Genomic DNA, 72089 nt, shown 5'->3' on the forward strand with positions numbered 1-72089 from the left:
GAGGTATATGTTCAGAGGGACATGACCAGAGACGAGATAGTAAGGGCAGCAGATGCAAGGAAAAGGCGCAAGGAGAGGGAAGAGAGCCAGGGAACCTCATCCTCCAACCCAGCAATCCCAGAGGGGAGTGGGGAACCCCAATCCAGCAACCCAGGAACCCCAGGGGGGAATGCAACACCCCAGCCCACCACCCAATAGGGCCATCCCTACCCCCCAGCACAAACCCTTCCTTGCCCCTGCACAATGCCCATCATGAAACCCAAATCCTCCCCCTCCCTTTACCCCAAGTAGCCCCTGCTTTCCCAGCCCCTGGTCTTCTCCCTGCCCCAAGCAGGCCTGAGCAAGACCAAAGCCCTCTATCCCCCACTCCACCTCCCTCCAAACCCCTGTCAACTACACCGCAGGAGGGCGTGCCCTCTCCCCAAGCAATCCCTGCTCCCTCACCCCCAGGACTTCTTCCTGCCCCAAGCAGGCCTGAGGAAGACCTAAGCCCTCCAACCCCCACTTCACCTCTCCCTGAACCCCTGGCAACTACCTCACAGGAGGAGGAGCCTACCCAAGTAGCAATGACCATAGAACAACCTCCTACACTTGTAGGGAGTGTGGGTGAAATTGGATATAAGAAAGTGAGCTTAAAGGTAATGTACTCAAACATTGATGGGATTACCAATAAAGCAAGTGAACTGGCAGAAAGGGTGCAAGAAGAAAACCCTGATGTAATAGGACTAACGGAAACAAAATTGTCAGGAGTCATAACAGATGCTGTGTTTCCAAAGGACTACTATATAGTAAGGAAAGAGAGGGAAGGGAGAGGAGGTGGAGAAGTGGCCCTGCTGATAAGGAAGGACTGGAGTTTTGATGAGATGGAAATTCCGGGCTGTGACGGATTCAGAGATTACATAACAGGAACTATAACAATGGGTGGACCTAAGATAATAGTGGCAGTCATTTACAACCCTCCCCTAAATGACAGAAAACCTAGACAGGAGTTTGATAGGAACAACATGGCAACCATTAATATAATAGAGAGAGCAGCTTCAGTTGCCTGCAGGAATGGCTCAAGACTCTTAATCATGGGTGATTTCAACCATGGAAAGATAGACTGGGAGAATGGGGACCCACATGGTGGTGCAGATACGTGGCGAGCTAAACTCTTGTAAGTGGCAACAAGGAATTTTCTAAGCCAGCATGTCAAGGAACCCACAAGAATGAGAGGCAATGATGAACCAGCTAGACTCGACTTGATATTCACCCTGAATGAGTCAGAAATCAGGGAAGTCAAAGTTGAAGCCCCCATAGGAATGAGTGACCACAGTGTACTGACCTTTGAGTACTTGGTGGAGGTAGGGATAACCTACCCAAGGATGGGAGTGGAGGGGAAAAGACTGAATTACCGAAGAGGAAAATATGACGAGATGAGGAACTTCCTCAGGGGAATACCATGGGAAACAGAACTTAGAGACAAGAATGTGCAGGTCATGATGGATTTTGTCACCCAAAAGTGCCAGGAAGCTGCAGACAGGTTTATCCCCGTCCAAAAGGAGAAAAACGAAAAACAACAGAAAAACCCATGGTTCAACCAGGAATTTAAGGTAGCAAAACAACTGAGTAAAAGAACATGGAGAAACTACAGAAATAACAGAACACCAGAGAGCAGGGAGAGATACCAGAGGGCCAGAAATGAGTACATCAGAGTGAGGAGGGAAGCAGAGAGACAGTTTGAAAATGCCATCGCAAGTAAAGCCAAGACCCAACCAAAGCTGCTCCACAGCCATATCAGGAGGAAAACAGCAGTGAAGGAACAAGTGATGAAGCTGCGGAAAGGGGAGAACAGATACACAGAGAATGACAAGGAGGTGTGTGAAAAACTCAACAAGAGATTCCAGGAGGTCTTCACAATAGAACAAGGAGAAGCCTCTGCACTAAATGAGGAGGCGGCAAACCAAGCAACGTTGGAGGAATTTTACCTCACCAGTGATGAGGTCAAAAGGTGTCTGCTGGAGCTGGATGTGACAAGGCTGTTGGGCCTGATAGAATCTCACCATGGATACTAAAGGAAGGTGCAGAAGCACTAAGTGTGCCACTCTCTATGGTGTATAACAGGTCACTGGAAACAGGAGACTTACCAGAAAGTTGGAAGACAGCTAACGTGGTCTCAATATACAAAAAGGGTGACAGACAAGAGGCACTGAATTACAGGCCAGTTTCGTTAACTTGTATACCATGCAAGGTGCTGGAGAAGATCGTGAGGAAAAGGCTTGTAGAGCATCTGGAGGGAAATAACTTTGAAACGCACCACCAACATGGGTTCAGAGATGGTAAATCGTGCCTCACAGGTTTAATTGAATTTTATGACCAGGCAACGAAAATTAGGCAGGAAAGAGAAGGGTGGGCCGACTGCATTTTCCTGGATTGCCAAAAAGCCTTTGACACAGTACCCCATAAAAGGTTGTTAAAAAAGTTGGAGCAACAGGCAGGAGTAAAAGGGAAGGTGCTCCAGTGGATAAGGGAGTACTTAAGCAACAGTAAACAGCGAGTAACGGTGAGGGGGGAGACATCAGAGTGGCGAGATGTCACCAGCTGAGTTCCACAGGGCTCAGTACTTGGACCCATCCTGTTTCTAATATATGTGAACGATCTTCTAGAGGGTATAGACTCATTCCTCTCGATGTTTGCTGATGATGCAAAAATTATGAGAAGAATCAAGACGGATGAAGATAGACAGAGACTACAGGATGACCTGGATAAACTGGAGGAATGGTCTAGAAAATGGCTGCTAAAGTTCATCTCGGGAAAGTGTAAGGTGATGAAATTAGGCGAAGGTAGCAGGAGGCTGAACACAAGGTATCATCTGGGAGGGGAAATCCTGCAAGAGTCAAATAGAGAGAAGGATCTGGGGGTTGATATCACACCGAACCTGTCCCCAGAGGCCCACATCAAAAGAATATCATCAGCGGCATATGCTAGACTGGCCAACATAAGAACTGCCTTCAGAAACTTGTGTAAGGAATCTTTCAGAACCCTGTATACCACTTATGTAAGACCAATCCTGGAGTATGCAGCTCCAGCCTGGAGTCCATACCTAGTTAAACACAAGACAAAGTTAGAGAAGATTCAGCGGTATGCCACCAGGCTCGTCCCGGAACTGAGAGGATTGAGCTACGAGGAAAGGCTAAAGGAGCTGAACCTCACATCCCTGGAAAACAGAAGAGTAAGGGGAGACATGATAACCACCTACAAAATTCTCAGGGGAATTGACAGGGTGGACAAAGACAAACTCTTCAGCACGGGTGGGACACGAACAAGGGGACACAGGTGGAAACTTTGTACCCAGATGAGCCACAGAGACGTTAGAAAGAATTTTTTCAGTGTCAGAGTAGTTTATAAATGGAATGCACTAGGGAGTGATGTGGTGGAGGCTGACTCCATACACAGTTTCAAATGTAGATATGATAGAGCCCAGTAGGCTCAGGAATCTGCACACCAGTTGATTGACAGTTGAGAGGCGGGACCAAAGAGCCAAAGCTCAACCCCCGCAAGCACAATTAGGTGAGTACACACACACACACACACACACACACACACACACACACACACACACACACACACACACACACACACACACACACACACGGTTGAGAGGCGGGACTTTGACGGTTGAGAGGCGGGACCAAAGAGCCAGAGCTCAACCCCCGCAAGCACAATTAGGTAAGTACACACACACACACACACACACACACACACAACAAACTGAAACGAATATCAAGGGAAATGGGAGGCTCATGTGGGAACTAGTTTCTGACACAAAAGTGTGAAAAACACTCCGCTCTACCTACACGGAGACAACTCACTAACCCCCACCCCCTCCCAACAGAGCAGAGACTGTAAACACGCTGCCTCCCGACCATATGCATGTAACAGTCCCTCTATAATCCCCCCAAACACCCTCGCCATCCCCACACACCCTCGCTATCCCCTCCCTCTCTCCCACCTCCTCCCCCCCTTCAATACACACTCAAACACACCTACCTCCCTACCCCCCCCCCTCTCTCTGTCTCTCTCTCTCTCTCTCTCTCTCTCTCTCTCTCTCTCTCTCTCTCTCTCTCTCTCTCTCTCTCTCTCTCTCTCTCTCTCTCTCTCTCTCTCTCTCTCTCTCTCTCTCTCTCTCTCTCTCTCTCTCTCTCTCTCCCTCTCACTCTCTCTATCGGGCAAAACATGGATGGGACACGAACTCGGGCTTCCACACGCAGGATGTCAATCGCGGCTGGAACAATTTCAGAGGAAGGGGTGGAACAGGAAGCCGGGATGAAGGGAGTATTCCAGCAAATGTGGGAGGAATTCAGTGAAGAACTGAGGTTAATGAGGGAGACAGTTGCCAACCTGCTGGATGAACTAAGGGAAGCAAAGGAGGAGATAAGAAGCCTGAAGGAGACTTCTCCACAATACCAGACACACACCGTGCCTCAGGGAGACAGGAATGCTACTGTGGAGGGGACCTCCACACCTCAGCTCTCATTTGCTGAAATACTTAAAACGAGCCCTGAAGCTAGGTCTGCCGTTAAGGAAGTTGCCCTGGAAGTGGCTTCCTCTCAGGAAGCGGCTAGATGTACCAGCCGGCTGATAGAGAGAAATAGAGCAGTAGTAGTAGCATGCATTAAGGAGCAAACAGGGACCAGACCAAAGGAGCGGAGAGACAAGGACAAAAACATGATTAAAGAGATCCTTAAAGAGGTGAGGATGGAGGGAGCTGAGCAAAATGTTGAAAAGGTTTTCAGGCTTGGAAAGTACAACAAGGACAGAGACCGAATGATAAAGGTGGTTTTCATGAGCGAAATCGCGAAAGAGGAATTATTAGAAAGGAAGTGCTGTCTAGCAAGTGGAGAGAAGTTCAAAAGAGTATTCTTGCAGAGGGATATGACAAGGGAAGAGAGAATGCAAGCAGCAGACGCGAGGAAGGAGCGCAGGGAGAGAGAAAGGAATCAGGGAGCCACACCCCCGATCCCTACAATCCCAGAGCAAACCGGGGAACCCTCCTCAAACAGTGCATTAGCCACAGGGAGTGCGGCACCACCCCATCATTCCACCCAACAAACACCCTACCTGCCCCAACCCCTGTCAGCCCCCCACTAAGTACCCACCTAAGGCACCCCTCTCCTCCCACTCACCCCCCTCCTCCCACTCCCCCCTCCCCCCAGGACCTCCCTTCTCCCCCATCCCCCAAGCCCTCCCTTCTCCCACATGCCCTTCCCTCCCTCCCACCCACAAGCCCTCCATTCTCCCCCACCCCCCTAAGCTCCCCACTCTCCCCCACCCCATCTAAGCCTTCCCCTCTCCACCACTCCCCAAAACCCTCCCCTCTTCCTCAACCACCTCAGCCTTCCCTTTCCCCCCACGCCCCCCAAGCCCTCCCCACTTTATTGCCCCCCCAAAACCCACCCCCCCAACCCTCCCCCCTCACCCACTCCCCCTACCCTCCCCCTCCCCCCCTCACCCACTCCCCCTACCCTCCCCCTCCCCCCCTCACCCACTCCCCCTACCCTCCCCCTCCCCCCCTCACCCACTCCCCCTACCCTCCCCCTCCCCCCCTCACCCACTCCCCCTACCCTCCCCCTCCCCCCCTCACCCACTCCCCCTACCCTCCCCCCTCCCCCCTACCCCCCCCAAGCCCTTCCTCCTCCACCAGTCTCCCCATACCAGATCCTCCCAGCTCCCGCTCACCCCAGACCCCACAGGTCCTCCCCAGAGGAGAAGCAGAAGAGAGTTAGTTTCAGGGCAATGTACTCGAACATAGATGGGATCACAAGCAAGGCAAGTGAACTAAGGGAAAGAGCACAAGAAGTGAACCCAGATGTAATTGGACTCACTGAAACAAAACTCTCTGGAATCATAACGAATGCCGTGTTTCCCCAGGAGTACACAATAATAAGGAAAGAGAGGGAAGGTAGGGGAGGAGGAGGAGTGGCCCTACTCATGAGAAAGGAATGGAGTTTTAAGGAGATGGCTATCCCGGGCTGTGAGGGTTTCAGAGACTACATAGCAGGCACCATGACAATGGGAGGACCAAGGATAGTAGTAGCAGTAATATATAATCCTCCACCAAATGACAAAAGACCCAGTCAAGAGTACGAAAGCAACAACATGGCAGTTAACACTATAATTGAGAGGGCAGCCTCTTCTGCCTGTAGAAATAGATCCCACCTGCTCATCATGGGGGACTTCAATCACGGCAGGATTGATTGGGAGAACAAGGAACCGCATGGAGGCGAGGATACGTGGAGAGCCAAACTACTGGAGGTGGCGACTAGAAACTTCTTAACCCAGCATGTCAGTGAACCCACAAGGATGAGAGGAAACGACGAACCAGCGAGACTCGACCTGCTTTTCACCCTGAACGACTCTGACATAAGAGAAATCAGTTTTGAGGACCCAGTAGGAATGAGCGACCACAGTGTATTGGTGTTCGAGTACCTGATTGAAGAAGGGTTATTGAACTCGAGAAGGGATACCGAAACCAAAGGGTTAGCATACCGAAAGGGAAACTATGAGGAGATAAGAAAATGCCTAGCAGATATAGCATGGGAAACAGAGCTCAGGGAAAAGACGGCCCAAGATATGATGGAATACATCACGCAAAAATGCAAGGATGCAGCAAACAAGTTTGTCCCAGTCCAAAAGGAAAACAGTGAAATGAAGATGAGAAACCCATGGTTTAATCAGAGATGTAGGCTAGCTAAGCAGCAAAGTAAAAGGGCATGGAGAAACTATAGGAATAACAGGACACTGGAGAGCAGAGAAAGATACCCAGAATGCCAGGAATGAATATGTTAGGATGAGAAGAGAAGCAGAAAGACAATACGAAAATGACATCGCAAGCAAGGCAAAGACTCAGCCTAAATTGCTGCATAGCCACATCAGGAGAAAAACAACAGTAAAGGAACAGGTTATGAAATTAAGGTTAGGGGCAGAAGGATTCACTACAAACGACAAGGAAGTGTGTGAGGAACTGAATAAGAAATTCCAGGAGGTCTTCACCTTGGAGCAAGGAGAAATCCCAGAGATAAGAGAGGGAATAGCTAACCAGGAACCACTTGAAGAGTTTGAGATTACCAGCGGGGAAGTAAGGAAGTGTTTACTAGAATTGGATGTGACAAAGGCTATAGGTCCAGATGGAATCTCCCCTTGGATACTAAAGGAAGGAGCAGAAGAACTGTGCCTCCCGCTCTCCATGGTGTATAACAAATCACTGGCAACAGGGGAACTGCCAGAAATTTGGAAAGCAGCTAACGTAGTCCCGATATACAAGAAAGGGGATAGACAGGAGGCACTGAATTACAGACCAGTGTCCCTAACCTGCATACCATGCAAGTTGATGGAGAAGATTGTGCGAAGAAAGCTAGTGGAACATCTGGAGCGAAAGAACTTTGTAACACAGCACCAACATGGATTCAGGGATGGCAGGTCCTGCCTCACAGGGTTACTTGAATTCTACGACCAGGCAACAAAAATAAGGCAAGAAAGAGAAGGGTGGGCAGACTGCATATTTTTGGATTGTCAGAAAGCCTTTGACACAGTGCCACACAAGAGGCTAGTGAAAAAACTGGAGATGCAGGCTGGAGTGAAAGGGAAGGTACTCCGTTGGATACAGGAGTACCTAAGTAACAGGAGACAACGCGTCAGTGTGAGGGGTGAGGTCTCAGATTGGCGAGACGTTACGAGTGGAGTACCGCAGGGGTCAGTCCTTGGACCTATACTGTTTCTGATATATGTAAATGATCTTCCAGAGGGTATAGAATCGTTTCTCTCAATGTTTGCCGATGGTGCAAAAATTATGAGGAGGATTGAAACTGAGGACGATAGTAGGAGGCTACAAGATGACCTAGACAGACTGAGTGAATGGTCCAACAAATGGCTGTTGAAGTTCAACCCGAGTAAATGCAAAGTAATGAAACTAGGTGGTGGAAATAGGAGGCCAAACACAGGATACAGAATAGGAGATGAAGTACTTAATGAAACGAACAGAGAGAAAGATCTAGGAGTTGATATCACACCAAACCTGTCTCCTGAAGCCCACATAAAAAGAATAACGTCTGCGGCATATGCGAGGCTGGCTAACATCAGAACAGCGTTCAGGAACCTGTGTAAGGAATCATTCAGAATCTTGTACACCACATATGCAAGACCAATCCTGGAGTATGCGGCCCCAGCATGGAGCCCGTACCTTGTCAAGCACAAGACGAAGCTGGAAAAAGTCCAAAGGTATGCCACTAGACTAGTCCCAGAACTAAGAGGCATGAGTTACGAGGAAAGGCTGCGGGAAATGCACCTTACGACACTGGAAGACAGAAGAGTAAGGGGAGACATGATCACAACCTACAAAATCCTCAGAGGAATCGACCGGGTAAACAAGGATAAACTATTCAACACTGGTGGGACGCGAACAAGGGGATACAGGTGGAAACTGAGTACTCACATGAGCCACAGAGACGTTAGAAGGAACTTTTTTAGTGTCAGAGTAGTTAACGGATGGAATGCATTAGGCAGTGATGTGGTGGAGGCTGACTCCATACACAGTTTTAAATGTAGATATGATAGAGCCCAGTAGGCTCAGGAATCTGTACACCAGTTAATTGACAGTTGAGAGGCGGGACCAAAGAGCCAAAGCTCAACCCCCGCAAGCACAAATAGGTGAGTACAAATAGGTGAGTACACACACACACACACACACACACACACACACACACACACACACACACACACACACACACACACACACACACACACAGTGTCAGAGTGGTTGACAAATGGAATGCATTAGGAAGTGATGTGGTGGAGGCTGACTCCATACACAGTTTCAAGTGTAGATATGATAGAGCCCAATAGGCTCAGAAATCTGTACACCTGTTGATTGACGGTTGAGGGGCGGGACCAAAGAGCCAGAGCTAAACCCACATAAACACAACTAGGTGAATACAACTAGGTCAGTGCACACACAAGAAATTCCCTTCCACAGATAAGAGAGGGAATAGTTAACCAGGAACCACTAGAAAAGTTTGAGATTACCAGTGGGGAAGTAAGGAAGTGTTTACTGGAGTTGGAAGTGACAAAGTCTATAGGCCCAGAATCTCCCCTTGGATACTAAAGGAAGGAGCAGAGGCACTGTGCCTGCCACTCTCCTTTGTGTATAACAAATCACTGGCAACAGGGGAACTGCCAGAAATTTGGAAAGTAGCTAATGTAGTCCCAATATACAAAAAAGGGAAGAGACAGGAAGCACTGAACTAAAGGACAGTGTCCCTAACCTGCATACCATGCAAGTTGACGGAGAAGATTGTGCGAAGAAAGCTAGTGGAACATCTGGAGCGAAAGAACTTTGTAACACAGCATCAACATGGGTTCAGGAATGGCAAGTCCTGCCTCACAGGGTTAATTGAATTCTACAACCAGGCAACAAAACTCAGGCAAGAAAGAGAAGGGTGGGCAGACTGCATATTTTTGGATTACCAGAAAGCCTTTGATACACAAGAGGGTAGTGAAAAAGCTGGAAATACAGCCTGGAGTGAAAGGGAAGATACTCCAATGGATAAGGGAGTACCTAAGTAACAGAAGACAATGAGTCACTGTGAGGGGTGAGGTCTTATATTGGCGATTCGTCACAAGTGGAGTCCCACAGGGTTCAGTCCTCGGACCTATTCTGTTTCTGATATATGTAAATGACCTCCTAGAGGGTATAGACTAGTTTCTCTCAATGTTTGCTGACGATGCAAAAATTATGAGGAGGATTGAAACAGAGGATAATAGTAGGAGGCTACAAGATGACCTGGGCAGATTGAATGAATGGTTCAACAATTGACTGCTCAAGTTCAACCCAAGTAAATGCAAAGTAATGAAACTAGGCGGTGGAAACAGAAGGCCAGACACAGGATACAGAATGGGAGATAAAGTACTTCAGGAAACGGACAGAGAGAAAGATCTAGGAGTTGATATCACACCAAACCTGCCTCCTGAAGCCCACATAAAAAGAATTACGTCCGCGGCATATACGAGACTGGCTAACATCAGAACAGCATTCAGGAACCTGTATGAGGAATCATTCAGAATCTTGTATGCCACATATGTAAGACCAATCCTGGAGTATGCGGCCCCAGCATGGAGCCCGTACCTGGTCAAGCACAAGACGAAGCTGGAAAAGGTTCAGAGGTATGCCACTAGACTAGTCCCGGAGCTAAGAGGCATGAGTTACGAGCAAAGGCTGCGAGAGATGCACCTTACGACATTGGAAGACAGAAGAGTAAGGGGAGACATGATCAATACCTACAAAATCCTCAGGGGTATTGACAGGGTTGACAAGGATAAACTATTCAACACTGGTGGTACGCGAACAAGGGGACACAGGTGGAAACTGAGTACCTAAATGAGCCACAGGGACGTTAGAAAGAACATTTTCAGTCAGAGTAGTTAACAGGTGGAATGCATTAGGCAGTGATGTGGTGGAGGCTGACTCCATACACAGTTTTAAATGTAGATATGATAGAGCCCAGTAGGCTCAGGAATCTGTACACAGTTGATTGACAGTTGAGACGTGGGACCAAAGAACCAAAGCTCAACCCCCGGCAGATCATATAGGTGAGTACACACACACACATATACACCCACACACACACACTCTCACACGTTAAGCTTAATAACTCCTGATTCGGCAGCCCAACCACATGGGCTAGACGGTAAAGCGACGGTCTCGCTTCATGCAGGTCGGCGTTCAATCCCCGACTGTCCAAGTGATTGGGCACCATTCCTTTCCCCCCGTCAAATCCCAAATCCTTATACTGAGTGCTATATAGTCGTAATGGTTTGGCACTTTCCCATCCTGACAATTCCCCTCCCCCCCCCCTACCCCAGCTGCCCTAAGAGAGGAGGAGGAGGAGGAGGAGAGAGGCGGGTGTAGCAAGAGAGTTGAGAGGAGCGCTCAGTTCTCTAATATCGGAGACCAAGGCTATTACGCCAAATGAGATAATTATCGTTCTCCGAGTCTTATTACCAGTAAATGCTGCCTGCTTCACGCTAAATGAAATTCTTATTTTTGAGGGAGTGTGAGTGATCTTTTGTGATCAAAAGTTGGTCGCAGAGTCTTTCTCAAGTGTGTGTGTGTGTGTGTGTGTGTGTGTGTGTGTGTGTGTGTGTACTTACCTAATTGTACTTACCTAATTGTGCTTGCGGGGGTTGAGCTCTGGCTCTTTGGTCCCGCCTCTCAACCGTCAATCAACTGGTGTACAGATTCCTGAGCCTATTGGGCTCTATCATATCTACATTTGAAACTGTGAATGGAGTCAGCCTCCACCACATGTGTGTGTGTGTGTGTGTGTGTGTGTGTGTGTGTGTGTGTGTGTGTGTGTGTGTGTGTGTGTGTGTGTGTGTGTGTGTGTGTGTGTGTGTGTGTGTGTGCGTGTGTGTGTGTGTGTGTGTACTCACCTATATTTACTCACCTATATGTGCTTGCAGGATCGAGCATTGACTCTTGGATCCCGCCTTTCTAGCTATCGGTTGTTTACAGCAATGACTCCTGTCCCATTTCCCTATCATACCTAGCTTTAAAAGTATGAATAGTATTTGCTTCCACAACCTGTTCCCCAAGTGCATTCCATTTTTCTACTACTCTCACGCTAAAAGAAAACTTCCTAACATCTCTGTGACTCATCTGAGTTTCCAGTTTCCACCCATGTCCCCTCGTTCTGTTATTATTACGTGTGAACATTTCATCTATTTCCACTTTGTCAATTCCCCTGAGTATTTTATATGTCCCTATCATATCTCCTCTCTCCCTTCTTTTCTCTAGTGTCGTAAGGTTCAGTTCCTTCAGCCGCTCTTCATATCCCATCCCTCGTAGCTCTGGGACAAGCCTCGTCGCAAACCTCTGAACCTTCTCCAGTTTCTTTATGTGTTTCTTCAGGTGGGGGCTCCATGATGGCGCGGCATACTCTAAGACGGGTCTCACGTAGGCAGTGTAAAGCGCCCTAAAAGCTTCCTCATTTAGGTTTCTGAATGAAGTTCTAATTTTCGCCAGTGTAGAGTACGCTGCTGTCGTTATCCTATTTATATGTGCCTCAGGAGTTAGATTAGGTGTCACATCCACTCCCAGGTCTCTTTCTCGAATCGTTACAGGTAGGCTGTTCCCCTTCATTGTGTACTGTCCCTTTGGTCTCCTGTCACCTGATCCCATTTCCATAACTTTACATTTACTGGTGTTAAACTCCAGTAGCCATTTCCCTGACCATCTCTGCAGCCTGTTTAAGTCCTCTTGGATGATCCTACAATCCTCGTCTGTCACAACTCTTCTCATTAATTTTGCGTCATCTGCAAACATTGACATGTATGATTCCACTCCTGTAAACATATCATTTACGTAAATTAGAAAGAGGATTGGTCCCAGCACCGATCCTTGAGGTACTCCACTTGTTACTGTTCGCCAGTCCGACTTTTCGCCCCTTACCATTACCCTCTGGCTCCTTCCTGTTAGGTAGTTCTTCACCCATACTAGGGCCTTTCCGCTTACTCCTGCCTGCCTCTCAAGTTTGTATAGCAGTCTCATGTGCGGTACCGTATCAAAGGCCTTTTGGCAGTCAAGAAATATGCAGTCTGCCCAGCGTTCTCTGTCCTGCCTTATCCTTGTTACTTTATCATAGAATTCTAAAAGGTTTGTTAGGCATGATTTCCCTGTCCAGAACCCATGTTGGTGCTTGTTTACAAACCCAATGCTCTCCAGGTGCTCAACAAGTCTTAGCCTAATTATTCTTTCAAGTATTTTGCAGGGGATGCTTGTCAGTGATACGGGTCTGTAGTTAAGTGCCTCCTCCCTATCACCCTTTTTGAAAATCGGTACGACATTTGCCTCCTTCCAGCAACTGGGCAATTCTCCCGACATAAGTGACTCATTAAAGATCATTGCCAGAGGCACGCTGAGAGCCTGCGCTGCCTCTTTGAGTATCGACGGTGATACTTTGTCTGGTCCAACAGCTTTATTTGCATCCAGTGTTGTCAACTGTTTCATTACATCCTCTGCTGTCACCTCTATATCCGATAGTCTTTCATCTTGGGTAATCTCTTCTAACAATGGGAGCTGCTCAGGCTCGGTTGTGAACACTCCATGGAATTTTGCATTCAGTACCTCGCAGATTTCCTTGTCGCTTTCTGTATACGCCCCTTCTGTTTTCCTCAGTCTTGTCACTTGGTCATTTACCGACATCTTCCTTCTTATATGGCTATGTAGTAATTTTGGTTGCTTTTTCGCTTTGACTGCTATATCGTTCTCATAATTTCTTTCCGACACTCGTCTTATGTTAATGTAATCATTCCTAGCTCTGTTACATCTAATCCTGTTGTCCTCTGTCCTTTGTCTTCTGTACTTCCTCCACTCCCTCCTGCTTCTCACCTTTGCTTCCTGACACTGTCTATTAAACCATGGGTTATTATATTCCCTCCTGCTTTTTTCCTTTATTGTTGGAATAAATCTATCTTCAGCCTCCTTGCATTTCAATATGACTTGGTTCATCATACCTTGCACTTTTTTTCCTCTAAGTTCTTCCTCCCACTGCACTTCTCCCAGGTAGTCCCTTATCCTTCTGTAGTCCCCTTTTCTGTAATCAAGTCTCCTTTCCTGGACCTCTTGTCCTTTGGTCACAATTTTAAGCTCCATCATGTAGTCAAAGACTAGGACACAATGGTCACTAGCTCCTAGTGGTATTTCATGTTCCAACTGCTCGATGTCTTCTACATTCTGAGTGATAATGAGATCTAATAGGCTGGGCGTATCCCCTCCTCTTTCCCTAGTATCTTCTTTCACATGCTGTGTTAGGAAATTCCTGTCAATAACGTCTACCAGCTTCGCTCCCCAGGTCTCCTCCCCGCCATGGGGATTCCTCGTTTCCCAATTTATCTCTCCGTGATTTAGGTCCCCCATGACCAGCAGCTTCGCTCTCATTCTATGCGCTAAAGTTGCTGCCCTCTGCAGTTCATCCATACATGTCTTGTTGCTGTCCTCGTACTCCTGCCTGGGCCTTCTACTGTTTGGTGGGGGATTGTAGAGTATCAAGATTACAATCTTCTTCCCATCCACTGTCAGAGTTCCATGTATGAAGCTTGTGCTTTCATTGGTACCCGGATTTTCCAGCTCATCAAACTTCCATTTCCGCTTTATTAGTAGTGCCACTCCTCCTCCCTGTCTCTGTGTCCTTTCTTTTCTTATCACCTGGTACCCCTCTGGAAAGATTGCATCCGAGATCATGCCATTTATTTTAGTTTCCACTATTGCCACTATGTCTGGGTCTGCCTCACTAACTCTTTCTTTTATCTCTTCTGCTTTATTGGCTACCCCATCAGCATTGGTGTACCAAACCTTGAGACTCTTCTTGGAAACTCGGGTGTCAGAGTTCCCCCTTTCACCAGGGGTCTGGGGGGAACTGGGGGGTGTCTGGGGGGCAAGTGGGGGCTGTGGGGGTGAGTGGGGGGGTGCTAGGGGGGTGCCTGGGAGTGCCTGGTAGGCGAATGGGGTCTGGGCATCTAGGGGGGTAGGAAGGGCATAATGGGTCTGAAAGTTAGGGGTCTGAATAGTATAGGGGGGTTGAGAAATAGAGTGAGACTGAGAGTCAGATAGAGGTTGAGAGGTTGGGGGGAAGAGGGATACTGAGGGCGGAGAGCTGAGATGAGAATGGAGCATGGGTGCTGGGAGTGGAAGAGAGGGTATATTAGTTAGGGGGGAATCGGGGGTAGGTGGGGGTTTTGGGGTAGAAGAGGGGAAGAGGGAGATGGGGGAAGGTGTTAGGGGGTCACAAGGTGAGGGGGTTAAATGTGGGCTGGAGGTGCATAGGAGGGGTGAGGGTTGGGTGGGGTTTGGGGGTGAGTGGAAGAGGGGTGCAGTGGAAGCTGGGATGGAGTAGATGGAATTGAAGTCAATGGGGTAGAAGGGGCAGGGGAGTGGGAAGGGGTATTTGGGGAGGGGGGATGGGAAGGTGGGTTTGGGGAGGGCATGGCTTGACCCACTGGGGTCGCTGACAAGTGTGATGTAGCAGGGGCAGGGGAATCGTTGTGGAGGTGCAAATGTGGAAGGGACAGGGGGGTTGTGGGAGGCTGAGGCAGGGGGGATGTATAGGAGGGCTGAGTTGGGGAGGATGCGACCTGGGAGGTGACCTGGGAGGTGCCCTGGGAGGTGACCTGGGATGTGACCTGGGAGGTGAGTGTGTGTGTGTGTGTGTGTGTGTGTGTGTGTGTGTGTGTGTGTGTGTGTGTGTGTGTGTGTTTGTGTGTGTGTGTGTGTGTGTACTCACCTAGTTGTGCTTGCGGGGGTTGAGCTCTGGCTCTTTGGTCCAGCCTCTCAACTGTCAATCAACTGGTGTACAGGTTCCTGAGCCTATTGGGCTCTATTATATCTACACTTGAAACTGTGTATGGAGTCAGCCTCCACCACATCACTGCCTAATGCATTCCATTTGTCAACCACTCTGACACTAAAAAAGTTCTTTCTAATATCTCTGTGGCTCATTTGGGCACTCAGTTTCCACTTGTGTCCCCTAGTGCGTGTGTCACTTGTGTTAAATAGCCTCTCTTTATCAGCCCTGTCGATTCCCTTGAGAATCTTGAATGTGATGATCATGTCCTCCCTAACTCTTCTGTCTTCCAACGAAGTGAGATTTAATTCCCGTAGTCTCTCCTCGTAGCTCATACCTCTCAGCTCGGGTACTAGTCTGGTGGCAAACCTTTGAACCTTTTCCAATTTAGTCGTATGCTTGACTAGATATGGACGCCATGTTGGAGCCGCATACTCCAGGATTGGTCTGACATGTGTTGTATATAATGTTCTGAAAGATTCCTTACACAAGTTTCTAAAGGCCGTTCTTTTGTTAGCCAACCTGGCATATGCTGCTGTTGGTATCCTCTTGATATGAGCTTCAGGAAACAGGTCTGGCGTGATATCAACCCCCAGGTCTTTCTCTCTCTCTGACTCTTAAAGTATTTCATCTCCCAAATGATACCTTGTCTCTGGTCTCCTGCTTCCTACCCCTATCTTCATTACATTACATTTGCTTTGGTTAAACTCTTACAGCCATTTGTTCGACCATTCCTGCAGCTTGTCCAGGTCTTCTTGAAGCCTCAAGCTTTCCTCCTCTGTCTTAATCCTTCTCATAATTTTGGCGTCGTCAGCAAACATTGAGAGGAATGAGTCTATACCCTCTGGGAGATCATTTACGTATATCAGAAACAGGATTGTTCCAAGTACAGAGCCCTGTGGGAATCCACTAGCGACTTCACGCCATTCTGAGTTCTCACCCCTCACTGTAACTCTCTGCTTCTTATTGCTTAGGTACTCCCTTATCCACTGGAGTGCCCTACCAGTTACTCCTGCCTGTTTCTCCAGCTTATGCATCAACCTTTTAAGGGGTACGGTGTCAAAGGTTTCCGACAGTCCAAAAAATGCAGTCCGCCCATCCTTCTCTTTCTTGCTTAATCTTTGTCACCTGATCGTAGAATTCTATCAAACCTGTAAGGCAAGATTTACCCTCCCTGAACCCATGTTGATGGGTTGTCACGAAGTCTCTTCTCTCCAAATGTGTTACTAGGTTTTTTCTCACAATCTTCTCCATCACCTTGCAGAGTATACAAGTTAAGGACACGGGCCTGTAGTTCAGTGCCTCTTGTCTGTCACCATTTTTGTATATTGGTACTACATTAGCAGTCTTCCATATTTCTGGTAGGTCCCCCGTTTCCAGTGACCTGCTATACACAATGGAGAGTGGCAAACAAAATGCTCCTGCACACTCTTTCAATACCCATGGTGAGATTCCGTACAGCCCAAAAGCTTTTCTCACATCCAGCTCCAATTGGTGCTTCTTGACCTCATCTCTTGTAATTTCGAACCTATCCAAGGTCACAAGGTTTGCTGCCACCTCTCCTAGCGCCGTGACATCTCCCTGTTCTATTGTAAAGGCCTCCTGGAACCTTTTGGTGAGTTCTTCACACACCTCTTTGTCATTCTCTGTGTACCTGTCCTCGCCCACCCTAAGTCTCATCACCTGTTCCTTCACTGATGTCTTCCTCATGATGTGACTGAGCTTTGGTTCGGTCTTGGCTTTATTATTTATATCATTTTCATACCTTTTCTCAGCTGCTCTTCTCACACTGACATACTCGTTCCTGGTTCTCTGGTATCTCACTCTACTTTCTGGTGTTCTGTTATTACGGAAGTTCCTCCATGCCCTTTTGTTCAGCTCCTTTGCTTTCATACATTCACTATTAAACCACGGATTCTTCCTCTGCTTCTCTGATTTTTCCTGTCGGGCTGGGACAAACCTGCTTACAGCCTCCTGAAATTTTTGGGTGACATAGTCCATCATGTCTTGTACGGACTTGGTTCCGAGTTCTGTGTCCCTATGTATATCCCATAGGAATTTATTCATCTCCTCATAGTTTCCCTTTCGGTACGCCAGCCCTTTGTTTCCCAGTTCTTTTTTGGGGGTGATAATTCCTAGCTCAACCAAATACTCAAAGCTCAATACACTATGATCACTCATTCCCAAGGGGGCTTCCAACTTAACTTCCCTATACCCTTATGTGTGTGTGTGTACTATTTTGTATTTGTATTTACTACTTGTATCCGCAGAATCGAGATATTAGCTCTTGGACCCCGCTTTTCAAACCAATATATTTTTCCGTTATTATGTCTTCTACATATATTTCTCTTACACACGCACACATCCCCAGGAAGCCGCCCGTATCAGCTGTCTAACTCCCAGGTACTTATTTACTGCTAGTTGAACAGGTACATCAGGGTGAAATAAACTCTGCCCATTTGTTTCTACTTCCGCCGAGAATCGAACCCGGGCTCTTAGGACTACGACCCTCAGGCGCTATCCACACAGCCGCAAGGCCCCTTATACTGAAACACACTGAAACATTCACACACACACATTCACACAGACACACATACACACACTCACACATACACACACTCACACATACACACACACACACATACACACACATACACAGTAGGCAAAAGTTAGAACATCATTCAGAAACCTAAGTAAGGAGGCATTTAGGGCGCTTTACACTGCCTACGTGAGGCCAGTCTTAGAGTATGCCGCCTCATCATGAAGTCGCCATCTGAAGAAGCTTATAATGAAACTGGAAAAGGTTCAGAGGTTTGCAACGAGACTCGTCCCAGAGCTACGAGGGATGGGGTATGAGGAGCGCCTGAGGGAACTGTGCCTTACGACACTAGAAAGAAGAAGGGAGAGGGGGGACATGATAGGAACGTATAAGGTACTCAGAGGGATTGATAGAGTGGACATAGACGAACTGTTCACACGGAATAGTAACAGAACGAGGGGACATGGATGGAAGCTTGAAACTCAGATGAGTCACAGAGATGTTAAGAAGTTTACTTTTTGCGTGAGAGTGGTGGGAAAATGGAATGCACTTCAGGAACAGGTTGTGGAAGCAAATACTATTCATAATTTTAAAACCAGGTATGATAGGGAAATGGGAAAGGAGTCATTGCTGTAAACAACCGATGCTCGAAAGGCGGGATCCAAGAGTCAATGCTCGATCCTGCAGACACAACTAGGTTAGTACACACATACACACATATATATACATACACACACACATACACACACACACACACACGCACACACACACACACACACACACACACACACACACATACACACACACACACACACACACACACACACACACACACACACACACACACACACACACACACACACACACACACACACACACACACAACACGATGCACTACTACAAGACATGATGGACTATGTCACCCAAAACTGTCAGGAGGCAGTAAACAGGTTTATCCCGGCCCAAAGGGAAAAATCCGAGAAGCAAAAGAAGAATCCATGGTATAACAGGGCATGTATGGAAGCAAAGGGACTAAACAAAAGGGCGTGGAGGAATTTCCAAAATACCAGAAAACCAGAAAGCAGAGAGAGATGCCAGAGATCAAGTAATGAGTATGTTAGTGTGAGAAGAGAAGCAGAGAAAAATTATGAAAATTATATTGCAAGCAACACCTAGACCGAGCCAAAGCTGCTCCACAGTCACATCAGGAGGAATACAACAGTGCAAGAACAGGTAATGAAACTTAGAACAGGCAAGGATAGGTATACAGAGAATGACAAAGAGGTGTGTGAAGAACTCAACAAGAGGTTCCAGGAGGTCTTCACAACAGAACAAGTTAAGGTCACTGCACTATGAGAGGGAACAATAAACCAGGCGGTCTTGGAAGAGTCTAAAATTTCGAGAGATAAGGTCAAAAGAAACCTGCTTTATCTGGATGTGAGAAAGGCTGTTGGTCCAGACGGGATATCACTATGGGTATTGAAAGAGTGTGCAGAAGCACTTTGCTTGCCTCTCTCCATAGTGTATAGCAGGTCACTGGAGACGGGAGACGTACCAGAAATATGGAAGACGGCTAATGTAGTCTCAATATACAAAAAGGGTGACAGACAAGAGGCAGTGAAATACAGGCCAAAGTCCTTGACTTGTATACCATGCAAGATGATGGAGAAAATCGTGAGAAAAAACCTAGTAACACATCTGGAGAGAAGGGACTTCGTGACAAATCGCCAACATGGGTTCAGGGAGGGTAAATCTTGCCTTACAGGCTTAATAGAGTTCTACGACCAGGTGACAAAGATTATGCAAGAAGGAGAAGGCTGGGCGGACTGCATTTTCTTGGACTCTCGGAAAGCCTTTGACATAGTATCCCATAATAGGCTGGTATATAAGCTGGAGAGACAGAGCAGAAGTAACTGGTAAGGTGCTCCAATGGATGAGGGAGTACCTAAGTAATAGGAAGCAATTACAGTGAGGGGTGAGACCTCAGATTGGCGTTAAGTCACCAGTGGAGTCCCAGAGGGCTCTGTACTCGGTCTTATCCTTTTTCTAATATACGTAAATGATCTTCCAGAGGGTATAGACTCATTCTTCTCAATGTTTGCTGCCGATGCCAAAATTATAAGAAGGATTAACACAGAGGATGGCAGCTTGAGGCTTCAAGATGACCTAGACAAACTGAAGTAATGGTCGAGCAAGTGGTTGTTAGAGTTTACCCCAAGCATATGTAATGTAATGAAGATAGATGTAGGGAGCAGGAGACCAGATACAAGGTATCATTTGGGAGATGAAATTCTTCAAGAGTCAGAGAGAGAGAGAGAAAGACTTGGGGTTGATATCACACCAGACCTGTCCCCCTGAAGCTTATATCAAGAAGATAACTTCAGCGGCATACGCCAGGTTGGCCATCATAAGAACGGCATTTAGAAACTTGCGTAAGGAATCATTCAGAACATTGTATACCACATATATCAGATCAGTCCTGGAGTATGCAGCTCCAGCAAATCTAGTCTAGCATAAGACTTAACTCGAGATGGTTCAAAAGTTTACCATCAGACTAGTACCCGAGCTGAGAAGTATGAGCTACGAGAAGAGACTACGGGAGTTAAACCTCACGTCGCTGGAAGACAGCAGAGTTAGGGGGGACATTGTCACCACATACAAGATTCTCAAAGAAAAGGATAGGGTAGATAAGGACATACTATTTAACACAAGGGGCACACGCACTAGGGGACATAGGTGGAAATTTAGTGCCCAAATGAGCCACAGAGATATTAGAAAGAACTTTTTTAGTGTCAGAGTGGTTGACAAAAATAATGTATTAGGAAGTGATTTGGTGGAGGCTGACTCCATACACAGTTTCAAGTGTAGATATGATAGAGCCCAATAGGCTCAGGAACCTGTACACCTGTTGATTGACGTTGAGAGGCGGGACCGAAGAGCCAGAGCTCAACCCCCGCAAGCACAGCTAGGTGAGTACTACTAGGTGAGTACACACATACTTGTGTGTGTGTGTGTGTGTGCACTAGGGGGCCGGTGGCTGAGCGGACAGCACGCTAGACGCATGATCCTGTGGTCCCGGGTTCGATTTCGGGCGCCGGCGAGAAACAATGGGCAGAGTTTCTTTCACCCCTAATGCCCTGTTACCCAGCGGTAAATAGGTACCTGGGAGTTAGTCAGCTGTCACGGGCTGCTTCCTGGGGTGTGTGTAGCTTAAAAAATATAGTAGTTAATAACAGTTGATTGACAGTCGAGGGGCGGGACAAAAGAGCAGAGCTTAACCCACGCATGCACAACTAGGTGAATATAACTAGGTGAATACACACACACAGATTTGGTAACACCTCTGTGAGAGACTGACCATTCCAAATCTCACCCCTTACCTTCCTATGTCCCCACTCCTCCCTAAACCCCTCCCCCTAGGCACAACCCCCCCCCCCAAGTGTAACATACACTCTCGCACCTCCCCCACTCTCACCCTTTCTCACTCTCTCTCACCCTCTCTCAATCTCTCACCCTCACTCTTTTTCTCTCACTCCCTCCCACCTCCCCTCTCTCTCTCTCACCATCTCTCTCCCCCTCTCTCAGAGGGGCAGACAGCAGCGGAGACTCTAGAAAAATTACTCATCACAGCAACAGAGACTCTAGAAGAATTACTCATCACAGCAGCGGAGACTCTAGAAAAATTACTCATCACAGCAACAGAGACTCTAGAAGAATTACTCATCACAGCAGCAGAGACTCAAGAAGAATTACTCATCACAGCAACATAGACTCTAGAAGAATTACTCATCACAGCAGCGGAGACTCTAGAAAAATTACTCATCACAGCAACAGAGACTCTAGAAGAATTACTCATCACAGCAGCAGAGACTCTAGAAGAATTACTCATCACAGCAACAGAGACTCAAGAAGAATTACTCATCACAGCAGCAGAGACTCAAGAAGAATTACTCATCACAGCAACTGAGACAGTAGAAGAATTACTCATCACAGCAGCAGAGACAGTAGAAGAATTACTCATCACAGCAGCAGAGACAGTAGAAGAATTACTCATCACAGCAGCAGAGACTCAAGAAGAATTACTCATCACAGCAGCAGAGACAGTAGAAGACTTGTTGCAACAGCAGAGACTGCAGAAGACTTACTAATTACAGCAGCAGTGCGCCACTGTCTGCTGTGTGGTGTAGCCACACTCGACACGACAGTTAAGTGCAGACAGACAGCCTGTAAAGTCGTCCCCCAGCGGGCCGTGACACAATGAAAGTCCTTGTTATGGAAATCCAGAACGACCATTCACCCTCTGACAATAACAACGACATCGAAGCCAAAGTTTACTACGGGAATGGCTGTTGTGAGCGGCTCAACAGCCCGCTGCTGTTTTTGTTTTAATTCGTTTTAGTGAATGACTACTGGGATCAGCAGTGACTGTTACTGGAACCCACTATAGAGACAGCTGGGGGTCAATACTCACCAATGGTAGGACCCCCACTAGTGGCTGCTGGGTCAGTACTATCCGTTGTGGGACCTCAGCTTTGACTGCTGAGGTCAGTACTAATCCATTTGGGACCCACTAATGACTGCAGGGGGTCATTACTTACCCTTTTAGAACCCCCAATGGTTTCCTGAATACATTATATGGTTCCTCTGGCATTTTTCCTTTCCCCCCTCCGCTGGGAGGATATAAATAGGAGCTGCCTCGTATGGGCCGATAGGCCTTATGCAGTTACGTTTATTGTTATGTTCTTATATTCATCATCCTTTCCTCTCCTCATGCCCACGATTCCACGATCTTCAAGTGTTCATCGCTCGGGATGAGTCTCCTCATGGATCTTGCCGCATCTGTGAGAGCGGACACAAAGAGCTGCTTAGTAATACTATGAATCAAAGAATTCATGTCTTCCAGATCGTCTGGAAGAATTGTTTGGAGACAAAGTACTCTTCTGGAAAAATATTATGAGGTGTAAGTGGTCTTCTGGAGGAATAGTATGAGGTTTAAGTGGTCTTCTGGAGGAATAGTATGAGGTTTAAGTGGTCTTCTGGAAGAATAGTATGAGGTTTAAGTGGTCTTCTGGAAGAATAGTATGATGTGTTAGTGGTCTTCTGGAAGAATAGTATGAGGTTTAAGTGGTCGTCTGGACGAATAGTATGATGTGTAAGTGGTCTTCTGGCAGAATACCATGCGGTTGAAGTGGTCTTTTGACATTCTTAACGAAATATGCAGAGATACAAACCTACTCATGCGACCTACTCAAACACAAGTAGATGGAGAACGTTCTCAGGTATGGCTACAGAATAGATCCAAAAGTACGAGATATAAATTACTTAAGACTGAAGAGTTAGGTGAAACATAATTACTTCATACAAAATTCACAGGGGAATTGATAGGGTAGATAAAGAAAGATTATTTAATATTGGTGGTAAGCAATAGGGGATACATAGGGAAACTTAGTACCCAAATGAGCCACACAGACGTTAAAAAAGAATTCTTTCAGTATCAGATTAGTTAACAAGTTGAATGCACTAGACAGTGATGTTGTGGATACGGACTCTATGCACAGTTTCAAAAGCAGATATGATAGTGCCCAGTAGGCTGAAGGATCTTTACACCATTTGATTGACAGTTGAAAGGGGGGACGAAAGAGCCAGAGCTCAACCCTCGCGGGCACAATTGGGAGAATTCACACGCGTACAAGGATGCAGATGCTCTGATTTTTTGTCCAGTCTCTGGTTGGGAGCCAATCCTTCTGTCTGGGGTTCTAGCTGATTGTTCATTGTGCTGCTACTAGTCTGTCCTCGCTCTGTATCTTTGCTATGTGGGTGTTGCAAGTGTAAGAACAACACCCACATAGAAATAATACAGTGCAAATATAAACACCAGGTGGCACGACAAACAGGCAGCTGGAACACAAGGCAGAGCCCGCGCAACACACGACAAAATTGCGACGTAGCTACAGCGATTGAACAAGTTTTAATCATGAAGTGAAGCACCTGTTCCGGAAGTGTTCGAACAAAATCAGTTGTGAGTCCAGCCCGTTCTTCAAACAAAGAGCCAAAAGTGATTCCATGCACCCGCTTAACGCCCTGTTTATGAATGAAAAACGGTTTACACACAACTCACAACTGTTGAGGTTCGAACACTTCCGGAACAAGTGCTTCACTGACGAATTTTGTTCGAACCACAACGCAATAAAGGCTTCACCCACGTACTACAAATAGAAATAATCGCCAACAGAACCTAAACACCTAACCTTACCTAACCTATGTCCATATATGCTAAATCTGCTAATATATTATAATATTAATTTATATTTGGGAAAATTTCCGTTTTCAGTGAACAGCATGTTAAACCTTATGAATGCGTCTGTGGGGTCTACTGCTGGATGGAATGGACCTGAGTCGAGGACGGGTTGAGTAGTGGGTGAACCATTATTCATTGATAAACAGGGGATTTGGTGGGTGCATGGAATCCCTTTTTGGTCTTTGTTTGGAGGGCGGGTTGACTAAATTTTGTTACAATTCCATTTCAATGTTTCCAATTGTACTGACAAATTGAATTTTCAAAGATTTCGATTTTTTTTATTTTTATTTATTTATTTTGTGTGAAATTGCATTGGAATTCAGCTGTTATTTACCATACAATTCATTTCATGTGTATAATTATAGATACCATGCCTGTGACAGGTAAAAACATGTTTTTTTTTTAAACAGCGCCATCTGTTGAACATAAGAGCAACAACTGCTATAGTAAATATGTTACGATTCCATTCCAATGTTTCCAATTTCATTGATAAATTAAATTTTCATAGATTTCGATTTATTTTCATTTTGATTTAACTATTTTGTGTGACATTGCATTGGAATTGAGCTGTGTTGTTTACCATGCCGCTCATTTCTTTATTACAGTTAATTTTGTTATTTTTTCATTTCGTTTTTTTAACTGTTTTTCTTATATTTCAGTGATGGGAACATCCGATCATTTGATGTTCCCAATTTTCTGATGGAAAACTCAGATGATTTGGGAATGCATTGGACGAGGGAGTGGGGAGTGAAGGGGAGAACGAGGGGACAGGAGAGGGGGTAATGGTGGGGAGGATGAGAGGACGGGGGAGTTGGGGATGGTGGGGACGAGGGGATAGTGGAATGGAGAATGATGACGAGGACAAGGGAACAGAGGAGTGGGGGATAGTGGGGTGGACGAGGGAGGGGGAATGGAAAGGAGGACAAGAGGACAGGGGAGTGGGAGATGGTGGGGAAGATGAGGGGATGGTGGAGTGGGGAATGGTTTGGAGGACGAGGGGACGCTGGAGTGGGGGATGGTGGGGGAGGACAAATTGACGGAGGAAGGAGGGAATGGTTGGGACGACGAGGGGACAAGGGAGTGAGGAATGGTTGGAAGGACGAGGGGACGGGGGAGGAGGGACGGTGGGAAGGACTGGGAGACAGGAGAAGGTTGCTGTGGTTCAGCGTGAGCCACAGCAACACGTGGCCGGGTACAGCTTTGTAATAAATAATAAAATACGAGAATACACTTACACACACATAAATACACGTTCTTTAAGTCTGTCCTACATAAATAGTATTCGAGGTATTTTTTAATACATAAGGTGATTTATGTGCGTTTACAAAGGATGAAGGAAATTCCGAACACTTTACGCATCACACATACATACACACATCTATATTTAAACATATACATATTCATTTATCCTCTTCTATGAGAGAGAAGGTTAGCTCCTATTGAAACTAGTGTGCTATTATAATCTCAAGTTTTAGTTACATCACTTATATTATATAACTGATGCATTATATAGTCTGTCTTGGGTACAGTTCCAGTATAATATAAAATGTTCCAGTATTCAAATAGTATTTACAGAGAATAGCTCAACCCAGGGGGACGAAAGTCAGTCAATATGGGACATTCTACAATGTAATGTTCAAGGGAATGCATGTTTTTTCTTTTACAAAGTTAACACATGAAGTACTTTACACTTTCACAAAGTTGACACATGAAGTACTTTACACTTTCACTAAGTTGACACATGGTGTATTCGACACTTTCACAAATTTGACACATAGTGTATTCGACACTTTCACAAAGTTGACAAATAGTGTATTCGAAATTTCTGTTCTGAGAAACCTGCCAGGACACATCTATATCCCAGGAGTGTTCTATCCACTATAACATCCACATTGCCGAGTACCTGCTCTATCAGTTCCATATATAAATGTCTCCTCACGGAATCCACCATAATAATTAATGCTACAGGTTTATAGTCTTGACCAATCCACACACTAGAAAATGAAGGGACGACGACGAAGGGACCCTTGCCAGAGGTCGTCGACCTCTGGCAAGGGGTCGACGACCTCTGGCAAGGGGTCGACGACCTCTTGCAAGGATCGACGACCTCTGGTAGGTGTCAGAGGTCGTGGACGCCTGCCAACGGTCGTCGATCCTTGTCAGAGGTCATCGACCCTGGCCAGAGGTCGTCGATCCTTGTCAGAGGTCGTCGACCCCTTGCCAGAGGTCGTCGACCCTTGCCAGAGATCGTGGACACCTACCAGAGGTCATCAGCACCTACTAGCGGTGGTAAAATAGCTTTAAAAATATATTGGCTTGGCTTCAAACTATTGTATTTGCATGATATGCAAGATTGCCATTTTACCGAATTGTTATAACACAATTGAGGATCAATATAATCTGAGTTGGGTATTGACACGTACGTCACTACGTGTTCTATCGGGACGGGGATCGAAGCAGTGTGTCAGGGAGCTTCTATATCAAAGTCTTCCAAGTCCGAAATACATTCTGTTGGAACCCAGAGATATCAAACCCTGGAAAACGTTGAATATTGACAGAAGGATCTCGCAGTGTTGATCTGCCAGGCTCCGACACCCCTGGTTAGCTGCTGCTGTATTATGACTAAACCCGTAGCCAGTGTTGGTAGACTAGTGTTGGTAAACCAGACCCGTTGCCAGTGTTGGTAGACTAGTGTTGGTAAACCAGACCCGTTGCCAGTGTTGGTAGACTAGTGTTGGTAAACCAGACCCGTTGCCAGTGTTGGTAGACTAGTGTTGGTAAACCAGACCCGTTGCCAGTGTTGGTAGACTAGTGTTGGTAGACTAGTGTTGGTAAACCAGACCTGTTGCCAGTGTTGGTAGACTAGTGTTGGTAAACCAGACCCGTTGCCAGTGTTGGTAGACTAGTATTGGTAAACCAGACCCGTTGCCAGTGTTGGTAGACTAGTGTTGGTAGACTAGTGTTGGTAAACCAGACCTGTTGCCAGTGTTGGTAGACTAGTGTTGGTAAACCAGACCCGTTGCCAGTGTTGGTAGACTAGTATTGGTAAACCAGACCTGTTGCCAGTGTTGGTAGACTAGTATTGGTAAACCAGACCCGTTGCCAGTGTTGGTAGACTAGTATTGGTAAACCAGACCCGTTGCCAGTGTTGGTAGACTAGTGTTGGTAAACCAGACCCGTTGCCAGTGTTGGTAGACTAGTATTGGTAAACCAGACCCGTTGCCAGTGTTGGTAGACTAGTATTGGTAAACCAGACCCGTTGCCAGAGTTGGTAGACTAGTATTGGTAAACCAGACCCGTTGCCAGTGTTGGTAGACAAGTATTTGTAAACCAGACCCGTTGCCAGTGTTGGTAGACTAGTATTGGTAAACCAGACCCGTTGCCAGTGTTGGCAGACTAGTATTGGTAAACCAGACCTGTTGCCAGTGTTGGTAGACTAGTATTGGTAAACCAGACCCGTTAACAGAGTTGGTAGACTAGTATTGGTAAACCAGACCTGTTGCCAGTGTTGGTAGACTAGTATTGGTAAACCAGACCCGTTGCCAGTGTTGGTAGACATGTATTGGTAAACCAGACCCGTTGCCAGTGTTGGTAGACTAGTATTGGTAAACCAGACCCGTTGCCAGTGTTGGCAGACTAGTATTGGTAAACCAGACCTGTTGCCAGTGTTGGTAGACTAGTATTGGTAAACCAGACCCGTTAACAGAGTTGGTAGACTAGTATTGGTAAACCAGACCTGTTGCCAGTGTTGGTAGACTAGTATTGGTAAACCAGACCTGTTGCCAGTGTTGGTAGACTAGTATTGGTAAACCAGACCCGTTAACAGAGTTGGTAGACTAGTATTGGTAAACCAGACCTGTTGCCAGTGTTGGTAGACACGTATTGGTAAACCAGACCCGTTGCCAGAGTTGGTAGACTAGTATTGGTACACCAGACCCGTAGCAAGTTCGCAGGCCTGAGTTATGTAGTGACAACACCCATGATGACTGTGGGCAGACTAGAGGCACTAGCAGTGGTGGCAGCAGAGACCTGTAGGCAGCAGAGACCTGTAGGCAGCAGAGACCTGTAGGCAACAGAGACCTGTAGGCAGCAGAGACCTGTAGGCAGCAGAGACCTGTAGGCAACAGAGACCTGTAGGCAACAGAGACCTGTAGGCAGCAGAGACCTATAGGCAGCAGAGACCTGTAGGCAACAGAGACCTGTAGGCAACAGAGACCTGTAGGCAACAGAGACCTGTAGGCAGCAGAGACCTGTAGGCAACAGAGACCTGTAGGCAGCAGAGACCTGTAGGCAACAGAGACCTGTAGGCAACAGAGACCTGTAGGCAGCAGAGACCTGTAGGCAGCTGAGACCTGTAGGCAGCAGAGACCTGTAGGCAACAGAGACCTGTAGGCAACAGAGACCTGTAGGCAGCAGAGACCTGTAGGCAGCAGAGACCTGTAGGCAACAGAGACCTGTAGGCAGCAGAGACCTGTAGGCAGCAGAGACCTGTAGGCAGCAGAGACCTGTAGGCAACAGAGACCTGTAGGCAGCAGAGACCTGTAGGCAGCAGAGACCTGTAGGCAGCAGAGACCTGTAGGCAACAGAGACCTGTAGGCAACAGAGACCTGTAGGCAGCTGAGACCTGTAGGCAACAGAGACCTGTAGGCAGCAGAGACCTGTAGGCAGCTGAGACCTGTAGGCAGCAGAGACCTGTAGTCAACAGAGACCTGTAGGCAGCAGAGACCTGTAGGCAGCAGAGACCTGTAGGCAGCAGAGACCTGTAGGCAACAGAGACCTGTAGGCAACAGAGACCTGTAGGCAGCTGAGACCTGTAGGCAACAGAGACCTGTAGGCAGCAGAGACCTGTAGGTAGCAGAGACCTGTAGGCAGCAGAGACCTGTAGGCAACAGAGACCTGTAGGCAGCAGAGACCTGTAGGCAGCAGAGACCTGTGGGCAGCAGAGACCTGTAGGCAGCAGAGACCTGTAGGCAGCAGAGACCTGTAGGCAACAGAGACCTGTAGGCAGCAGAGACCTGTGGGCAGCAGAGACCTGTAGGCAGCAGAGACCTGTGGGCAGCAGTGGCGACCAGACTCTATAGCCAGTAACTGTCCTACTTGTGCTGGTAGGGGGATGAACTTCGGCTCTTTGGTCCCGCCTCTCAGCTGATGCACAGGTTCCTGAGCCTTTTGGGCTCCATCGTGTATCTACATTTGAAACTGTGTTTGGAGTCTGCTTCCACCACATCACTGCCTAATGTATTCCATTTGTTAACTTCTTTGACACTGAAAAAATCTTTTAAGTTTCGGTACTAGGTTTCCACTTGTGTCCTCTTGATTGTGTACCACCCGTATTATATAGTCTCTTTTAATCCAGTCAATTCCTCTGAGAATTTTGTATGCAGTATTCATGACTCCCTTAACTTTTGTGTCATCCAGTGACATGAGGTCTAATTCCTGTTACCTATACTCGTAGCTCATGTCTCTCAGCTCCGAAACTCATCTGGTCATAGATTAGTTCCGAGCATCAACCGGGTATACCTCGGAACTTTCTCTAACGTCGTCTTATGTTTGACATTGGTCTGACATTTGTGATATATAAGGATCTGAATGATTCATTGCACATATTTCTAAAAGCCTTAGGGTAACCAACCTCGCATATTCTGCTGATGATATCGTTTGGACGTGGGCTTCTGAAGACATGTTATGTGTGATATCAACCCCAGATCTTTCTTTCTTCCAAATTCCTAGAGGAGTTCATCTCCAATTAGATACCGCGTGTACAGCCTCCTGCTCCCTATGGCAATTTTCATTACTTTATGCGAAAAATTCATGTAACCATTTATTGGACCATTCATTCACTTTCTCCAAATCATCTTTTCGTCTTTTGCTATTATCCATTATCTAAACACTTCTCATCATTTCTACATAATCAGCAAACAAAGAGTGGAATGAGTTTATACCCTCTGGAAGGTCGTTCCTTCCAGACGTATATGAAACTCAAAATGAGTATGAGAATAGAACCCTGTTGGATTCCTCTGGTAGCATCTCTCCATTCTGACATCAACAACCTCACAGTAACTCGCTGTTTTATGTCTCATAAGTAATCCCTTATCCACTGCAGCGACGAACTCGTTTCTCGTGCCTGCTTCTCCAGCTTATGCATCAGCCTTTTATGGAGTAATCTGTCAAGGGCTTTCTAGGAGTAAAAAAATATGTTGTGTGCTTACTCTTCTTATTCTCGCCAATTTTTGTAGCCCTGATTATAGAATTACATTAAATTTGTGAGGTAAGATTTAACATCCCTGAACCCATGTTGTGTGGTGCGTTAGAAAGTCCCTTCTCTCCAGATGTACTACTAGCTCTTTTCTTAGTCTTCTCCCTCACTTGGCATGGTGTACAAGTTAGGGACAACGGCCCATAGTTCAGTGCTTCTTGCAGTTCTCCTTTTTGTATATTGGGAGGAAGAGGAACATTATGGTTTATCAAAATTAAAATGTAAAAGCAAAGACGGGATCAAACTGGGCCACACTGAAACCATGTAGTTTGATTCAAATTAAAATAAATAATAATTTAAAACTAGAGTTATAAACAGGCCACCAAACTCTGAAATAATGGAAACGAAGAGTGTGTCTGATGAAATATTAAGAGCATTTAGGACAATAATTGAAATTTGAGCGACTTTAATTTTAATCGAATAAACCGGACTAACAAAACAGGAAACATCAGAAAAGAATAATTTGTAAGAGTTAGTTGATGATTGCTTCCCTAAACAACATATTAAGGAACCTTCATGAGAAAATAATATAACAGAGAGAGTTAATTAACACAGAGACAAATATATTACATTAAAATAATGAATGAACAAGAGAACAGCGGCCACATGGAGTTAGATTCAATGTTGCATTGAAGAGACATGCAAGAGAAAGCACTGTTAGAATGCACGTTTTCCGAAAAACTGATTATGAGGAATTACGTTTATGAGGAAGTGTAGATTAAACAACCATAAGCACGGGAGGTAGGTTGTTCTTGGGAGGTGACGTAACAAGAGATCATTATATATAGACTCAAATTATAACATTTAAAACAAATCTTAGCAAATCCCAGGAGCATTTTATATAACTAACGAATTGAGTGGGTCGAATAGTTGTGAGCCAAAATGATATTCAAGAAAATAAGGAACCTCATAGGTAAAAAGGAAGCTTCGTACAAAAGAATTACAAATGGGGAAGTTAATCTAGAATATCTATTTATCGTACTATGTGACAATGTTACCGCCATCTGGTGACTGCACTTGTCCCCATTTTCTGTGCCCCGGTGGAAGGCTGAGGTCTCACTGACACAGGTGTCGTTTCCTTCGGATTATATGATTTTCTTTCCTGAGAGGTGATGTGAGAGGGACGGTGGACGGTGGAAGGCAGTCCACCAGGAGTGGCCAGCAAGGGCAGTCCACCAGGAGTGACCAGCAAGGGCAGTCCACCAGGAGTGACCAGCAAGGGCAGTCCACCAGGAGTGACCAGCAAGGGCAGTCCACCAGGAGTGGCCAGCAAGGGCAGTCCACCAGGAGTGACCAGCAAGGGCAGTCCACCAGGAGTGGCCAGCAAGGGCAGTCCACCAGGAGTGGCCAGCAAGGGCAGTCCACCAGGAGTGACCAGCAAGGGCAGTCCACCAGGAGTGGCCAGCAAGGGCAGTCCACCAGGAGTGGCCAGCAAGGGCAGTCCACCAGGAGTGACCAGCAAGGGCAGTCCACCAGGAGTGACCAGCAAGGGCAGTCCACCAGGAGTGGCCAGCAAGGGCAGTCCACCAGGAGTGACCAGCAAGGGCAGTCCACCAGGAGTGGCCAGCAAGGGCAGTCCACCAGGAGTGGCCAGCAAGGGCAGTCCACCAGGAGTGACCAGCAAGGGCAGTCCACCAGGAGTGGCCAGCAAGGGCAGTCCACCAGGAGTGGCCAGCAAGGGCAGTCCACCAGGAGTGGCCAGCAAGGGCAGTCCACCAGGAGTGATCAGCAAGGGCAGTCCACCAGGAGTGATCAGCAAGGGCAGTCCACCAGGAGTGACCAGCAAGGGCAGTCCACCAGGAGTGACCAGCAAGGGCAGTCCACCAGGAGTGACCAGCAAGGGCAGTCCACCAGGAGTGGCCAGCAAGGGCAGTCCACCAGGAGTGACCAGCAAGGGCAGTCCACCAGGAGTGACCAGCAAGGGCAGTCCACCAGGAGTGACCAGCAAGGGCAGTCCACCAGGAGTGACCAGCAAGGGCAGTCCACCAGGAGTGACCAGCAAGGGCAGTCCACCAGGAGTGACCAGCAAGGGCAGTCCACCAGGTGTGGCCAGCAAGGGCAGTCCACCAGGAGTGGCCAGCAAGGGCAGTCCACCAGGAGTGGCCAGCAAGGGCAGTCCACCAGGAGTGGCCAGCAAGGGCAGTCCACCAGGAGTGGCCAGCAAGGGCAGTCCACCAGGAGTGGCCAGCAAGGGCAGTCCACCAGGAGTGACCAGCAAGGGCAGTCCTCAGAAATGCAAGGCTTGTTTCGGTCAGAACAAGAAGGGCCTGGTTGTTTAAGACAGTGAACTGTGGTAACCAGCGAGCTATTGGTGTTGGAATGATGTAACCCGGGGTGCCCAAGTTGTGTTCATAGATGGAGTGAACATCTGTCAGTCCTCTAGGTTAAGGTTAATTTCAGGTTAAGCCTTGAGAGGAAGCCAGCCAACGTGTTGCTGGAGTTAGTGATGAGGCACTGTGATAATACTGAGGAGAACTGGCCCGTGACTTGTGGGAAAAGCGTACTCGCCGGCGTGAGTACCTCAGAAGGGCACACTGGGGAGGAGCCCTAAAGTGTTGTGTTAGAAAGGCTCACTGTGATAGAAGATCACAGAGGAGTTCGTGGTGTTGTATGTGCAAGTGACACATATGGTGTTATCTGCGGTGTATAGATAATATATTTCCTGTAAATAATTACTTGTACATTATTTGTAAGTACATGTGGTGATGGTTTTGGTTTAATGTTGTTCAACCCCCCCCCCCCCCCAACACTTCCGCATTTGGTTGTCTGTCACTGCTCAGTTCTTTAATAACTTCACCCTGACTTGAGGTTGGATCTGTGAAGATAAGAGCAACTAGGTCCCTATATACAGAGATGAACCGAACCGAAGTTACTGTCTGAGTCCGTAACATACTAACCTAACCCGAGTTTCTTCAGAGAACGTCGCTTTTCGCACGTATGTGTTACATAAGGCCAACGAATGTCGTACTAGAAAATGAAAGCGGATCCCCAAAGTGACGTACAGTCCCGTTTTCTGTTTTGGGTCCTCTGGTAGGTTAGGAGAGACCACTTTAAATTGATAACTTTTCTGACGCTGGGAAACCTTTTAAGATGACGGGCTGACTAATTAGAAACGTTTAAAAACACATAAGGAAAGCAAAAATATTATTTTGAATTACGTATTTCAGGTCTGGTAAAGACAAATCAAGAAGTAAATTTTTTAGATATATCAAAGATTAGGAAAAAGACTGGGCCATTAACAACTGAGACGGGTTAGGTAGCTGTTAATAATAACAAAAGTGGGTGACATTATAAGTACTTTGTATTTACTACAGAATAAAATATTTTATTAAAATATTAATTAGGTTAAATTGGCCTCCTGCAACTCCTAAATTCTTATCTTTCTTATAATATATTATTCTTATGGTGACTGAGACCTGAGGTAAACCATAGTCGTTCATCGTTCACCATGCCTGAATCAATTGGAACAATATCCGAAGAATATTCTCTCTAATTTGGAAAAAAAAACAATTAATTTAAAGACGGATGAAAAATGCAAATATTTTGAAACTCGATATTTTTTTCAGATTTTAATCAAATTTCTCCATTGGAAAAGTTGAGCGACATATTAGCAAAGCTTCAATGAATCGTTTCTTACTTAACTCTCCAAGAAGCTTGTACGGTAACGGTAATAATTCCGATACTGTGTAGCTGCATGTATCCTGGCTGCCTGCTTAGTACACTGGGCAGCTGCATGTATCCTGGCTGCCTGCTTAGTACACTGAGCAGCTGCATGTATCCTGGCTGCCTGCTTAGTATACTGGGCAGCTGCATGTATCCTGGCTGCCTGCTTAGTACACTGGGCAGCTGCATGTATCCTGGCTGCCTGCTTAGTACACTGGGCAGCTGCATGTATCCTGGCTGCCTGCTTAGTACACTGGGCAGCTGCATGTATCCTGGCTGCCTGCTTAGTACACTGGGCAGCTGCATGTATCCTGGCTGCTTGCTTAGTACACTGGGCAGCTGCATGTATCGTGGCTGCCTGCTTAGTATACTGTGCAGCTGCATGTATCCTGGCTGCCTGCTTAGTACACTGGGCAGCTGCATGTATCCTGGCTGCCTGGGGGATCTGATGGGCAGCTGCACGTATCCTGGCTGCCTGAGAGATCTGTTGGACAGCTGAACGTATCCTGGCTGCCTGAGAGATCTGTTGGACAGCTGCACGTATCATGGCTGCCTGAGAGATCTGTCGGACAAGTGCACGTGTCCTGCCTGCCTGAGAGATCTGTTGGACATATGCACGTATCCTGGCTGCCTGAGGGATCTGCTGGACATATGCACGTATCCTGGCTGCCTGAGGGATCTGTTGGTCAGCTGAACGTATCGTACTATTTAAATATAGTAAAGATCTTTACTACTCGAAAGAAATGAAAACAAATCCACGAAGGAAATGGAATTACAAGAAATCTATCAATATGAGATGTTGACCATATGGCGGAGGGGAGCCGAGAAGAGCAGTTGAACATAATTAACGAATCTCAAGCCAAAGACATCTTCAATTGGAAGAAAATGAAACTATGTTGACTTGACGTGTTGAACGCGTTCCCAAAATGGAGTAATATAGGGAGTTGCTTCCTATTGGTTCTTGTATCAAAGGGAATCTTTTGGAGAACACTTTCTCGGTGTTATCGTACACCGAACTGGAGCATCATAACAGGATAGCAGTGCACGATGATTTGTGATGTGCTCTGGTAAGGCGCCATGTTTTGAGAGCATCGTACCTCAGACACGTCAGAAGGGAACTATCAGGAGAAAGCATCAAGCCATCACGACTATATAGCACTGGGAAGAAGGGATCAGGATAAGGATCTGGGATGGGACGGGGAAGAGGCATGGTGCCCAACCGCTTGGACGGTCGGGGATTGAACGCCAACCTGCATGACGAGAGATCGTCGCTCTACCGTCCAGTCCAAGTGGGTGGGTAGCAAGCATTGAAGCGGTTTTGTTAACCAGGAGCATTGAAATCTAGACAACGCCAGCAATATAACGTCAATATTATGGGGCTTTTAAAGCCCCATACTAATCCATAGGGTTTTTAACGTTGTGGTCGATAGAATGAAAACCCCGCTGCCTTAACTGAGGTCATCTTGAGGTTATCTTGAGATGATTCGGGGCTTAGCGTCCCCCGCGGCCCGGTCCTCGACCAGGCTTCCTTTTCGTTACACACCCTCAGGAAGCAGCCCATAGCAGCCGTCTAACTCCCAGGTACCTATTTACTGCTAGGTGAACAGACGCATCAGGGTGAAAGAAACTCTGCCCATGTGTTTCCGCCTCCGCCGGGGACTGAACCTGGAAACTAAGGACAACGAATCCCGAACGCTGTCCACTCAGCCGTCTGGCCTCTGTGACGACAGGTTGCAGTTAGAGAAATTAATCAGTACCGATTAATTTATAGTATTTCCTTTGCTGCTAATATTGCGTCATGTTGTCGTTTAGTTGCAGAACCGCAAATATGAATTGGGATAAATGATGTAGGCGATGAGTCACAATAACGTGGCTGAAGAGTGTTGACCAGACCTCACACTAGAAGGTGAAGGGACGACGACGACGTGTCGGTCCGTCCTGGACCATTCCCAAGTCGATTGAGAATCGACTTGAGAATGGTCCAGGACGGACCGAAACGTCGTCGTCCCTTCACCTTCTAGTGTGTGGTCTGATCAACATAAATGATGTATTTTCAAAGCAATGGATGATATTACCTATATGTGACTACACACGTCACATGTGCTGCATACAGTCATGCAACACGCGAGATGAAGGGGCCTCGTAGCCTGGTGGATAGCGCGCAGGACTCGTAATTCTGTGGCGCGTGTTCGATTCCCGCACGAGGCAGAAACAAATGGGCAAAGTTTCTTTCACTCTATGCCCCTGTTACCTAGCAGTAAAATAGGTACCTGGGTGTTAGTCAGCTGTCACGGGCTGCTTCCTGGGGGTGGAGGCCTGGTCGAGGACCGAGCCGCGGGGACACTAAAGCCCCGAAATCATCTCAAGATGAAGAGAGCCACTGCTGCTGGAGGCTGGCTCGGCGGGGCACCCATCAGCAGCTGGTGGTCGCTGCCAGGCCCCCACCTCGTTCCCCACCCGTCTCACACTGCAAACTCTTCTAACTCGTTATCTTTATTCTTTTAATATATGTTATTTATAATAATTCCAATTGTCTCTTATTTATATTGTTTCTAAAACAATATTTTTAAATCATTATAAAAAATAATTTAAATATTATAAATAATGGGGGATATCATTACTATCAATATTAGAAATGTTATTATCGACAAATCCACGAGGGTTCGAACCCATGCGCTGGATGTTCCCAGAAGCGCTCTAGTCAACTGTACCATTGAAGCCTAGCCAGGGTTTCACACAACTTTCCCGGTTAGGCTTCAATGGAAGCCTCGGGAGCCTCGTGGGTGCAATTGCACTCCAGGTTGCAATTTTTTTGACCATGTTGTGGTGCAGTTAACTAGAGCGCGTCTGGGAACACCGAACCTATGAGAAGAATTCGAACCTGTGCTCTAGATACTCCTACTCTCTTGCAGTGAAGAGAAGCGGTGGAGGTAGAATTCGTAGACTACTAAGCCAAAGTGCATAAACGGGATTGAATCCTAGTTTAGCTTCCATTAAAGTCTCAGGATTCATAGAGGATTCAGTTAAATCCCAGGTTGCAATATTTTTTAACGTGTCGTGGAGTAGTGGTCTAGGGCGTTTGGTTGGGAGTACCCAGCCCATAGGTTCGAATCCTCCCCACGGCTCCTACTAATATTCTAATTGATATATCATGTTAATGTGATTTCTTTGTGCATTTTTATTATTACTGATAATATTATTATTAATAATGATTAGGAGGGGAGAGCCTGGCGAGGGCGTTACTTTGGTGGACTGGGAGTTGTCTCAGTAACTGTGTGAGTAGCAACAGTAGTTGTCTCAGCAACAACAGTAGTTGTATAAGTAACAACAGTAGTTGTATAAGTAGCAATAGTAGTTGTATAAGTAGCAACAGTAGTTGTATAAGTAACAACAGTAGTTGTATAAGTAACAACAGTAGTTGTATAAGTAACAACAGTAGTTGTATAAGTAACAACAGTAGTTGTATAAGTAACAACAGTAGTTGTATAAGTAACAACAGTAGTTGTATAAGTAACAACAGTAGTTGTATAACAACAGTAGTTGTATAAGTAACTCAGCCGGTCCTCATAAACAATGGTTAGTTGCTCGTTAAACCAGCGCCAAACAATGACAGTAATCGGACACATTGTAACAAACTAGGCTGGTTGTAAGAATTATCCAGAGTGGTTTATCGACAAAAGAGAATGGGAAGCTGAGCCGCGTGGTGACCTGGGACCTGACCCCAGGGGAATTCGCGGTGAAAATAACATCGACGCTTTGTTCATAGCTTCGTATAATGAAGCATCCTATAGTATTCAGTAATTTAGAGAAATTAGCTTTTATTCATTTTGTATTAAAATTGTATTGTATAATAGTACTGGGTACAATATCAAGAGTATTCTAATTATTGAGTAAGTCACCATCAGTGACGTCACGAATCAGATCTAAGTTGTAAGGCGGAGTGACCGGCGGTCATAGGTCATCAGGGTTGACATGTCTACTATTTCTCAAAGTTCAATTAACCATTTTGGGGATCGGGAACAGCTCTGCCGTTAGATGTTTGTGTAATTTAATTTCAGTAAAATAATTCAACCAGTCTGGATCAATTCAGTACAAACAGAGGTTAATTGTTATAACTTAAACCTTGCTAAGTAACTGGGTAAGCGATGCGGAACAATACAATGCTCTAGTCTGGGGTAGACCAGACGAGGAAGAGATCAGTGTGGACTCCCGATCAACTGGGAGAGGTCATCCATCTTACCTCTCCCAAGGCCAGCCCCCAACATCTAGCTGGTTGCCCAAGGTATAGCTGCTATGGTTATGTATAGGGATAGTCTCATTGCCATTCAGGTCAAGTAGGGAGTGTTAAAGTGACAGGGAGTGAACATATTTAGATTTTGTTTTAGTTTTTCTTTTAATAAATTAATTAGTTAATATTTTGCATTTTATTATTTCCATGTGTTATGTGAACTTGTCCTGGTCACGTGGTCCACACGAGGTAAAGTTGGATTGGGCGCCGATTCTAACATCGAATCGGAATTCATCATTCCCGTCTAATTAATTCCACACTTACGAACTCTCAAGGTCATCGGTTATAGTGGGGATCAAGCCCCAAGGTTGATTAATTAGCATGATCGATCCAGACCTCGATCATTGCTCTGTGTTGCTGGTCTGGTGGTGGCGGTGGAGGCGACTCTAGGGTTTTGCTCAAAGCCTAGGTCACGTCATACGGGGTGTAGAATCCTAAGTCGGTCAATCGTCTTAGGACCACGTGGCGTGGAGTTGGCTTTGGTAAAAGTTTTGGAGTCCCTTGTAGAGAATAAAGAGTAAGAATACGGGTAGAGGGGGAAAAGGAGGAAAGAGAAGTAGAGAGAACCCTAACCCGTGTTACAACATCACGAACAGTGCCTCGCTGACTGTTCCATCACGGTCCCTAAATGCTTCACCAACGTACCTCAAACAGCAGCAGCAGCTGCCACCAGAAACAAAGAAACCAGCCTAACCTAATTTAGGCTAAATTATACACCAAATTAACATAAAATAATATTATTTTATGTTGCAAAATAACAATTATGAATGCACATTACGTTAAATTTTATGACTTTGGGGTCGGCGCCTGAGGACAGGATTCATTTTGATCAGAATTTCCTTTCCTTAATTTGCTCACGAGGGAACGTAAACCACTTGGGCTGGACGGTAGAGCGACGGTCTTGCTTCATGCAGGTCGGCGTTCAATCCCCGACCGTCCAAGTTGTTGGGCACCATTCCTTTCTCCTTGTCCCATCCCAAATCCTTATCCTGACCCCTTCCCAGTGCTATATAGTCATAATGGCTTGACGCTTAATCCTGTTAGTTCCTTTCCTTCCTTTCGAGGAAAGAACATTTGGCATTTGATCACAGATCCCTCAGGATAAAAAAAAATAACCATGTTCAAATTGGAATACACATTCAAAATGCAATAAAATAATTCTGGAAATTGAATCTCAATAAACGAGACAAGGAGTGGATGATATTTCGTTACTCACCATTATATAAATGTCAACGTACGAGTTAATGAGAGTTTATTATTTTGTTCTCATTACTTTTTCTCATCATCTGTTTTTGTATAATGATACACCCAAAAATTATTCGTGCTCATCGGGGCGTTAAATGAGATGTTCAGAGTGCCGGTTGAATTATTGTTATTAGAGTCCACAAGTATTTCTTGAATTTACTCTCAACTGTTAATTAACACGTTTATTCATTCAGTGGGAGAACAGTTACTGTTGTTACTGGTACTACTACCGTTGCTCCTGGTACTACTACCGTTGCTCCTGGTACTACTACCGTTGCTCCTGGTATAACTACCGTTGCTCCTGGTACTACTACCGTTGCTCCTGGTATAACTACCGTTGCTCCTGGTACAGCTATTTTTGCTACTAGTACAACTTCTGTTAGTCCTTGTACTAGTAGCCTACCATTGCTACCAGTAGAACAAACCCTACCCCAAGCAGGGCTAAGCAAGATTTAAGCACTCCATTCCCCTCTGCTATATAGTCGTATTGGCTTGGCACTTTCCTCTGATAATTCCTTTCATTCTTATTCCCCCCCCCCCACCAAACCTCTGGTAGCTACCTCACAGGAGGACGAGTCTACCCAAGAAGCTCTACCCATGGAAAAGCTTCCTACACCAGTGGGAGTGTGTGTGATAATTGATATAGGAAAGTGAACTTGAATGCAATGTACTCAAACATCGATGGGATTAAAAACAAAGCAAGTGAACTGACTGAAAGGTCACAGGAAGAAAACCTAGATGTAACAGGACTCACAGAAACGAAATTGTCAGGCATCAACAAATGCATTGTTTTCACAGGACTGCTATATAAGAAGGAAGGAGAGGGATGGGAGAGGAGGTGAAGGTGTGGCCCCTGCTGATAAGGAAGGACTGGAGATTTGATGAGATGATTATGCTGGGCTGTGAAGGATTCAGAGACTACATAACAGGAACTATGACAATGGGTGGACCTAAGATAACAGTCGCAGTCATTTGCAACTATTTACAACTACTGTTGCTCCTGGCACAGCTACTGTTGCTCCTGGCACAACTACTGTTGTTCCTGAGACAACTACTGTTGTTCGTGGCCCAACTACTGTTGTTACTGGTACAACTACCGTTGTTCCTGGCACAACTACAGTTGCTACTGGTCATTTCCTGTCATTTCACAAGCCTGACACTTTCCCTCCTTTTTCTATATATCACACGATTAAGTATTTCGTGTTTGTACTTACTAATTATCATAAAATATAATTATGAAACAATGGAAAAACATCAATCATGTATTTATCAATTTAAGAGGTTAAAACACTTAGTGCTCACACAATACAACCAGTGAGAAGTGTCACAATAGTATCCACAAAGGGTCAGATGTGAGATTCTTTCGAGGGTGTGAAGTAATTCTTGTCCTGGTGTCGTCTGCCGGTCTATGGCACTGCAACCATGATATGGCTTATGGCTCAGGGGCCAGATTCACGAAAGCACTTACGAACCTGTACATCTTTTCTCAATCTTTGGCGGCTTTGTTTCCAATTATTAAACAGTTAATGAGCTCCGAAGCACCAGGAGGCTGTTTATAACAATAACAACAGTTGATTGGGAAGTTTTCATGCTTGTGAACTGTTTAATAAATGTATCCAAAGCCGTCAAAGATTGAGGAAAGATGTACACGTTCGTAAGTGCTTATGTAAGTGCTTTTGTGAATCTAGCCCCAGAATTCCACTGAACTAAAGGAGGTCCATGTAGTTTAGCAAACATAAGTGTTGATGCATTATTTATGAGAATTCTTGAGCGTGTTGTTGTTATTATCAAGTTCATGTTAGTGAATCTCCTCTCACACTCGGTAGTGCTAAGAGGAATAACTTGTAAACAGCTCAGTAATGGGTGTAAATCTTAGGGGGGGGGGGGAATGCGGCGTCCGTAATCCTCCACATAGTATCTAAAGGCATTTTCTGCAGAGTAAGAAGAAAGCTTAAACCTCTTACAGAGAGATAATTTTTCAGCTTCTCCGTAATTAGGTGGTATTTCATCAGTCCAGTAATCTTGCTCAAGGACACACATTTCACTTAGCAGTAATTTATACATACTTTGAGGCTCAGAAGTTTGGGAGCCTTTCATGGATGTTGTCCTGACCAAACGGTGCTGCAAATTGTTCACAAGACTAGTAAGAAATTTTTGATATTTAATGAAGACTTTTTGTTTTTGCTTGTTATGGTAATTCTTACAAACGTCCCCTTTTCAATTGCCTTTTGAGCTTCTCAAGTTCTAGTGCCAGGTTTATCTTTTAGTCCATGCAATAACTTTTTGGTCCGTTGAATCAGTTTGTCTGAATTCACAATCGAATTAGTGTGTTTCCGTAGACACTCTGACAATAAACCAAGTTCATGCAACGTGTCATCCATTAGAGCTAAATCCAATTGAAACTGTTCTGAAGTTAACGTTTTCAACAGACCTTCATTGGTTTTTCTATCACCTCCAAATCTTGTTTCATTTTTCACTGCTTTTTCAAAATGAAAGCAAAGTGCTTCATAAATTTTTCCACACTGCTGAAACTGTTCAAAACGTGCTGGCCACCCAGGTGAAAGGCCAGCTTTTGTAGTTCCAGTAAGCCAAAGTGATCAGAGTATGGTTTGTCATTCTGAGTTAAATAATATGCAGAACGCAAAACTGAACAGGTTGGCTTTAGATACGAAGCATTCATGGCATCACACAATTTTCAAGAGCATCTTCACTAAGCTAAATTTTCAACACGTAAAACAGTACTCTGAGCTTTCAGTAGTTTATGATTAACAATTTTTTTTCTGAGATACTTCAACGTGTACTTCGATCTGCTCCATAATAGGATACTTAGTACATCTGCCACTCATTTGATAGTCATGAACACTTAGAACTGAAAAGTGTTACATCGCTTATATTTGCACGTACTTTACACCCAAGTTTATCATCCCTGAAGTCTAGCCATGGATAGGTTCCCTTATTTTCTTCCACAGCTCTTCAGTCCAAACACCTGAACAGGGATACAAGTTAAACTTCAAAGCACTATTACTTTCTAAATTGCTCATGGATTCAGTTTGAAAATTTGATCTAGACGCAGTCGAAACACAACTTTTGCCACTTTCACTGTTATCATTATCAGTCTACTGTACGTTATTCTTGTTATACTTCTCATTTTATTTACGAAAGAAGGAAGTCAACATATTTGATTAGAAGCCATGATGGGGTTGTTTGTGTGAAGAAATGTTTCTGTATTAGAGAGAAATTCAGGGACCACCAGCCACCACTTTATTAATGCCACTGAAACACAGACGCTAGAGCCACCCCAAAAAGTACTAGATTATGTAAAGTTGTGTGTAGCAGTTGTGTCGATTTACCTGCCTAATATTTAATACTAAAATATACTATTGTATGAATAAAGAATATCTGTCTAATGAAAATGAACTACTGCTAAAGCCATAAACATTATCACTGAATATTCGTATCCAAAGCGGTAGGTTGGCAACTTTGTCTCATACAGTTTGCCTCACATAAATGGATAGAAAGCGTTTACGGGCGTCGGGTATTATGTCTCCAGATTCATTCCAGGAGCTGTCTAAGCAGACCCCTCCACACCAGGTGGGTGGACAGAATCCCGGACACAAGGTCCTGGAAGGGGCCGGTATTCCCAGCGTCAACACCCTACTACAGTAACCTCTGTCCAGATGGGCAGGCCACGTTGCCAGAATGACTGACAGACGATTGCCTAAACTGTTTGACTGACAGCTATATGGAGAATTATGCCAGGGCATGCGTGCTGTTGGGGGGCAGACGAAACGATCCAACGACTGCTTCAAGGTGACCCTCAAAGACCTGGACCTCAACACCAATACTTGGGAGTCGCTTGCTCAGGACCGTCCAACGTGGAGAAGCAAGTCACCTCAAGGTTCTTTGGGGCAGAAAATAGAGGAACTGCGTACGCAAAGCTAGAGCAACCTCCTCCTCTACAGTAGCACCCGCCACACATGTGTCCCTGTGTGTGGGGTGACACCCACATGTGTCCCCGTGTGTGGGCGACACCCACACGTGTCCCCGTGTGTGGGCGACACCTACATGTGTCCCTGTGTGTGGGGTGACACCCACATGTGTCCCCGTGTGTGGGCGACACCCACACGTGTCCCCGTGTGTGGGCGACACCTACATGTGTCCCTGTGTGTGGGGTGACACCCACATGTGTCCCCGTGTGTGGGCGACACCCACACGTGTCCCCGTGTGTGGGGTGACACCCACATGTGTCCCCGTGTGTGGGCGACACCCACACGTGTCCCCGTGTGTGGACGACACCTACATGTGTCCCTGTGTGTGGGGTGACACCCACATGTGTCCCCGTGTGTGGGCGACACCCACACGTGTCCCCGTGTGTGGGCGACACCCACATGTGTCCCCGCGTGTGGGCGAGCCTCCCCCACCCAGAGTGGTCTCATCCTCCATCACCTGACACACAGCCACCGACCTTCCACCTGATATATTGAAGTCATGATCATCTTCGACTTCTAAGTGAGAACATCATGATGTTGCTACATAAGTGGTCACGCTTACTCTCATTGAGACTTCATAAGTGTTTAAGTAATCTCGTGTCACAGGTCACACTTAGTCTCAGTGACACATCTTAAATACTCGCCTAGTTGTACTTGCCTAGTTGTGCTTGCGGGGGTTGAGCTCTGGCTCTTTGGTCCTGGCCTTCAACCGTATATCTACTGGTGTACAGATTCCTGAGCTTCTCGACGCTCTGTCATATCTTCATTTAAAACCTGTGTATGGAGTCAGCCTCCACCACATCACTTCCTAGTGCATTCCATTTACTAACTACTCTGACACTAAAAATGTTCTTTCTATTGTCTCTGTGGCTCATTTGGGTATTCAGCTTCCACCTGTGTGCCCTTGTTCGTGTACCATTCGTGTTAGATAATCCATCCTTGTCTACCCTGTCAATTCCCCTGAGAATTTTCATGTGGTGATCATGTCTCCCCGAGCTATTCTGTTTTCCAGCAACGTGAGGTGCTTACTTAAGTGCTAAGTAATTCCGGGTCTGTGTTCACACTTACTCTCTGTGTAAAGTTACTGGCCAGCTTTCACCTTGACCTTATGTCATTCTTGCTCTGAACGAAGCGCTAAATGCTTATCAACATTAGCCAGCCATTAAGGCTGTAAGTGAATATTAAATAACAAGAAGCTCGACCATTGACGTTGCCTGCCTCTCGGGGGTATTATTATTATAAACGTTCCTCCCTCACACAATGTCAATATAAACGTTCCTCCCTCATACAATGTCAATATAAACGTTCCTCCCTCATACAATGTCAATATAAACGTTCCTCCCTCATACAATGTCAATAGTAACGTTCCTCCCTCATAAAATGTCAATAGTAACGTTCCTCCCTCATAAAATGTCAATATAAACGTTCCTCCGTCATACAATGTCAATATAAACGTTCCTCCGTCATACAATGTCAATATAAACGTTCCTCCCTCATACAATGTCAATATAAACGTTCCTCCCTCATACAATGTCAATAAAAACGTTCCTCCCTCAAACAATGTCAATAGTTATTAAATCTCACCAATAGTTGTTGGATCTTCGTAGCACGAAATATTGTGGAGATAATTTTGACTAGCAGGAAGGCAGCTTCAGTCTTGCTGCGATGATGGTAATACAGTGACAAGTTTACCAATATGTTACAATGGCCTGAAACTATCCTGGAAATCTAACACAAAACTCAATACGACGACAGCAGTGGTTCCCAGATATCGGAAAATACTATCAGGGTTCGACAAGGCATAAAAGTTGCCACAGTCCAGCAAATGTTGGAACAGGAAGCAGCAGTATAATTCTCCGCCATTCAGACGCTCGCTATCAGAGTGAATAGTTACTAATGCAACCCATCAGGAACGGTGGAACGATTCCTCCCTGCCAGTACACAAGCCGTCTGAGACATTTTCTGGGTGATTTCCGCAGACCCTAAATCTGGCGTCTTGCTGGAGATGTCAGCAGCATCCCTTCATGCTGTACACATTAGAGACTCTCCATACTGGAGATGTCAGCAGCATCCCTTCATGCTGTACACATTAGAGACTCTCCATACTGGAGATGTCAGCAGCATCCCTTCATGCTGTACACATTAGAGACTCCATGATGAAGCTGTCAGCAGCATCCCTTCATGCTGTACACATTGAGGACTCTCGAGACATGCTGAAGACGTCAGCGTTGGTCAAGGGAACGTCAGCTCACTTATACGTTGCTGGGGTACAAATTAACACAGAAGGAGATTGAAAGTTAAAACATGTTTCTTGGATCTTTACATGAACATTCCAAACAATGGTTCTCTAGTTGAGGCAAAGTGAATTGACGACGTACATGACAACGACTAAAGAATCGTTCTTTCTCTCACAGTGGATTCCACCCAACATGGGACTCTTGGTGTTCCACGTTCCTAAGGTTCGTGTACGGCCCCATACACACCCCAAAGCCCTCACTTTATATTTGTTCTCAGTCTCTGCTTCCTATTTTATACAATTTGTTGGTCTATGTGAGGCCCTTCAGCATCCTTTGACTGGGAATAGTAATCCTTAGTGGGTTAGTAAGGCTGATTAGTGGGTTAGGCTTAGTGGGTTAGGCTTAGTGGGTTAGTAAGGCATAACTGATTACCTCCAATGCTCCTGACCTGACCTATATAAGACTCATCTGAAGACTGTTCATAGAGGCTCTTATATTTTACAAGATTGTGCTTTGAAACTAACATAGGAAATTATCATAAAGGAACTATCATGTAAGGAACTCTCTCTTTCTTTCTCTCTCTCTCTCTCTCTCTCTCTCTCTCTCTCTCTCTCTCTCTCTCTGTCTCTCTCTCTCTCTCTCTCTCTCTCTCTCTCTCTCTCTCTCTCTCTCTCTCTCTCTCTCTCTCTCTCTCTCTCTCTCTCTCTCTCTCTCTCTCTCTCTCTCTCTCTCTCTCTCTCTCTCTCTCTCTCTCTCTCTCTCTCTCTCTCTCTCTCTCTCTCTCTCTCTCTCTCTCTCTCTCTTTCTCTCTCTCTCTCTCTCTCTCTCTCTCTCTCTCTCTCTCTCTCTCTCTCTCTCTCTCTCTCTCTCTCTCTCTCTCTCTCTCTCTCTCTCTCTCTCTTCTCTCTCTCTCTCTCTCTCTCTCTCTCTCTCTCTCTCTCTCTCTCTCTCTCTCTCTCTCTCTCTCTCTCTCTCTCTCTCTCTCTCTCTCTCTCTCTCTCTCTCTCTCTCTCTCTCTCTAACACTCTTTCCTTCGCAAATAATCGTGTCGTAAGTTTTTGCGACAAAAAGATACTCCCAAGCAGGCTCTTTCATTTGTCTTTGCTGAAAGCAACTGTTTGAACAAGGCAATGTAATTAGCTGCTTGTTAACCGGCCCGGGGGGCGGGGGAGTTTTCTCTCTGGGGAGAACCGCTCCAGAGGAACACACACCTGTTCTTCCTGCCTTGCTGATACACCTGTTCTTCCTGCCTTGCTGATACACCTGTTCTTCCTGCCTAGCTGATACACCTGTTCTTCCTGCCCTGTTCTCTTCCTCCTGATCTGCTGGAACACTTTAATGTCTGTACTGCTGAGGCTCGCTGTCTGCTTGCCCTGCTTACTTACACCTGTTATTCCAGCCCTGCTTACTTACACCTGTTATTCCAGCCCTGCTTACTTACACCTGTTATTCCAGCCCTGCTGACGCACCTGTCAAGGATTCTCTCCTTTATTCCTGGGTTCCCTTAGGAGGTGAATGCAGTTGTGGACATTGGCTGCAGGGTTGGGCTGGTTATACAATTTCGAAGGTTAGTTTGTGGGGAGAGTTTACTGAATGTTGGTGTGTTGGGGTTTTGGGTTAAACTCGTATGGAGTGGGATGGGGTGATTAACCTGGGGAGGATGGGGGGTGACTGACATGGGTTTGAGGGATTTGTTGGGTGCAGTCACGACAGAGGTTTGGGGTGGGGGTGGGGGGGTTGGGGTCTGAGACCACTCATATAGAGTGTGGGAAGATATGAGACAGCTGGTGGAGAAATGTGCATGGTTGGGGGTGAAGGGTAGCAAGGAGCCGGTCGGCCGAGCGGACAGCACACTAGACTTGTGATCCTGTGGTCCCGGGTTCGATCCCGGATTCCGGCGAGAAACAATGGGCAGAGTTTCTTTCATCCTATGCCCCTGTTACCTAGCAGTAAAATAGGTACCTGGGTGTTAGTCAGCTGTCACGGGCTGCTTCCTGGGGGTGGAGGCCTGGTCGAGGACCGGGCCGCGGGGACACTAAAAAGCTCCGAAATCGTCTCAAGATAACCTCAAGATAACCTCAAGGGTTGGGATCAATGGTTGCAGGGTTGGGGGTCAAAGATTGCAGGGTTGTGGTTAATGAGACCAAAGATTACAATAATTGTATTAACAATCAGCATTATCAGTAAAGAATTACAACAGCCAATCAGTATTTAAAGTGAGATCATGACAATCATTCAAGACTGTCTTGATCTCGGATCGTCCATCTTTTGATGTCATGTTGACCTTAAGGAATCATAGCGTCTTAATACAAGAGACACACACTATTACTCCCACTACCAAGTATTTATATTCACTTCACTAACCACCAATTCGATAGTGGATCAGTACCACCACCAGTACTCTAACCACTGGCATACCCACTTCTTCCCAACTATGCTCACTGATATCTCTTCCACAACCACCAGAAAGACTACCTATCTACAAAGTCTATCTACAATGTCTATGTACAATGTCTTTCTCTTGGTCTGTACCATGAACACCCGTGGTTCACCAGACACCCGTGGTTCATCAGACACCCGTGGTTCACCAGACACCCCGTGGTTCATCAGACACCCGTGGTTCATCAGACAATCGTGGTTCATCAGACACCCCGTGGTTCATCAGACACCGTGGTTCATCAGACACCCCGTGGTTCATCAGACACCCGTGGTTCATCAGACACCCGTGGTTCATCAGACACCCCGTGGTTCATCAGACACCCCGTGGTTCATCAGACACCCGTGGTTCATCAGACACCCGTGGTTCATCAGACACCCCGTGGTTCATCAGACACCCCGTGGTTCATCAGACACTCCGTGGTTCATCAGACACCCGTGGTTCATCAGACACCCGTGGTTCATCAGACACCCGTGGTTCATCAGACACCCCGTGGTTCATCAGACACCCCGTGGTTCATCAGACACCCCATGGTTCATCAGACACCCGTGGTTCATCAGACACCCCGCGGTTCATCAGACACCCCGTGGTTCATCAGACACCCGTGGTTCACCAGACACCCGTGGTTCATCAGACACCCGTGGTTCATCAGACACCCCGTGGTTCATCAGACACCCGTGGTTCATCAGACACCCCGTGGTTCATCAGACACCCCGTGGTTCATCAGACACCCGTGGTTCACCAGACACCCGTGGTTCATCAGACAACAGCGAGCAACGTGGAGGGGGGAGACATCAGAGTGGCGAGATGTCATCAGCGGAGTCCCACAGGGCTCAGTACTTGGACCCATCCTGTTTCTAATATTTGTAAACGATCTTCCGGATGGTATAGACTCGTTCCTCTCAATGTTTGCTGATGATGCAAAAAATATGAGAAGAATCAAGACGGATGAAGATAGACAGAGACTACAGGATGACCTGGACAAACTGGAAGAATGGCCTAGAAAATGGCTGCTATAGTTCAATTCAGGAAAGCATAAAGTAATGAAGTTAGGAGAAGGGAGCAGGAGGCTGAACACAAGGTACCATCTGGGAGGTGATATCCTGCAAGAGTCAAATAGAGAGAAAGATCTGGGGGTTGATATCACACCGAACCTGTCCCCAGAGGCCCACATCAAAAGGATATCATCAGCGGCATATGCTAGGTTGGCCAACATAAGAACTGCCTTTAGAAACTTGTGTAAGGAATCGGTCAGGACCCAGTATAACACTTATGTCAGACCAATCCTGGAATATGCAGCTCCAGCCTGGCGTCCATGCCTAGTTAAACACAAGACAAAGTTAGAGAAGATTCAGCGGTAAGCCACCAGGCTCGTCCCGGAACTGAGAGGAATGAGCTATGAGGAAAGGCTAAAAGAGCTGAACCTCACATCCCTGGAAAACAGAAGAGTAAGGGGAGACATGATAACCACCTACAAAATTCTCAGGGGAATTGACAGGGTGGACAAGGACAAACTCTTCAGCACGGGTGGAACACGAACAAGGGGACACAGATGGGAACTTAGTACCCAGATGAGCCACAGAGACGTTAGAAAGAATTTTTTCAGTGTCAGAGTAGTTAATAAATGGAATGCACTAGGAAGTGATGTGGTGGAAGCTGACTCCATACACAGTTTCAAATGTAAATATGATAGAGCCCAGTAGGCTCAGGAACCTGTACACCAGTTGATTGACGGTTGAGAGGCGGGACCAAAGAGCCAAAGCTCAACCCCCGCAAGCACAAATAGGTGAGTACAATTGGGTCAGACACCGTGGTTCACCAGACACCCGTGGTTCACCAGACACCCGTGGTTCACCAGACACCCGTGGTTCACCAGACACCCGTGGTTCGTCAGACACCCGTGGTTCACCAGACACCCGTGGTTCATCAGACACCCGTGGTTCATCAGACACCCGTGGTTCACCAGACACCCGTGGTTCACCAGACACCCGTGGTTCACCAGACACCCGTGGTTCACCAGACACCCGTGGTTCACCAGACACCCGTGGTTCACCAGACACCCGTGGTTCACCAGACACCCGTGGTTCACCAGACACCCGTGGTTCACCAGACACCCGTGATTCACCAGACACCCGTGGTTCACCAGACACCCGAATTTATCCAGGCGGATAAAGATTTGGGTTGAGACGGTGGGGGGGGGGGAGGAATGGTGCCCAACAACTTGGACGTTCGGGGATTGAACGCCGACCTGAATGAAGCGAGACCGTCGCTCTTTCCAAATGGTTGAACACGTAGATCAATTAGCTTCAATTCTATTGTGAGAAAAGGGTTTAAATCAATAATCGCATATGCCTTCGTTTGCATCTTGTAAAACATGAATTACGGAAGATTAATTTATATTCTCTAGATATTAAAATGATAAAGGAGATATGACAGAAGTTTGCATTCACCACACCTTACTTTCCGGGAAGCACAGAGATATTGGAACAGTTTATCCTTCACATCTCCTGCTCTCCAGGAAACCACAGAGACTCCATTAGTCTGTTCCACCAAATAGTTGATATATTTATTGAGTTTATCATACTGAAATTCATTTTCGCTGGCTCTGCGGCCAACATTGCATGTGTTGTGCATGGCCACTTCTGATTGGCTGGTTCTTATTTTCTGGTCATCGATGCTAGGGCTGTGAGGTATTACCATGGACTGACTTGGCTAAATACTACATGGATGCACACAGAAATCACAATAACCTGATATATCAAATGAACACATCCACTAGGGCCTTGATGAGGGTCGTGGTACAGTTGACTAAGAGCGCGTCTGGGAGCATCCAGCGCATAGGATCGAACCCTCGCCAAGGTTCCTGCGGATTTGTTCTCTGCATGTATGATCATATTCCTGTCAAACTTATCCCCACCAAGTTCACAGTCCTCACAGGAATCCTGAAACTCAGGATCCCTTTGTGAGTGCTTTTTAAATTATTAGCTAATGAATAACACTAATGAATACCTCTTTATTTCGTTCCGAGCGACACATTAATGGCGCTCTGTTACATAAACCTTTGCATTCTAACTCCCTGATTGTTGGGAGTTTACAGTGAGATGATTCCAGTTTTCCAGGCTTGCAAGACAATCTTTTTATTTAGATTTGAGTTATTGCTTCTCTGTTCATTTGTTTGATCTCAAAATACCTTCCGAAGGCTGGTATTTTGGTCGAATGGGTTTCTGGTCGAAACCCATTCTTCTGAAGGTTGGTCGACTCAACATGTGATATAAATGCCTGGGCGAAAAAAAAAAAACGCACTGGCGAACCTATTGCCAGTGTGGGGAAGGCTCATACCCCACATACTGACGGGTATGTTGAAGGGGGGGGGGGGTTATGCAGACTCTCAGTATACCCCACAGTATTCGTCGAGATGTCTTGAGTGGTGGGAGTGACTTCCTAGTAAGCTTCAGGTAAGTTGAAGCTTCAAGAAGTATCAGGCTTAAGGTTCGCTACATAGGAAAGTGCGGGAGGCAAGTGCAAGTTACTGTGTGTAAGGCGTGACAGTGTCTGTTCTGACTTACATAAGACAACTGTCATCAGTGCAGATGTAGGGCGTGCAATACGTACCTGCTCTTCTAGGCAGCTCTTGCACTGAACTCTGACATAACCACGAAGTAACTGCGAATGACGATTATACAATCATAGAGAATTTGATGAACAGGTTAGTAAACAACTAAGTCACAACTGCGCTACAAATAATCGACCCCCAGGCAAAGGCATTGTTGTGTAATATTAAAAATATATTCACGGCATATAATTGACAGGATTGGTAAACATTCCAGTGAGAATGTACGGATTTGTCCTATCATTGGCTATAACAACACCTGGACACCTTCCTTATGTCTGTATGCCTGTTGGTCGGTCTATGTTTGTCCGCAGTTGGAGGGCAGATGCATGGGGCTAGCCATACTCAGTTTCAACAAAGGACTGTTCTGGGGGTATGGGACGGACATAGGCTGGTTGGTGCTGGCCTAAGTTAAATACTTTAAGAAAAATTAATATATATAGACAACCTCCCATGCTATTTTCATGAAGTGATGCTTGAGATATATGGTGTGATTTCCATAGAGTTTTTCAGGTTAGTAATTTTATGAATAGTACAAAATTTCAGGTCTCAGAAAAAATATATTTTCTATATTATTAGAAAGTAAAATATAGTACTTTCTCAGAAAATAATATATATGCTGAGAGACTCATATTTCTTTACCGCTACGTACTGGAATGAAGGACGATGGGAGAATCAAAGATGGGAGAGAAAATTAAAGAAAAAGGAAAAAAGAAGCAAACAAACAGAAAGGAGAAAATTAAAAAAAAAAGAAAAAGAAAAAAAGGATAGCAATTTGAGAAATCTATACATCTGTTTCAGAGGTTCTTGAGGGCAAGGCCGCGGGCAAGGTGGGGGGGGGGGGTTGTGGACGAGATGAGGGGAGAAAGGGGGTCAACGGGAGGGGGGGGGAACATGGGGTGAAGATTGGGAAAGAAGGGGAAGAGACCCAAGGGCAGCCGGGAACCGCTTCTAAACACGTAGAGGGAAATATCTCCCAATTCCCGGTTTGGTGGGGGGGGGGGGGGTGGGGGAGGGGAGTAGAAAAGGGGTAAGGGGAAAAGAGAAGAGGGAGGACGTGGGGAGACGGGAAAAGAAGGGGGTGGGTCAGGGGGGTTTTCCGTTGGCATTTGTGATTCTCCCGACCCCTTGACACTCAGTTACAGCCTCGCTCCTGTGCCAAGTAAGTCCACTACGGGCTCACCATAGCCCGTGCTACTTGGAACTTTTTGTTCCCAGTAGCTGAATCTATAACAAGAACAACCCTGACACTGTCAGGCCCTCGCTGGTGTAGTGTATATGGTACTACGTAGCCAGTGTCATGACCCGGTTGCCTTGGTTCGAATCCTTTCCTCATACTTATAAACTGAGTGCGAACATAAGAATTAAAGAAACCGCAAAAGCTAATTGGCCCATACGTGGCAGCTCCTATTTAAATCGACCAAAATTCATTTATATATATTTCTAACCTTCGCTTGAAACAATCAATAAATGTTACGTCTATTATGTTATCCAGTAATTGGCTCAACAAATCAACAACCTTGTTTCCAAATCAGTATTTACCCAGGTATTTCCTATATCGAAATTTATTCATGCTATATTAAATGTTTCCTATTCTATTTTGTATTGATATATCTAATATCTTATTAATATCTCCCTAGTACTCACCTAGTTGTACTCTCCTAGTTGTACTTGCGGGGGTTGAGCTCTGGCTCTTTGGTACCGTCAATCTACTTGTGTACAGATTCCTGAGCTTCTCGAGCTCTATCATATCTACATTTGAAACTGTGTATGAAGTTAGCCTTTTTAAATCTCTGTTTATATGGAAGGTTTCTGATCTGTAGTATTTGCTTCGTCATCGTGCGTCGAACGCGTTCTAGTGAATTTATGTCCATTCTATAGTCAACTCGTTCACCTACAAAGAACGTCGCATTTCGCTCGTATGCGTTACATTCTATAGTCAACTCGTTCACCTACAAAGACCGTCGCATTTCGCTCGTATGCGTTACATTCTATAGTCAACTCGTTCACCTACAAAGAACGTCGCATTTCGCTCGTATGCGTTACATTCTATAGTCAACTCGTTCACCTACAAAGAACGTCGCATTTCGCTCGTATGCGTTACATTCTATAGTCAACTCGTTCACCTACAAAGAACGTCGCATTTCGCTCGTATGCGTTACATTCTATAGTCAACTCGTTCACCTACAAAGAACGTCGCATTTCGCTCGTATGCGTTACATTCTATAGTCAACTCGTTCACCTACAAAGAACGTCGCATTTCGCTCGTATGCGTTACATAAGGCCAAAAATTGTGGGACAAGAAAATGGAAGCGGCTCGCGAAAGTGACGTACTGTCCCATTTTCTGTTTTGGGTCCTCTGGTAGGTTAGGAGAGGACACTCTAAATTGACCGTTTTCTTGATGTTAGAAAACCTTTGGGAGGACGGGCTGTTATAGTATGGCGACCATAACTGAACTGCATGATCTAAATTGTACCTAGCAAGAGCACGACATAGCTGACACCAGGTGTCTTATTGCAAACCTTTGTAGAAATATATCCAAGTATACTATTTGCCTTATTTCGAACATTTATACATTGAACTTTTGGGTTTAAAATCCTACTAATTATGATCCCAGATCCTCTTCGCAATCTGAGCACCATCCACCTGATATCCTATAACTCTATCCTCCTCACCCATCCTCAGAACCTTACATTTAGCTGCATTAATCTACATCTGCCCATTTTTTGACCATTTCAAAAACCTCTCCATATCATCTTGAAGTGACTGAGTCCAAGTGTGACACAGTACTAGCACATTATGGTAACTCGTTACCACATTACCAACCCTCCACGACCCTGGTACCTTCTTGGAATATGCATGGCAAGGGGCCCACGAGTTCTTTTTTACATTATTTAAAGCTCTCTAGCAAACACTTTGTCTGACCCTGGCAACTTGTTTTCCCTCTAGTTTTTTCTGTGTTGAATAACTTCCCTACCTCATAATCACTAAACTAGTCATCCTGTTTATATTCAGCCGGATAAATGAACCTCCAGCCACACGAGAATGACCATATATTTCCAGCTTAAAATAATGCAATATGAAAAACTGTAACAATTAAACGAATATTAACTGAAAGTAAACATTAACGCAAATAACCCCAGTAGTAGTAATAATAATAATAACAATAAAGACACAAACTTCTCTTCTATCATTAGAAATGTGAGGCTCGAAGCATCACTCCCTGGCTGGGTCTCCGGAATGATATTATGTCTCATTGGGGACTGCATTTTTTGAGGGTCCATGAATATAAAGCAGCTTCCATTAATTTCCATAACATTATTTTGGTATTACATGATATTAAAATGATAATAAGGGGGTAGTATACGAGAGCAATTTACCCATGTCGCTTCTGACGACCTTTTTATGCGAGACTATTATCTGCCTCGTGGCCTGCAGGAGTGCTCGTTACGACCCGCACTATCACAATGCTAACTTTCATAGCCTGATGCTGGGTTACGGCAGAGGCTGCTTTATATGCTCTCCATTATGGGGATTTTCAGTGACTTAACCCACCACATTCCGCATCCTCTCCTACGAGCATAGGCCTATATATTAAACCTCTTTTTTTGAAAACCATGAATAAGTTGATATTTTATTTCGAAGGAAAAACAAATTGAATTGTGTAACATTTACCTGCACATACAATGCATAAAAATGCTATGATCACACTCAATATTATTGAGATATTGAGATGCACGCAATTAAAAGATGGTTTGATATCTTTAGATAATAATCAACATGTTGCCACACACTCTATCGCGGTAGAAAATAACAGGCCTAAGTGCTGTTGTAATAAATAGGTCACATAAGAATACTATAAACCGCCTTTTTTTACAATAAAACAAAATATGACAGAATTTATATCAATATTTTAGCATGATTTTTGCATTTAAAAAAATTGAATACCTTTCATTTAGAATCTGTTGCTGTCTGAGTTTAAAATATACATTTTATAATTTTTTGTTCTTGATGTTTTATGTTTGAAATTATTAAATCTTTAGCAAATTAATTTGAACACCACTGAACATAGTTTGAACACAACAAATATGTACACTGAGAGGTGTATATACCTGCTTCCAAGGAATATATACTGAGAGGTGTATCCTGCTTCCAAGGTATATATACTGAGAGGTGTATATACCTACTTCCCGGGTATTTACACTGAGAGGTGTATCCTGCTTCCAAGGTATATACACTGAGGTGTGTATCCTGTTTCCAAGGTATATACACTGAGAGGTGTATCCTGCTTCCAAGGTATATACACTGAGAGGTGTATATATCTACTTCCCGGGTATATACACTGAGAGGCGTATCCTGCTTCCAAGGTATATACACTGAGAGGTGTATCCTGCTTCCAAGGTATATACACTGAGAGGTGTATCCTGCTTCCAAGGTATATACACTGAGAGGTGTATCCTGCTTCCAAGGTATATACACTGAGAGGTGTATCCTGCTTCCAAGGTATTTAAACATTTCATATAGCAAAAAATTACTTTAATTTTACACAAAATAATAAGAAACAATGACAAAAACCCCTTAACCACTTGGTTTATCTCAATAAAAAAAAATATATATATAAGTGTATTCACGTTACTGACAAAAAGGTGAATGTGACACTTTATACAATGTGTTCTGAATGTCATCCGTCACCCGCTCGTAAGAACGTCAAGGCAAAGAAAGACACAAGCGAACTGAGAGAGCACCAAGAGGTTTCTGATTCACCACAGCCCAAGCCGGGGCTATATATACCTGTGGTGACGTCATGTTGGCGCCACAGAGCCAAAGTATCGGAAGGAAGATCCACTGCAATATGGTACGAACAAGCCACTGGTTACTCCTCTTTCAAGCCTGGCAAAATGATATCCAGAGACATTGCAGTAGCCATACACAGACTCAGACTTGGTTAAAAGTGCTGCTGGGAGGTAATGAACCCAATAGTTAAAGAGTGTCATATCTGTGAAACTGAAGCAGAGGCGCCACTATTGCACTACTTACTGGAATGTGAAGCTACTGAACCCCTGCGCATCAAACTCAACATTAATCCAACGACAGCAGCTGCATTAGATGCACATTCCACCGCGACTACAATGATTAGAAAAGCTGTTGAGGAATGGGACTCATTAGTGAGCATTCTGCATCTACATCCGCCACCAAGATAATGTCAATAAAACAAGATTAAAACCAGTGCACTAAAACAGAAGCGATAAATAAGCAGGGAAAAAGGAGAAGTCCTCTCCTCCATTTTAAACTTTGACCCAAATATCACAGGAAAAAGGTTATCATGTATAACCAAACTCAATTACGGGCTCACCATAGCCCGTGCTACTTTAGAATTTTTGTTCTAAGTAGCTGAATCTAAAACAACAACAACATCATGTTGGCGCTACGGGCTACTCATGCCCGTGCCACCTCTTGGGTGGCTTAATCTTCATCAATCATGTTGGCGTGAAGCTGGGTCCGTGAAAGAGGAACCAGCAAGAGAAGTGGCTGTTTGCTGGTGGTAACACAAGCGGTGGCGGGGTGTAGGTGCACGGCTCTAGTGGATGGCTGGGGGGGGGGGGGGGAGGTGGAGAGACTAGACAATACCGTTTTGGCACGTATTGTTGGTGATTCTTGATGTTGACGGATAAGGTAGAAGAATGCTGAGATGGAAGATGTAAGGAACAGGCAGAATCCAGTGCTATGCAAGGAATAACCGTTACAGGTGTATCCGGCTTCCAGGTATATACACGGAGATTAGTATTTTGTTTCTCTGTATAATACACTGAGGTTTATCGTGCTTCCCAGGTATATACACTGAGAAGTGCATTCCGCTTCTCGGTAATATACTCTGAGATGTATCCTGCTTTCCAGGTATTTCCACTGAGAGGAGTATGCCGCTTCTAGGGTATATACACTCAGAGATTTATCCAGTTTCTCGGGAATATACACTAAGAGGAGTATCCCACTTCCCAGGTATATACACTGAGAGGTGTATCGGCTTCCTGGGTATATACACTGAGAGGTGTATCGGCTTCCTGGGTATATACACTGAGAGGTGTATTGGCATCCCAGGTATATACACTGAGAGGTGTATCGGCTTCCCTGGTATATACACTGAGAGGTGTATCGGCTTCCTGGGTATATACACTGAGAGGTGTATCGGCTTCCCTGGTATATACACTGAGAGGTGTATCGGCTTCCCAGGTATATACACTGACAGCTTGTTTACTTTTGTCCTGGAAAAGGACCGGGAGAAAATTTTCCTTCCTTGGTTTAGACAGTAAACTATAATGTTTGTGTCAATAACCTTCCAGATTGTAATAAATTTTAAACCCAACGCCAAAACCGTATAGAATTGCATCAGGTTTACTGAGCCCTATCAGGATTCTCTGGAAAATCTGCTTCTAAATATCCTGAAGCCTGAAATTCCACGGGTTCGTTCCCATGTATTCGCACACAGCGTTATAGGAGACATGACTGATCACGTAATATACCTAAATATAGCTATTTTAACTATTTTATTTTCCGTGAGGCTTCAACCACCTTGTGTTGACACATATAAAAAGGGATAACGCCCTCACGAAGTAATTAAAAACACAGCCCTCTTACAACTGAAAACTCACACCCCAGAAGTGACTCGAACCCATACTCCCTGGAGCAATGCAACTGGTAACTACAGGACGCCTTAATCCGCTTGACCATCACGGCCGGAAATTTGACTTGTTTGCATTTGTGTTCCTCACGTCTGCCCCAAAGAATGAGGTGATTTGATAAAATGCTATGCCCAAGATTACCATCCGAGTGCCGGCGGGGAAGTGGTTCAAATAGCTTCGGCTATCACTTCCTTTTGTCCGGTCGTGATGGTCAAGCGGATTAAGGCATCCTGTAGTTACCAGTTGCGTTGCTCCTGGGAGTATGGGTTCGAGTCACTTCTGGGGTGTGAGTTTTCAGTCGTCATATATATATATATATATATATATATATATATATATATATATATATATATATATATATATATATATATATATATATATAATATATATATATATATATATATATATATATATATATATATATATATATATATATATATATATATATATATATATAGAAGAGAGACAGACACAGACAGACAGACAGAGAAGTCGAGAGAGAAGTCGGGAAGAAGTCGAGAGAGAAAGTGAGAGAGAAAGAGAGAAAAAGAGAGAGAGAGAGAGAGAGAGAGAGAGAGAGAGAGAGAGAGAGAGAGAGAGAGAGAGAGAGAGAGAGAGAGAGAGAGAGAGAGAGAGAGAGAGAGAGAGAGAGAGAGAGAGAGAGAGAGAGAGAGAGAGAGAGAGAGAGAGAGATAGAGAGAGAGAAGACGAGATTGAACTGTCTAGAGAAACGGACTGAAACGTTCAGGTGATTGATGAATGTTCAAGGCAAGACACGAAATGGAGGAATGTGTTTGGTGGAGCTGCCAGCAGGCTGAGAGAATTAGCGCCTCTTCTGAGGGAGGTTCACGTGATGATGAATCACATCGAACACTCCGGCAACTAGATTGGCATTTTCTTAATGGGACATGATTACAAGATGAGTAATGAACGACGTGAGAATTTTACCTGAGAGATGAGTGAAGACTCAAGAGGCTGACAAACCATTTCTTTCCTCTGTTCTTTCATACTGTTCTCTTCTATCTTCCTCAGCCTCCCTTCCTTCATCACCTTTCTCCTGACAGCTCCCCTCCCTTCACCCCCAGCCAGCGCAACTAGGAGACTAGTTGAATCTCTTGTTGATAGACAGTCGAGAGGCAGGACCAAAGAGCCAAAGCTCAACCCCCTCAAGGACAACTAGGTGAATACAGTCATGGAAACAAGGCTTGGGAGCAAGAATATTGTTCTTCCCTCTGCGACTTGCCCCCATGTCGAGGGATCAGATCCGGGCAGCCAGTGTAGAGAGAACAGAGCCAGTACATCAAAAACCAAACACCAGTAAACAGATTGTGTTCCATTGAAAAATCGCCATAGTGCTGGAAATAAGTTACCATGAGTAGACGGAGCACATAATAAGTGCTCCGAATATGTGCTCCGTCATGAATATGAGTTGAAGTGTGAGGTGCATGTGTATGAGAATACTCCGTCAGGTACATGAATATGATCTGAAGTGTTCATGTTGATATTATTCATTTTAACAAACATGTAACAGCAGGAGTTAAGCACAATGTTATGTTACGCTTGGGCAAACACAGCCAAAGGTCACGAGCGACAGTCTCCTGGTGCCAGATTCACGAAGCAGTTACGCAAGTACTTACGAACGTGTACATCTTTCCTCAATCTTTGACGGCTTTGGTTACATTTATTAAACAGTTTACAAACATCAAAACTTGCCAATCACTTGTTGTTATTGTTATAAACAGCCTCCTGGTGCTTCGGAGCTCATTAACTGGTTCATAATTGTAAACAAAGCCGCCAAAGATTGAGAAAAGATGTACAGGTTCGTAAGTGCTTGCGTAACTGCTTGGTGAATCTGGCCCCTCGATCCTCAGCTGACAATGGTAAGAACAGTGTGAACTGTCCGGGAGATATTTCATCTTATTCCTGAGGGGCTCTCCAGTTAGCGATGGCTATTTACAAAAAGCTTGAAATGATGATCTTTTAACATGTCTAGAATACAATCTGATCTTAAAACTGATACATGAACAGTACAATCATGAAACCTTTACAGGACACATTACAGTCATGACAATAGTATATGAACTAACAGCATCTTAACATTGCTACAGGAGGGAGGGGATTACCAGGGGAAGGCGCCAAGCCATTACGAATATATAGCACTGGGAAGGGGTCAGGATAAGGATTTGGGATGGGACGGGGGAGAAATAAATGATGCCCAACCACTTGGACGGTCGGGGATTGAACGCCGACCAGCATGAAGCGAGACCGTCGCTCTAGCGTCAATTGCCCACTTATCTGCCAACTTTCGTGGCAGATAAAGACTTCTCTATATTGTTATGTGTAAAAACATTATCTGCAGCATCAATCTTTATCTTCGTGGTTGGTCGGACCCTCGTGTGAGATTACACGAGACAGCGACAACAATACCATCAACTTCTTGCCCTCACTTGCAGCCTCAGTAAAGTCTATCTTCCACCGGATTGTAGGTTGTCAACGAGCAGAGATGATATCTTGCAATAGGGAGAGAATGGGTACCAGCGGCTATATCACACATGCAGGCCCTTGAGGTCCACACATGCGGGACCTTGAGGTCCACACATGCAAGCCCTTGAGGTCCACACATGCAGGCCCTTGAGGTCCACACGTGCAGGCCCTCTAGGTCCACACATGCAGGCCCTTGAGGTCCACACATGCAGGCCCTTGAGGTCCACACATGCAGGCCCTTGAGTTCCACACATGCAGGCCCTTGAGGTCCACACATGCAGGCTCTTGAGGTCCACACAATGTAGCTCATTGAGGACCACATTAGATAGGTCTTTAAGGGCCAAAAAAGGCAAGACCTTGAAGACCAAAAAAATTTGGTCCTTGATAACTGTAGAGGGAAGATCCTAGAAGACCATGCTAGGCAGACCCTCGAGAACCACACAAGGAGGCTCCTATAAGGTCCTTGAATGAATATAAACAAACCATCTGTTCCCTTACTCGGAGAGAGCTACAAGCGATCCTCTCAGCTCCGGAGAGGCGTTTGTCTGAAAAGGAATAAAAATCCTTGGCTGAGAGAGTATTCAATATATAAATCATGGGAAAGCCGTATGAAGGAAGCAGAGAATGGATGCACGGGGCGCGGGAATAACGTGCTGTACCAGTTATAGGAACACAGGTCTTGACTGTTCAGGTGTAAGAGCGACCCTAGGACTGGCCTGAGCATTGTGAATGCATACCTCTTTTACACTAAAGGTCAAGTTACGATACCAAGCACTGTATAAATTGCAGTGAAGTTCGTTTGTTGAAATCTATGGGGACAGATATATGGGAGTGTGTGAGGTTTGTGGAGGATGCTCACGAGATGTCTGGAGTTTGTTTTGGACTACGAATAACCTTGTGCAGTTTGTTGAAAGCTACCAGGAGATACCTGTTGGTGTTTGGATATATATATATGTAAATTTGGAGGTAACAGTTTAACATATTAAGTTTTCCCCTGACTTTTGAATACCATATATTTTATAAAACGATAATGTAATTTTCACTTTTTGGTCGGTTCAAAGACAATGTTACATACTTTTTTTATTGCAAACTTTTATATAATTCTCCAGAATTTGGAGGTAGAAGACTGAGATTAATATCATGGGCAGAAAGATGGAAGGTTTAATATATTGAGAAAATGATTAGTTAGAGAGCGATATCTACAGAGGAAACTGGATAAGTGGAAGACGCCGATATACAGAGAAGAGACAGCGGCACAAGTGGAAGATGCATCAATATAGGTAGAATACACAGATTAATACGTGGAATATAAAGCCGTATACGTGATATATGCAACAGTTTACTTACAATATAATCAGTTCGCGTGGAATATTCAAGTCTATGTGGAATATACAGCAGGTTTTGTGGAATATATAGTAGTATATATGGAATATACAGCAGTATAAGTGGAATATACAGCAGTATAAGTGGAATATACAATAATTCAAGTGGAAGATACAGCAGTACAAGAGGGAATTATCATGGAAAAGCGCCAAGCCATTACGACTATATAGCAGCAGTACAAGAAAAGAACACTCGAAAACTAATTGAAAATAGTAATAGTAAATAGTAATAAAGGAAAAGAAGTGAAATATATAGCAGTAAAAAGTGAAGATATGCAGTAAACGTGGAGGATACAACATTACAAGTGGAAGATATAGCAGTACAAGTAGAAGATACAGCAGTAAACATGGAAGATACGGCAGTACACGTGGAAGACACAGCAGTACAAGCAGAAGGTACAGTAGTAAAAGTGTAAGGTACAGAACAAGTGAAAATACATCATTACTTGTAGAAGCTACAGCAGTACAATCGGAAATCAGTACATCTGTTCTTGTGCCATACACAACAGCCCAAGTAGAAACAAACAGATATTCACGAATACTATCGAAGAAATTTAGCATCGAGGAAGGAAAACATTCCGTAACGTAGCAGGAAGTGGAATGTAACGAGACACAAGAGATTTCAGGAGAATGTTTGGAGAGATGAAAAGTATAAAACACTCGAGAGAAGATAATCAACGTTACGTGGTCACAGAGCTCCGCATAACGTCAAGTGCGTTACCTTGGAGCCGGTTCTATCGTTACCAAGCAAGCGGTGAAGGTGCAGGAGAAGGATTCTCAGCATTCATAGTTCCCTTCATATATTCCTTGTGTCTCTGGAGCCATGCTCAATACAGAACAACTCAATACTGTGATTTCGTTATGTTTGGGAATTCCTTCCCAAACATAACATCTAAAATAACGCAGAACAAGAACAAGAAGCCAAATAACACAGCAGAACAGTAGATATGAAAGACAGGACTCTGAGGCGGCCCCAGGGAGGAGGTCGTAGTCTATAAAGTGCAGTATGACCACCAACTTCGAGCAGAGAGTGTGAGGGCGGCCCTTGTGGGAGCAACATACAACAGACGCTCTTGGGGACCCTTGAGGTACTATGGAGCCTGACGGCTGAGTGGACAGCGCTCGGGATTCGTAGTCCTAAGGTTCCGGGTTTGATCCCCGGAGGAGGTGGAAACAATGGGCAGAGTTTTCGATCAATTTTCGATTCCTCCCTGTCCCCATCCGCCTCACAGCACTCTCTCGACGACGCACCCAGCCCTCAGTGGGTCGTCTCTCCGTTTCCTCCCTGCCCTATCAGCTACACAGAAGGTGAATGGCTGTCCCCGTGTGTTCACACCTTGAACAAAGTCATTTCCATTTGCCTATTATGAATATTCGAATTAGGATAAATTGAATTTACTATATAAAACTTATTTGTTAAATTTAGTATTGTGAGTACCCAAACGAGTGAGTACTCAACGAGTGAGTACCTCGCTCGTTGTCATAAGGAGGTGTGAGTCAGTTATTAAAGCCCTTGAACATCTCTTGTGGTTATTGATGATTTGTAATTGAATAATTCATCCTTGATCACTCTAATGAATAATTGTGGATCAATCTGCATCGGATATCACTCGAGGATCAGATCCACAGTAATCGATGTCATTGGCATCCCATCTTAAATCCTTATCCAGATTCCTTCCCAGTGTCATATAGTCGTAATGGCTTTGCTTCCTTCCTCAATGGTCAAAAACAAGTCCTTATCAAAAGATCTTTCAATAATTAGCCGCAAATATTTAACTTCAATGCCAAGCTCATTAAGCAGAGGTGATTGGCAGGGGCCCTCGTAGCCTGGTGGATAGCGCGCAGGACTCGTAATTCTGTGGCGCGGGTTCGATTCCCGCACGAGGCAGAAACAAATGGTGATTGGCAGCAAATGTTAACTTTAATAACAACGTTGCACGCATTGCACCACTCACCCTCGAGTCTTAAGAATGCTTTTTGGCAACAATGTGGTCGATCGTCCCAATATGTAGTAATGGAACAACAGTAAGCTACTTTTTGTACTATTTTGTACAGAGTCCAATCAAAATTAAGCTAAAACCCCTGACTTAAATGCTCCTAGGCCTAGTATAGCACATATATAATAATAATTTAATAATTCATTGTGTAGGGGGACAGTCAGCCAGAGTGTATTCATCCACGTTATGTGTAATTATATGGAGGTATACCGCCCCCCCTTCAAGGACGAGTTATTGACCCCGCCCAGGATGCAACCTCACACCAAGCTGACTAACTCCTGGGTACCTACTTACAACTAGGTAAACAGGTGCATTAGGTGAAGGAAAATGCGCCCAACCATTTCTGTCACACCCGGGACTCGAACCTGGAATCCGCGGTTGTGAATGGAGAACGAATCCGACTGTACTTCCGGGACCCCATGTATAATATGTACTCTAAGTAATGGTAATGACTTCACACGGACATAATAACATAGGTTAAAAACCCCACACTTGTGTATTTGTGAAATTTATGTAAGGACTTTACACCAAGTGTGTCGCACTCTCCTGAGTGTTTTGTTATGGTCTGAGTGTGTGATTAGGACCAGACTTACATCTGAACGTTAAATCAATGATTAGACGTTTGATTAATGTTTTTTTTTAGATATTTAAAGTATCAAATATTTCAATATTTAATATTTTTTAGATATTTAAATATCAAATATTTGTAGATATTTAGACATCTAAACGTCTAATCAATGATTAGACGTTGAGTCTAAGTCTAAGTATGTAAGTCTCGTTGTAATCACACACTCAGACATTGACAAAGCACTCAGAAGAGTGCGACTGACTTGGTGTAAATTCCTTACATAAATTTTAAAAATCACAAGTGTGCATTTGTGTCTTATGTACTGTATTTGGGTTTAGCGTGGATTAAGCCTAAGATGGTTAGGTTAGCTTTTATTAACAATAGAAATATGAAAAATACTTTTTCCGCGTCGTCCAAATTCAGTACTACAAAATTGTGCTATGTGTTGGCCCATCACAACATATGTGTACTTTCTATCACATCGCTACTCTAAGTACTCTCATCTTAGGAAGTTATCTTGAGGTTATCTTGAGATGATCTCGGGGCTTAGCGTCCCCCCGCGGCCCTGTCCTCGACCAGACTTCCTTTTTGTTACACATTCACAGGAAGCTGCCCATAGCAGCTGTCTAACTCCCAGGTACCAATTTACTGCTAGGTGAACAGGTGCATCAGGGTGAAAGAAACTCTGCCAATTTGTTTCCGCCTCCGCAGGGGGATCGAACCCGGACCCTTAGAACTACGAATCCCGATCGCTCTTCACTCAGCCGATCCCTCATGACAGAGGGATCCCCCCCACTTACGTTAAGGTCACAGCAATTTACGTAGGCCACTCTGTTTACATAGAGAATCACTCTGTTTACATTGAGGGTCACTCTATTTACATAATTTACATAATTTACATAGAGGGCCGCTGTATTTACATAGAGGGTCACTTAACATATACTCGGTGAGTTTTGAGTACAAGGGAATTCAGGTATAAATTATTATGATGATTTGTATGCAGTTCGTGATGATTGTCACTAATTATAGATATTATTCAGATGCTCGGTATTTCCAGTGGCCCATTTATATACAAAATAAGTGATTCACAACACTGTCTGGCCATGGTTATGTATATTTTATTGCAGATGGAAGACATTAAGAGAGTGTTTAATGTAATCAGTGCATCTGCCTGTGTTCAGAGATATTATATAATTGTTGTTGTTAATATAATTATTTTTTTATGTTAGAATAATACATTTAGTGTATTTATTCAGTGTGTTAATTATGTTACCTGGGTTTTGGAAGTGTGATCATCCTAACTCGAACTAAGTTAAGAGTTAATTTAATTATGAGATATAATAAAGATGCTAAAATTCAATATTATAGCCTCTGATAGTTTCATGGCAGAGGTGAGAGAACACATGACCAGACATTAGAAAGTTTTTTTCAATGTCAGAGTAGTTAACAAATGGAATGCATTAAGTAGTGATGTTGTGGAGGCTGATTCCATACACAGTTTCAAATATACATATGATAGAGCCCAGTAGGCTCAGGAATCTATACACCAGTTGATTGACAGTTGAGAAGCGGGACCAAAGAGCCAGAGCTCCACCCCCGCAAGCACAACAAGGTGAGTACGTGAGCAGACTAGTGTAGTGTACACAATCCCTGAGTCTTCCAGTGAACACAGAGATGGCTTCAGATCAACCTCATTACAACAATCATGTTTTGAGGGGGACCAATTACTAGCAGTTTCATAACTAAACTATGAAAATTAGTGTTGGTGTTACCGTACACAAACTGATCATATTCGGGTTGCAAAATATTACCAGTTTGGTCAGCTGATGACCTGCTGCAGGGCGCCACCAGCCTCCTTATGACACAGGCCATGAGGAAGCACACAGAGCAGTGAAATTCTCTATGAAATGTTCATATGTAATGCATATCGCTGTTGTATGCAGTGACTGCTCTTTCTGTATGAAAGAGCAGTCAGGAAAGTCTCTTACTCAGAAATTGTTCTGTTAGTTACCGAAGATCACCCAGGATGCTCTCTACACATTCGTATATGTATAATTGCTAAGTTTTATTTTAATTTGGTATATCTGTTCTAGAGCTAGAGCAAATTCAGATTAATTAATCTCTCGAACTAATACACCAAAATACTAAATATCTCATACACTAGCAAACCTACATATTAACATGCTCAGACTAGCACATGGGCGGAAATAATTAGAAATATCTCTCGATATATGTTTACTAATGCATGAAACATGGATTTAAACTATAATCTCAACCTAAATTGCCTCTTCAATTCTTCATTTATTCACCAGATTTAATCACTCAAAACTAATTTTTTTACACAACTTTGGATCCTGGAACTAAGGAAGTTGTCACAGGTAGATGAGGATTGACTGTGCAATTGAATCTAATCAGATCCCATGTATAGCTTCTCCGGGCCTAGTACTCTGTTATTCACAGATAACTAGTTTGCCTCTTGTTTCATCTTGTTGTAGAATAACATTCGTTCCCATACTTGTAACGTATACTCATCTTGGTATCGAACAGTCTGGTTGACCTGACCATCGACTAGTATACCTGGTCAGGGACCGGACCGCAGGGAATTTTATCCTCGAAATCACCGCAAGGTAACTAACTGTAAGGTAACAGCAAGGTAACCGCAAAATAACCGCAAGGTAACCGCAAAATAACCGCAAAATAGCCGCAAAATAACCGCAAAATAACAGCATGGTAACCGCAAAATAACCGCAAAATAGCCGCAAAATAACCGCAAGGTAACCGCAAAATAACCGCAAGGTAACCGCAAAATAACCACAAGGTAAGGAACATAACTCTGAATGAGATGGACATAGTTTATATTACGTTTACAATAGAACTCGAGGTTAGAATGAGGACATTTTCGTGATGGACAACTCAGGCATTACCTATAATATTTCAGTGCCCCAGAACAGTACGTAACACTGGAATAGCACAACAAAACATCGAACCAACACAACGCAACACTTCAATAGCACAAGGGAGAAACAGAACAACATAACATAGAAATATAACACAACAAAGGGGAGAAACAGAACAACATAACATAGAAATATAACACAACAAAGGAGAAAAACAAAACTACATAACAATGACAAAGGAAAACAGAGCATCAGAAAAACACAACATAATACGCAGATACCACAACAGAGCACGAGAACAGATCACAACATGCGGAATAACCAAATGTCGTCGTGTCACTAAAAACATAGCAAATCAAAATAGAAGCATCACAGAAATACAGGTGAGTCTACAGCAACACTGAAATGCAGCTGAGATCACTAAGAAAACGAATACACTGGAGTTCAATGACACATGACCCAACACACACAGGACGTGTTTACCCAGGACTACACTGTAATAAGGAAAGAGTGGGAGGGTAGGGGAGGAGGCGGAGTGGCCCTACTCATGAGAGAGGAATGGAGTTTAAAGGAGATGGTTATCCCTGGCTGCGAGGGGTTTAGAGTCTACATAACAAGCACCATGACGATGGGAGGATCAAGAGTAGTAGCAACAGTGATTTATAACCCTCCACCGAACGACAGAAGACCCAGGCCAGAGTATGACAGAAACAACATGGTAGTTAACAATATAAATGAGATGACAGCCACTGCTGCCTGTAGAAATCGATCCCATCTGCTCATCATGGAGGACTTCACTCACGGAAGCATATAATGGAAGAACAAGGAACTACATGGAGGTGAGGAAACATGGAGAGCTAAACTATTGGAGGTGGCGACAAGAAATTTTTTAAGCCAGCATGTCAGGGAACCGACAAGAATAAGGGGAAACGATGAACCAGCGAGACTCAACCTAGTCTTCACTCTAAACGACTCCGACATAAAGGAAATTGGCTTCGAGGCCTCAGTAGGAATGAGCGACCACAGTGTACTGACGTTTGGGTATCTGGTCGAAGAAGGGTTAAAGTACTCAAGGAAGGAACCTAAAAACAAAAAGCTAGCATTCCGTAAGGGAAACTATGAGCAGATAAGAAAATTCTGTTGATTGCTGGTGTTAACTTGACAATCAACAGCAAATTAATGCACAACTATATTCTACCCACTTCAAGACTCCGTACCAATATAGAAGCATCAAGAGGAAGTATGGGCCAATAGGCCCTTTGCAGTTACTTCCATTCTTCCCCCTCATTTATCCAATTTATACCCATTGCACCGTGTTCTGTCTTGTGTTGGTCAAACGTTTGTTCACTTCATCCAAAACTGTTGCAACATATCACCTCACCCAAATGCGAGTATATAAGACAAGCTGTTCAATGTTTGCATTAAGTAAAACTCTGTTTAGTGTTTTCAGGTTACAGTTGTGTGTGTGTAAACTAAAGTCTTTGAAAATGTAATAAGTTATTACGAAACGCGTTCAAGCGTCGCGTCAGACGAGAAATAAAAATAAATTTTGGAGAATTGATTTTTCAATTACCATCGACAGAAAAAAGAAACAGGAAATATTGAGAAAGTTCGTGTTAGAATTATTAATCTTACTTTTTCGGTCATATTTAACAACATATGTTTACAATAAAGACTGCTCAATAAAGACTTGTGTGTCTTGACATTTCCATACGCATATCCAGGTTTATATTCCCCAATAATCTTTGGCAGGTGGAGTCCTGATTTCTTGGCGTTCACAGTTTCGATACACAAGCCTGGAAACCCACTTCAGCCAATCATTAGCCAGATACCCACACCCACGTACAGACTAGCGAAGCGACTCAACGGCCTGCTGACTCCTTATGTCCCTTGCGCCTTCAGCCTGAAGTCGCCAAAGGAATTTGTTGACTTACTGCGGGGCACACGGGCCACAGGAATAAGAGCCTAGTTGGACGTAGAATCGCTGTTCACCAACGTATCAGTGGACGAGACAATCGGGATGATAGCCGACAGAGTGTATCGTGATCCAGCCTGTACTCCTCTTGACATACCAGAAAATATCCTAAGGAAACTACTCCAAGCTTGTACTAAAGAGGCACCCTTCTTCAGCCCGGATGGGCACATGTATAAGCAAGTAGATGGGGTCGCCATGGGTTCTCCCCTAGGTGTCCTGTTTGCAAACTTCTACATGGGTACCATCGAGCAAAAAGTCTTAGTCGACATGAACTTGAAACCGGCCATATACTGCAGGTATGTTGACGACATTTTTACACAGGTACCTGATGTCAGACATCTGCAGGAGCTGAAGGAGGCATTTGAGCGGAGTTCCGTGCTACGTTTCACTTACGAGATGGAAAAGGATGAGAAGCTGCCCTTTCAAGATGTAACAGTCATGGAAAAGAGCGGAGGTTTCCACACTGCAGTCTACACTAAGGAAACGAACATAGGAATGTGCCTAAATGCCAAAAGCGACTGCCCAGATAGGTACAAGAGGAGTGTTGTTAACGCATATGTCGACCGTGCTCTCAGCCACAGCTCAGAATGGAAGCAAGTCGACGAAGAACTCTGTAGGGTAAGGCAGGTCCTAGTCAACAACGGCTTCTCCAATGGTTTCGTCGAAGACATCATAAGAAGGAAAGTGAAACGCCATGCAACCTCTGAAGAGACAACCAACACAACACCTATACCCCCTGTTAGACTATTTTACAAGGAACTTCTTTTCCACAGCTCATAAAACGGAGGAAAGGGTCCTGAAAGATATTGTTAATAGAAACGTTATCCCTACAGACAAAAATCAGAGGATACAACTGACGATTTACTATAAAACCAGAAAAACGGCCAGCCTACTCATGAGAAACTCTCCAGACACAAAACAGAACGCTTTAAAAGAGACCAACGTCGTCTATGCCTTCAAATGCCCTCTTGGGGACTGTAAGCTCCAAAAAACCCAGTATATAGGCAAGACAACAACATCTCTTTCTAGGCGTTTAACGATGCATAAGCAACAGGGCTCCATTAAGGAACATATAATCTCTTCCCACAACCAAACCATCGCCAGAGAAATCCTAGTAAACAACACAGAAATCATCGATAGATACAGCGATAGCAGGCGGCTTGACGTTTGCGAGGCACTACACATCAAGAAGTCAACACCAGCAATCAACAGCCAATTAATGCACAACTATATTCTACCCACCTCAAGACTCCGCTCCAATATAGAAGCATCAAGAAATATGGACCAATTGGCTTTCTACAATCACTTCTATTCAATAACCATTGTTTCGTGTTCTGTCGTGTGTTGATGAAATTAATACCTTATTAAATACCACCTCACTCAAATGTAGATATAAACAAATCGGAGATGTGTAAGTTCTATTCAGTTGTGTATGTTTAAAGTAAAGTCTTTGAAAATGTAATAAGTTTTACGAAACGCGCTCAAGTGTAGCGTCAGACTTGAAATAAAAATGAATTTTGGAGAATTGATTTTTGAATTACCACCAACAGTGAAAAGAAATGTACGAAAGATTGAGAAAATTCGTGTTAGAATTATTAATCTTACTTTTTCGGTCATATTTAATAATATATGTCTACAGGAAAGACTGCTACCAAAATATATATATATATATATATATATATATATATATATATATATATATATATATATATATATATATATATATATATATATATTGGTGTATACTGGCAGCAGGTTTTCTTTCAAACATGTTTCATTGAATATGACCGCATATTCTGTATTTATTATTTTATGGTTTAGGGCTTCTATCCCTCTAACTATTTTCTTAGCATCAGGGCTTAATTGGAATAGGAGTTCTCCAAAACTCATTTTCGTACTTTTAAGGTGAAGAAAAGAAGTGATTTACTATAGAGTGTATTACACTTATTTGTATAATTTGCACGACGTTTCGAACCTCCATGGTTCATTCTCAAGTGAACAGATCTTACAATACTAGTTGATTTTATACCCGCATTAGGTCAGGTGATAATACAATGAAGGTGAAAAACATGGGGGAATACATAAGGGATAAACATAGGGGCTGCAGAAGGCGTATTGGCCCATACGAGGCATCTCCTATCTAAACACAAAGATTAATCCAGTGTAATTGGC

General features: G+C 44.7%; 3 protein-coding genes across 3 annotated transcripts; 2 read left to right on the forward strand and 1 right to left on the reverse strand.

Moving 5' to 3' along the window:
• The first annotated feature begins 20443 nt into the window (after window positions 1-20443).
• LOC138371683 (uncharacterized) lies at window positions 20444-22061 on the forward strand. Its single transcript, XM_069336691.1, has 2 exons — window positions 20444-20486; window positions 21709-22061. Exons 1-2 carry the CDS (start codon window positions 20444-20446, stop codon window positions 22059-22061), a joined length of 396 nt encoding a protein of 131 aa, XP_069192792.1.
• Window positions 22062-22170: 109 nt separating this feature from the next.
• On the forward strand, window positions 22171-34092 carry LOC138371684 (collagen alpha-1(VIII) chain-like). Its single transcript, XM_069336692.1, has 6 exons — window positions 22171-22264; window positions 22817-22896; window positions 23085-23192; window positions 31589-32717; window positions 33635-33718; window positions 34034-34092. Exons 1-6 carry the CDS (start codon window positions 22171-22173, stop codon window positions 34090-34092), a joined length of 1554 nt encoding a protein of 517 aa, XP_069192793.1.
• Window positions 34093-34104: 12 nt separating this feature from the next.
• On the reverse strand, window positions 34105-42133 carry LOC138371685 (antifreeze protein Maxi-like). Its single transcript, XM_069336693.1, has 3 exons — window positions 42095-42133; window positions 41730-41784; window positions 34105-34820 (listed from the first exon to the last, which is right to left on the reverse strand). Exons 1-3 carry the CDS (start codon window positions 42131-42133, stop codon window positions 34105-34107), a joined length of 810 nt encoding a protein of 269 aa, XP_069192794.1.
• Window positions 42134-72089: the final 29956 nt, after the last annotated feature.

The sequence above is a fragment of the Procambarus clarkii genome, chromosome 36 (genome assembly GCF_040958095.1).
Source record: "Procambarus clarkii isolate CNS0578487 chromosome 36, FALCON_Pclarkii_2.0, whole genome shotgun sequence".
NCBI classification, from domain to species: domain Eukaryota; kingdom Metazoa; phylum Arthropoda; class Malacostraca; order Decapoda; family Cambaridae; genus Procambarus; species Procambarus clarkii.

What these genes read in the sequence shown, in the direction of transcription:
- LOC138371683 (XM_069336691.1), top strand. Translation starts at nt 20,444, where the DNA reads ATGGTTCAAAAGTTTACCATCAGACTAGTACCCGAGCTGAGAA. An exon ending in ACTAGTACCCGAGCTGAGAA is followed by an intron (nt 20,487 to 21,708) that starts GTATGAGCTACG and finishes TACTCATCACAG; the next exon opens with CAGCGGAGACTCTAGAAAAA.
- LOC138371684 (XM_069336692.1), top strand. Translation starts at nt 22,171, where the DNA reads ATGAAAGTCCTTGTTATGGAAATCCAGAACGACCATTCACCCTCTGAC. An exon ending in TAGATGGAGAACGTTCTCAG is followed by an intron (nt 23,193 to 31,588) that starts GTATGGCTACAG and finishes GTGATGTGAGAG; the next exon opens with GGACGGTGGACGGTGGAAGG. An exon ending in GAAATGCAAGGCTTGTTTCG is followed by an intron (nt 32,718 to 33,634) that starts GTCAGAACAAGA and finishes TACGTATTTCAG; the next exon opens with GTCTGGTAAAGACAAATCAA.
- LOC138371685 (XM_069336693.1), bottom strand. Translation starts at nt 42,133, where the DNA reads ATGAAACAAGATTTGGAGGTGATAGAAAAACCAATGAAG. An exon ending in TGATAGAAAAACCAATGAAG is followed by an intron (nt 41,785 to 42,094) that starts GTCTGTTGAAAA and finishes AACAATTTGCAG; the next exon opens with CACCGTTTGGTCAGGACAAC. An exon ending in CCAAACTTCTGAGCCTCAAA is followed by an intron (nt 34,821 to 41,729) that starts GTATGTATAAAT and finishes CGATACGTTCAG; the next exon opens with CTGACCAACAGATCCCTCAG.